The sequence below is a fragment of the Rhamphochromis longiceps genome, linkage group LG13, assembly GCF_057381845.1.
Source record: "Rhamphochromis longiceps isolate RC_006_pf linkage group LG13, R_longiceps_female_GT1.1, whole genome shotgun sequence".
In the NCBI taxonomy this organism is placed as follows: domain Eukaryota; kingdom Metazoa; phylum Chordata; class Actinopteri; order Cichliformes; family Cichlidae; genus Rhamphochromis; species Rhamphochromis longiceps.
This window is the reverse complement of record NC_140569.1, coordinates 1,339,022-1,411,110: the sequence shown is the minus strand read 5'-3', so window position 1 is coordinate 1,411,110 and position 72,089 is coordinate 1,339,022. Positions and strand designations below refer to the sequence as shown.

Genomic DNA, 72,089 nt, shown 5'->3' with positions numbered 1-72,089 from the left:
TGTTTGTCTCCAGTCTGTGGATCCCCGCCATCATCTGCAGAGCCCTGCCAGCCTCTCAGGCGTTCTCTCTCCAGCTGTGTCCCTTCAGTATTTCAACTTTGGCCAGTTTTATCGATTTATTTGCAACAATTATGAATCAGTCAAAAACATTTTGAGGAAAATTAAATTATGCCTTAGAATTTCATTGTACAGGGTGGGCCGTTTATGTGGATACACCGTAATAACATGGGAATGGTTGGTGATATTAATGGTTGGTATATGTGTCTTTCTGGCTGCTGTTACAACCAAATTTCCCCTCGTGGGACAATTAAAGAATTATTCTATTCTATTCTATTTTATTCTATTCTAAAGTCCTGTTTGTGGCACATTAGTATATGTGAGGGGGCAAACTCCTCAAGATGGGTGGTGACCATGGTGGCCATTTAGAAGTCGGCCATCTTGGATACAACTTTTGTCTTTTCAATAGGAAGAAGGTCATGTGACACATCACACTTATTGGTAATGTCACTTCTGTACAATTAAGAAGTACTGCTACTTAGTGCTGGCTGTTACTGCTTTCACAAAGGACATGAAAACTGGACTGACATCATATTGCAGTCTAAGCACAAGACAGATTAAACGTGGTCAAAGCCACAGAGGCCCTGATTTCTAAGAATTGGTTCCAGCACCAGAAAACAAGAATTTTGCATTAATACAGTTCTTTATCTTCCCTCTGCTGTCCCTTTGAAACGCCATCACGTCTGGCCTCATGTGGTAACCTTTGGTTTCCTGCTTGCATTAACCTTGATGACATCAACAATGATGTCACTGGATTTTTATCACAAAAGTATAGAAAATACAGTGACAAGCAGCACATTTATTATATTCGTCCACACATTGAGCTTTCATATTCTCTTCTGCTCTCATTTTCCTCCTACCAATCCTGCCAGCTCCCACCAGTCATTATTGTGGCCTCCTGGCCACTGCTGGTGCTGTAATCATCATAGCTGTGGTGGCCTGCTCATTACACAAGGGCTGAGCTGTGATTTGGACAAATTGTGATGAGATGTCTTCTCTTTTCCAAGGGTAAAAAACACTGGTTGGAACACACGAAGCTGGATCAGGAAAAAAGAATATAGACTAGAAAGGGAAGAGAATGTCGTTTTAGACTTAGGCCCTTATTTTTGGATATTCATGCTGAAGTGCAGCCATGTGACAGGGTGTTGCCTGAATACCTGTGTGTGTGTGTGTGTGTGTGTGTGTGTGTGTGTGTGTGTGTGTGTGTGTGTGTGTGTGTGTGTGGTAAGAAGAAATAAGCTCCATTCAAAGACTTCAAAGTCAACTAATGAACAAACATCCAATTAATGGAAGTTGTGTTGAACACTTTGGTGTTTTTATTTTTATTGACTGAGTCAAGTCTCAGTACTTGACTGAGACTTTTTATGGTAAATGGCCCGTCCCCCCTGGGGACCCCAAAGCACTTTACACACTCAGTCATCCACCCATTCACACACTGGTGGAGGCAGCTACAGTTGTAGCCACAGCTGCCCTGGGGCAGACTGACAGAAGCCAGGCTGCCATATCGCACCATCGGCCGGGGCTCGAAACGGCAACCTTCCGATTACAAGGCGAACTCCCAACTCTTGAATACATAATCATAAAAAGTCTCCTAACCAGTCTCCTGGATGGATCCGACTCAGTTACTTTACTGTATTTAATGTTTTTATTAAGGAAGTCATTGGTATTAAATCCAAGTGAGCTACAGCCAAGTCCGATGTCCACAGCAGTGTATTTGATTTGTTTCTGAGCTTCTGACCCTGTGTTTGTGTTCCTCATTTCATGTTACACATTTCTCAAAGCATACATTGGGACCTCATCCAGAAAAACGTTGTTTTTTATGATAGAATCCTGGCTTCAGAGTTCACCTAGGTCAACCTCACAGATCGTCTTGGCCAGGTTCAGAATGTGGCCATTGTTGAAATCATAGGTTAGACCTGGTCAGTTTGTGCTGGCCTTTACGTGGACCGAGCTGCACCCAACAAGGTCGGACACACCTCTGACCGCAGCGCTTTGGGCCAAACCCACACTAACTGCTTTTGCCTTTGTTGTGCTGTTGTACAGACCATGTCATCCACAAACACAAGTTAATAAATTATTTGATCATTTTAAAGTTTTGATAACTTGTCTCGGGAGTCTCAACTAAAACTCTTGGAAAAAGAGCAAAATAACCTTTTGATCTTCAACATGTTTACTCATTCGAGCTTTGATGTCCTCTGCTGTGCAGTTTCTTCAGTGCTATTCAAATATCCACATTATATTTGACTATTTCTCTCTAGACAAACAGAATTAAAAGAACAAACTGTTGTGTGTCATTGAATGCAGTGTCCCCCAGCTCGTGTTTTTGTTTGTGAGAGCTGTCAAACACCATTATAGCTACTGAGAACATCACCACCTTCTAGCTGTCAACTGAACATACTACCACCTGCAATTGTCTCCCATCAGTGGAAATTGTTGTAATTTTCCTTCACACAGACTTGTACTCTGAAGACCATTCACTATGTAAATGTCATGAACATGTTGACAGGCTTATCTGTCAGGTAACGTTTGAACGTTTTGAGGCTGCAGTGCACGAGTGTAAACAAATCTGGAACTATATCTGCTTTGAAGGTTGTTGAGTTTGAATGTGATATCAAACATTTAGATGTTAGCCTTAAACATGTAAAGAAGCCGCTGTTAACAGCCAATCAACCCAAGGAGGGAAGTGTACTTTTACATCCATCATAGGAGAAACTAGAGAGGCTGCTATTGTTGTGTTTTGTGCATTAGTGACCATAAAGAGCTCTCAGAGGGCCCAATAGACCCACTGCTGGATTCCTTACACGGGGTCACAACTGTGAAACTGCATTGTTATTCAAAGAGGCTGACACTCAGGTCTTCTTTTTGAGGGCTGTTGGGGGATCCAACATTACAGGTAGTTGTGAACTACTACTTGTTGAGATGAGAACTTAGAATACAATGAAGTGCTGAAGGGCACAATGACTTCAAATACACTTTAAAGCAAACTCCCCTTGCACAATAGGAGGGCTGAGGCACTTCAAGTCACAGACACTGAGCTGCTTTAGGTATTGAACTGTATATTGATGATTTGTTGTTCTCTGGGTTTTTAATGTTGTAAACGAACAAAATAATAGCACGTCTGTGCCACATTTACTAGTGAAAGGAGAGTGAATGGAGGTGGCTCTGGTGATGTTTTTGTGACCCTGCAGAACAATAACGACGTGAATAATGCTGGGAAGCTGCCTGAGAGCCTGGTGCAGTTAGCAGCAGTGTGACTGAACTGTAAAGATGCTGTCACACGTTTCATTTCCACCTGCTGCTCTTTTGTCCTCGCAGCACACACTGTGTCATTAACGGCCTCTAGTGGCAGTGAAGTGTAGTTCAGGACAAGTCACCTCTTCATCTGTCTCCAGTCATTACACCACTACATACAGGGTGGATATATAATGTAATTATGTTTGTGGTGATGACTAAGTTCGGATAAATAGCACTCTCTTTAATGTTGTGGCTCATATATAGAGTTTTCTCAGTAATTACCTGAAGTAGCTCCAGTATGATTGTTACAAAAATACTGTGTTTAATGGGGACTACTTATTGTGAACTGAATTATTTGTATTTGGAAAAAACGTGTGTTGGTCAAAATACAGAGTATGTATTTTATAAAATATGTCGTCATTGTTGGCCTGAATACTTATATCTACAACATCTTCACTCTTACGCTTGATTTGTTTAGGGACACGTGTTGAATGAACCATGCCACATTCGGCAGCATTCATACTCTAGGCTACTTTTCTTAGTTTCAGTCTATATAACAAATACAAACATGCAGACACACTAGCACAGGACACTGATTGGAGTGCAATCAAACAAGTTACAGCAGTTTTTTCATGAACGGGTTAAAGAAAATCTCCCCTTCGTTCAGGGTCCAGCTTTATAGGTAAGGAATTCCACATGTTGATATCGCTAACAGGAAATGCTGTTTGCCAGATGGAGGATTTCTTGAATTGCACCTTGGACTTTCCTACAACTCTGCACTGCTGAACCACAGAGTCATTGGACACTTGGAGAGCTTATGTTTGGAAATATTTGTATATTCGTTTTAGATTAGCAAATATAATGAAATTAACAAAGCCTTCTACAGAACACTGCAGCTGCAATATAAAAACAAATAGGGATATGACTTGATTTTGACTGACAAGACCAATTATGTGATCTAGGACTAGTTCTGAAATAGTTTATTCATTAAACTAAATTATGATGCCAATTTTTATGGCCTGCAAATATTTCTATGTAAAATATTTATTAGCAGTTTTATACAACTGACAAATGAAATGCTTGAAAGCACATCAGTTTTTTTGGGAAACCAGTAAATGGTTAATCATTAAACTGACCCTGACAATAACTTTACATCTTCACTCTCACAACACTAGACATCAAAGCTAACAGGTAGAACAAGGCCCTAACACATACACATTGAGGAATGAAAGGCTACGGTCAATATACGACTGCCTTTGATGACGCAGGAGAATAAACATGTGAGCAGTGAAGGAGTCAGCCCTCAGATGTTTATTGGGAAGCCTTGTTAACATGTCAGCCTGTCTGTGGCCCCAGGGCAAAGGCAGTGCAGATTATCATTGAAAACTGAACCAGGACCAGTTAACACAAAGGTAACACAATCTGGCCTTCGCTGTAGATCCGATGCACTGCACAGGTTTGCAGAACAGCACCTGTAACGTACAGACCAACATGTATGTGTTGTAACGTGTTGTAACTGGCAGTGTGCACTTCTTTCATCGTGACACCTGCCCTTGTTTCCAGTGCAGTGAAACTGTTGCAAACTATTACACCGTGCCTTCAGTTTAGGTTTTTTCTTGTTGTTATTTGCATACAAGCGCATCTTTTCATCCACTTAATAGGTTCAATTCCAATATTGCTTCTCTCACTGCAGATCTGTGACACACAACAGAGGGAACTGGCCTTTTATTTATGTCGATGTTTCTTTCTGAAATGCAGCATGTTACCCTGTAAGCTTTGTTGTTTCTTTTAAAAAGAAAAAGCTGTTCTTCTTCTCTTGATGATGCGTACAAGCCTCAATCCGAACTCTTTTCATTTTAAATGTGAAGGTTACAAACCTTCCTTTTCTGTTGAGCTTTGACGGTGAAAAATATAATGAAATGGTAAATTTAGTTGACAGCAGCTTAAAATCAATCAGGTATCCACCAAGTATAAGAAAGGATGAAAGAACTGAGAAGTCTTGTAAAAAGTCGCATTATTTACTATAATAACTTTTCGTAAGTATCTCCCTCAGTGTGTCCCCCCCCCTCCCCCCCCCCCTTTGTTTGTTTCTGTGAGCTGGTTTTATATTAGAAATTGAGGTGTTGTTAATTTTGCAAAAATGACAGATTTTGAGCAGAGGTCTTCTTTAATTATTAATTCTTTAATAGGATGAAAATTTAAGCAGATAAACCAAATCACATCATTATGGTGTTTATCAGGAGTTTGGCCCCTTATATCCAGTAAATGTTGCTAAGACGTTTTGAACAATTCCAGGCTCCCAATAGCAGCAAATCTACAAACACAACCGGAAACCCTCTCTTAGCTCACATATAGTTACAGTTCTTAGCAGGTCAACATCATGTTGTGGTTTGTGGTTAAGAGCAGTTGTAAAAGATTTTATATCTGGATTTGTGAGTACTGCTGTGATTCACCTTAAAGCTGGCCGATCAGTGTCTGTGTGTGTCAGACTGGCTGTAGGAATGTGGAAGATAAGAAACGTGTCTCTAGCCAATCATCATGCATGAAGCACAGAATCATTCTTTACATTGAAACTAATCAGACAATAATCTAATATAGGTTAAGCAAGAAAATGAATAAGCAAATATATTCCGAATATTGAAATGATTCTAACAACAGGCCTCTGGAGGAGCTGGTTTGTGCTAGATGACCTTGGGGTTTGTGTGTAAGAAGGATGGGGGGGGGGGGGGGGGGGGGGGGGGCTTAATTATAACGTAACGGCTTAATTATTGTTCCGAGGATGTTTAAAAGTAAGTGGGCAGGCAGAGCCTTCACCTTTCAGGACACTCTCCTGTGGGACTAACTCGCAGTTTGGATTTGGGAGAGAGACACCCTCTCCACTTTTACGATTAGTCTAAGAACCTCTCTTTTAGTTAAAACATGTCTTAGGGCTGGACCAGGTGACCCTGAATCATTTTAGGCTGCAATAGGCCTAACTGCTCGGGGCTTCCCTTAATGCACTGAGCATTAAGACTAAGTGTTTATACACCACTCATTTAGTCATCTTTGGGCGGGGCCTTGTAATTGCCAAATTAATGTTTTGGTATCAGCCTGAGGAACTTGGAAACAACTTGAAGTTCTGGACTTCAAGTATCATTTCACGTCACATCAGAGAAGCTTCCTTAGGTCTAAAACCAAATGGTGGAGAGTCACAGACATTTAAATCTCCATCTCATTTATTTTCACTGTGGCGTGTGAAGACCAATATAAACTATCCGATTAAACACTGTAATTAAATAAAATATTTTCTTATTCAAATGATTACTGACATATAGATGAGAGAAAGAGAAAGGGAATCAGCACTACTGGGAATCAGCACTACTGGGAACCAGCGGCGGAGCCAGATATTTGAAACGCCCGGGGCTTAGCCCAAAAGGGTAGTATGCATGTGGGATTTGGTTGTTTTTTTTTTTGTTTTTGTTTTTTTTTTTGGGGGGGGGGGGGGGGGGGGGGTAAGAAATGACTGAAAGATTAATTGGCTCTGTTTTGAGTTTTGTTCAAAAAAGAATGACTTCATATAGGGAAAAATATATATCACATGTGCAGGACACCTTAAACTAGTTTTTTAATTAAGCAGCGAGGCAGAACAAGGTCAGGGCTGCATCAAGACACGAGGACTAAACCCCAATTCAACCAGACCCAGAACTGATCCAGAATTAAATCAGGACTACTGAGGACTTAACCAAGACAGAACCAGAATCAGAACTAGATGATAGCAGCACTAAAAATCATCATAGACCTGCACTACACTATTTTTTTAATTCTACCAAAGTACAATATTTAGATTGAGAAAAGTTTATATAATTATTTAGCCTTGTTGTGCAAACAAGCTGCAGAACTTAATAAATGTAGAATTTGAAAAATAACAAACCTAAAAAGAAACACTAGGTACGAGATACATGAGGACCTATGATACGCTGATACTTTTGGTAAACAACCATTTGACTAACATGTGTGTCTCACCTGCTCTTGTTCATCTGTTCTGTCCTCATTCTCCATCTCCCTCTCTCTCCCTCTTTGTGCTGACAATCATCAAATATACAGTTGAAACCAGATATTTACAAACTCTTCAGATAAAAACACTTTTTTAATTGTAACATCAAGCCTGGGGCTCGCTCAGGCCACTTTGGAGGTGGGGTGCCCCCGGCCTCTCGGCCTGGGGCTCGGTCACTCAGGCACAGCTGGCTGCCGGCGGAGCTCACGGGCGCGTCACTGCAACCCCCCTGACTTCTGCTCCGCGGCTGCTGAGTGAGCCCTCAGCTGGGACTCTCCTCAGCTCTTACTGGGACAGTGGCGCGGCTGCCCCTCTGTTGGTCTTCCTTGGTCTCTTGTGTTCTGGGGGCCTCTGGATGTCTGGAGTTTTGATCTCCTCCATACCTGCTTCATACCCTGGAGGACGGGGCTGTGGCCCCCCCACACTCCCTAGCAGATCGTTACATGGAGAAACCTTTGGAATGCAAGCATGCTGATCCACACAGGTATGCACACAGGTGTACACACGGGTGTTCACAGACGCGGACTACAGCTTTCTTGGCTGCTGCCTCAAAGCACATTGTGCGCTGTCTATCTTGCATGCTGCACAATATCGTTTATTATTTAGTATCTACTGATATCTACTGCTAGCTAGTTTATTGTGATTGTGCCGTTTTTTTTATTATGTTGCTCTTTGCTGTTTGCTTTCTCTTCTGTTTTTTTTCTCCATAGAGGTGACCCAGGTGCTTTTTTTTTTTTTTTTTTCTTCCCCCCCTTCTCACCGTCTCTTCTCCCCTTTGGTTTTCTCTCTCTCTTTCTTTCATTCTTTCTCCCTGTCCTATCCCCCAGTCATGTCTGTCCCGTTTGTAGCAACTGAAAATAAAACAAATTCATAATTATAATAAAGGTCAATCAAATGGACCAATATGGCAAGGCCATGATGATCCACTTGGTAAAATAAATCCGCTTGGCATCTTTCTTGGCCTTAAGACAACAATTCTGATGCTAAAGATCCAAACGGGACACAAAAAAAGAAAAAAAAAATTGTAACATAAAATCAGACTAAATGTTTATTTTTTTAGATTGATAAATATAAAAAACATATTTGTTAACTTTAAGCGTAAAGAGAGAAACTGTCTGCATTTCTTAATTGTAAATGGCACCAAATTGTATTCAAACTGAGCCACACTTATGGAGCTCCACAGTTCTCTTCCTGGTGTTTTGTTGACATCTCCTGATGTCCCCATGTCACAGAAACAGGCTCTGTGTTTTGCCTTATATGCATCCACAGCTGTGCCACCAGTTTACTCACATGGACTCTACTAACCTATCAGAAGCTTCTTCAGCTCAGAATGGAATCGTCTGGAGTTTCTTATTAATTAACAAACTTAGTGTATATGTACTCCTAAATTGGATCCTATGGATCAGGGCTGACGGGAACTCTCAAAGTGTAATCAGATTACTGTGAAATCATGGTTCCAGCTCCACAGAGGACCAAGCTTTGTAGATTTAATCACCTTCTAGTGCCACCCTCTGCTGTGATTAGCAGAGCTGCCTCTAATAAACATTGTACACTCAAATCTACCTCAATCGTTACAATAAACGTTCAGTGATAATAAATAGAAGCTCTGTCTCTCTTTATTCTGACATTTAACTAATTCAAAAGATGTTTCAATATTTATCTAAAACAAAAGTTTACTCTAAATTGATGTTGTGCAGTAAAAATGTTTTATGTTTTCTCCCTAAAGTGTAAATATCTGGTTACAAATGTGAATATCCTGCTGTGTACTGAAACCCCTCTTGGGCTACGTCCACACGTACACGGGTATTTTTGAAAACGGAGATTTTCCGCTTCCGTTTAAAAAAATAATCCCGTCCACACGTAAAGGCAGAAATGAAGGAAAACGCTGCTATGAACATGCCAAAGCAGCAGGTGGCGCTAGATTCCTAACTGTGTAGAAATGTTGGCCAATCAGAAGTCGGCGGGAAAAAGTAAACAAAGCTGGGGCATAGAAGCAGAACCGAGTGGAGGGACAGTAACTGTGTGCATATGTAAGCATTTAAACACTGCAGAGAGTAGAATTAACAGTAACAGTATTGTAGAAATTCATTTCACCGAAACAATAACGTGGCGCAGTGTGACGTCAAAAAAGGCGCACATCTTTGACGCTGCGTTTTCTCCATTTTTCTCGTCCACACGTAAATGCAAAAACTGAGTTTTAGAAAATATCCACCCTGCCCGGAGTTTTTAAAAATCTCCGTTTTCAGTGACCAAAAACGCCGTTTACGTGTGGACGAAAGGTTCAAACACATAGAAAAATCTGCGTTTTCAAAAATACCCGTGTACGTGTGGACGTAGCCTTGTTTTGCATAGAAATATACTGAACAACATACAAAGCATAATATATAAAATAACATTTACCTGAGTTTTTTCTTTGAAAGAAGCCTCTCATGTCCATTCTTATCTTTCAGTGCATAACTGAAACCGATTTAGTCAGGGAGGGTAAGAACTGAGAATATGAAATAAACACACGTAAGCTAAGACTCTAAAAAAAATAGCATTTGTTCGGCTTTTCATTTCGCCATTTGTTGATTCACTTGAAGAGCAAGTAACGTAATATTAGTCTAGTGATCAGTTTGATATCAATCTTTCGTGATGCACCGTCATATTTACATTATTTGTACGGTACGAATGATTTGCTTTGGTACCTGGTCAAACTTAAGCTCTCCTTAGTATGGCTGGCTCCGTCTCTCCAACAGCGCACTCACAGGCAGCAGCTGCCCCGCCCCCTCACTCAGTCGCTTAGTGCCTGAGCTCGGATCATACCAATATCAGGGGGGATTCACGCACAGTCGTAAATTCCCACAGTGTGCACTATGTGCTTCGAATATTGTGTGTACTTTTTGTTTTATACAGTTGTCAGCCAGACATCTAACTATGAAAAAAATTACACTCCAAAATACCCCGGGCTTAAGCCCAGTAAGCCACCCCCACGCTCCGCCCTGCTGGGAACCAGTTACCAAGAGACAAGTCAGAAACAGATAGAAGACAAAAACCTAGAGCAGAAGCTAAGTAGGACTGAGGGACCATGACACTGCCTGCTTATAGAGTCCACCTATTGGTTCTTGCTAGTGATGGTGTGATGAAGCCCTGTGAATGTGCCGAATCTTTCCAGCCAAACTCCAACTTACAACGCCTCCATCTCACCTGCACCCGTTTTGCACACACCCTACAGTAAAATGGAAAATGACAAAGTTCACAGGTTGGGGTCAAATGCCAATCATACATATTCTCTCCTCTGTAATATGCTTTGTCAATATTTTTGATATTTATAATTGAGTGATTTGTATATATTAGTGCTATTTCTTGAATTTGTAAACTCTGCAACATATTGTATTGTGTTGTAGGAACTGTAACCCACACAATTTCCTTAGGGACTAATAATGTGATCTGATTCTGATTCCTGATACTGAATCGAGCAGATCACACAAAGACCTGTTTGACAGCTCATTTGGATGTACTGACATCTACTGGTTATTCGAAGTACAGCAGCCCTGTTGTGATAATACATGGCTGTGTCCCAATTCAGAGACCGCACGCTTGACGTACGCATTTTCACCGCCACGCGACGACGGCTGTCTCAATTCGAAGTGTACTTCAAATGCGTACTCCAAATGCACCGTCGATTTCCCCAAGCGTGGTCCGGTGCACGCTTCGTGGTCCCATATATCCCACAATTCATAGCGCGGCGGTGGGTGTGGATAATTTTGCCGCAAAATACCTCACAAGAATGGCGCTCCCAGTGGCTGCAGCCAGACCCTCCAAAATATGGCAGACAGCAGAAGAGTGAACTGTCAAAGTAAGCACTGAATATGATGTCACTTACTTATGTGCAAATGTTTAATAACAAAGAACATTAAAACATTACTGTTGGCCACATGTCGGCAAAGTTATGTGACATTAGTGATGTTTGTACTTTCAGCGTTAACTTGGTTTTAAAGCCTCTCTCTCTCTCTCTCTCTCTATATATATATATATATATATATATGCACTAGGGCTGCCACAAACAATTATTTTGATAGTCGACTAGTCACCGATTATTTTTGCGATTAGTCGACTAATCAGATCATCATCCATTGGACGTACAGTGTACAGCTTATTGCACCAGCAGCATCTGCTCTTATATAACTATCATTAGCTTACAGCTTGAAGTGTTTGTGCTAACTAAAAATAAAGACAAGATGATAGTTTATTAATTTTAATGAAATTTGCAGATTGTTTCGGTGAAGTTTAATAAACTCCTTGCTATCTAAAATATAACAGGACACCGGAGTAAATTCTCCAGCGTCTCACACTTCTGATAATCAGCTGTCTGCTTGATGTTTATTCAGCTGTGTAAAAACTATAACTTTAATCTCAGACAAACCGATTTACTCAGGAACAAATAAAATACAAAAGAAAGCCAAACAATAACATTGTTAAGTTATCTAAGTGACTCATATATCATGTTTAACCTGAGTAGCAAAAGACGGCGGTGGGTTTGAAAACGATTTGCCGGGAGTCCGGTGTTCTCACGGCTCTAGTGACCTAGCCCCCGGCTAGCTATCGAGCTAGTGGGTAACAGACGTCTCCGAAAACGTCGGAGCGCTTTTGAAAATATGTGGTGTCCTGATAAACTGAGCAGATATTTGAGGTTTACACAGCTACATTCTCGCCTGAAAATATGTTAAACGTTTATTTTGTGACCCAGAAAGAATAATAAGAGTAATATTAAAACTAACTAGCTGCCGCCATTGTTGGAAACTGAGCTGGGCTGCGCTATGAATTCTGGGACACAGCTTCTTCTTCTTCGGGGTTTAACGGCAGCTGGCATCCTTGTACATGCAGTGCTGCCATCTTCTGTTTCAGTCCGTTATTACACTCTTAAATCCTACTACTCATTCCTGCGTCTTTTGTGATCTTACAAAGCTTCAAACGATGTGTCGACTATTAAATTAGTCGTCGACGATTTTAATAGTCGACGTAATCGTGACTAGTCGACTAATCGTGGCAGCCCTAATATGCACACAAGGGCAGCACGGTGGCTAGCACTGTTGCCGCACAGCAAGAAGGTCCTGAGTTCAATTCCACCATCAGGCCGGGGTCTTTCTGTGTGGAGTGTGCATGTTCTCCCCGTGTTTGCGTGGGTTCCCTCCGGGTACTCCGGCTTCCTCCCACCGTCCAAAGACATGCAGCTTGTGGGGATAGGTTAATTGCTTAATCCAAATTGCCACTAGGTGTGAGTGTGAATGGTTGTCTGTCCCTGTGTGTTGGCCCTGCGACAGACTGGCGACCTGTCCAGGGTGTACCCCGCCTTTCGCCCTATGACAGCTGGGATAGGCTCCAGCGCCCCCCGCGACCCTGAAAAGGATAAGCGAATGGATGGATGGATGCACACATAAAACCTGAGATAATGAATTTTCATCAGCTTCACTGAAGCTTCAGGTATTCTAGATCTTTGGGTTATTTAACTCTCCATATGTGAATGAAAAGCAGATATTTTGTTAAGGCTTGAACACACATTTGATTGTGTTATTGAAATTTTCTTTAAATGTATATGATAAAAAAGACGAGGATTGTTGGCCCCTGGATGCTTTTTTCCACATGCAAACAGAGCAAGTGTGGGTACAGGTGCACAGTTCTGTTAATGGGGTCACACTATTTCAGCAGTCAGAAGGTAGTAATAGGCCAAGATAAGCAGCAGTGCTTAAATATATTTTTAAAATGTGTAAATGTTCATAATTTTGGCATTGTTTACATTGTTTACAAGAATGGTTTTTTCAGTTAGACTGGACTAGCAGACACTTCTTTTCTGACCACTAGAGGTCAGCAGGGAGTTAGATTTGTGTTTTTGAGGGTGAATAAAAAATCCAGTGCCTTGGATTCTTTTGTCTTTCCTACAGTTTAGATATGTTAGTAGCATAATTTTCTTATTACTGTACAATGCTGCTGGAACATGACAGTCAACTATGCTTGGTAATGAAAACACAGAAAGCACAGTGGTATAGGACTTCATTTATGTAGTTATCTTTTGACAATTCACAACTTTTAGACTTATGTACACATTTTCATGTATTTAAACTGTTTCACTTTCTGTATAAATTATATTTTAGCAGACTTTGCAAAACAATTCAACCAGCACAGCGTAATGACACAGTCTAAAATATCAGGACCAACTTGAGAAAACATCATGTTTAACATCAGGTAATATACATATGGAACAAATGGTGACATTTAACAACATGCAGTTTGTTATTTGGATTTCTTAGATTGTGACTTACTGACTACAAAAGATTAAAAAAAGATGTATTTCTGTCATGTACTGTGTGTGGTACTGTGCACAACCCGTTTCTTACAGGCTGTTGTGTCTACAAGCTCTTGTTTCCTACTGAAAGGAAGACAGTTTATTCTGTGCATGTCCGATTTCATTTCACTCATGCTGGCTAAAAAGCCAATTTACAGAATTTACCACCCAAACTGTCTGCAGTAAGCATCTTTTAAAATATACATAAAAGTGCAGTAGCAGTAACAGTATCCACAGCATCTGAGGTTTTTCATGATCAAAGAAATAACAATTTGTTTAATATTTATTATTTCTATAAAGCTGGGTCAATCTCATCCTCTCATGTTTTCTTTGTCCCAACAAAGATCTTATCTCATTAATTGCTTCCCATTCCACATGCTAATGCTGACTAAACAGAATATGAACTTGTCAGTTGTAAGAAACTAACAACCTAAACAACCATCAGCTGCTTAAACCCAAAAAATGTAAAATGACACACAAAAGGGACAAACAGCTGGTGTCTGAGCTCCTTCTGGGACAATTATTTTTTCACTTGTATTTTGGTTAAGTGTAGAACCCAAAATGACTGGTTACAGTGAGGAGAGAAATGAAGTTTACCTTTCAGAAGAATTACTAGCTGGGCTTTATTTGAAAATGACCTGTTTTTCCATGACCCCAGAGGTCATTTGTATTTTAGTTTTTCATGAAAATACTTTCCCTTCCACAGACAACATAATTAAAACGGTTATTATTTTTTTAAGTACAGTTGTGGTTACAATTTCTTGCAGTTGTGCACATCACTGCTAACATTTTTCATAGCACCGTACTCACCAAGATAATCAAGGTTGAAATCATGACTGACATAAAAACATATTTATTTGCTGGGTCGAGATAGAACAAGGGCACTTACCTAATGTACCTCAGGGAAACTGAAACTAGTATTTTAGTGTAGAACAACCATTGAAACTCTGTATAACACTCTCGTCTATTTTCTTACCCAATTATCAAACTAGGGTTGTTGGGAGTTACAGTCCGTTCCATAGGCAGATCTGGTCCATTACAGCAGGCCAAAGAGGAAATGGGTTTTTCAAATGTAATGACATTTGTCTTAAGTCTGCGTACCATACAGGTTGATTGTTTCCAACCTGTCTGGCTGTTTCACTATATGTATAGTCCTGTGATGTCACCATGCTCCCAGAGTAATACTTTTGAATTAGCACCCATGAAGTAAATTTTCTTACAAATCTTGGATATAAATATTCAGTTGACAGAATAACTTCACTCAGCTATAGCACACTGGGTACAGGTGAGGTGTTGTTTTGTTACAATGTACATACCAAAGGAATGAATTGGCTGTGAAGTCTGAGTTAAGGTACAGACAAAGAGCTGTCAAACTCCACCGAAGCATGTTCTAGACCACCGTAGCCATTCAGCTTCCGCAGCTTTAGCTGGTCAACATGGATCAGACTCTGGGTCTCTAAGACTGCTTCTTTCTTCGAGAACATCTGGCTGATTTCCATGAAGGTCTTGTTTTTGGTCTCTGGGATCACAATGTAGACATAGACGGCAACAGATGCACAAATGGTGGCAAACACTAAATAACAGTAAGCTCCGGCTGACATCTGGTGGTTGGTGTTGCAGGTAAATGGAAGAAAGAAAGAAAAGGACAATTGGTTTTAAATCAAAGGTGACCCATGTCACTTTGAGTAAACTGACATTGTGTATGTCAGAATAGGTAGTTACTCTTACACTCTGACGTTTCCTTGGACTACAGGGAGTAAGAAACTGAGAAGGATTTCTGAGGCATTCACAGTGATATATCGACTTGAGGGAGATAAAACAAAGCGTAACACTGCATTACTCCCATTATGCAAACTGAGCATTAGTTCTGAAGTCGAGCTCAGCCAGCAGCACATCAGCTCACGACTGCACCGGTGTCCTTCTGTCTTCATTTAGCAGGATCGATGTAGGCGAAGCACTTTGAAACCTAGAACTACCCCGGTCTCCTCCACATGCTGTTAGTGGCTTCACCAGTATCCTGTCTGCTGTCACTGACAGCTGCTCTATTCCATCCTGTGTGCTCCCCCTGATTTAACAGCTCCCTGACTTTATGCTTTTAATAGATTCTTAAGGAATCTATTAAAAGCATAAAGACCTAAACTGGATCCTGGATAAGTGGGTACTCGAGGACTACATCAATCAGTTCTCTGCATACTACGTTTGTAAAGAAATCCACGACCGTGTATAGCTTCTACCTGTAAGAATGGGAAGACGAATCCCACAGTGAAGTTGGACAACCAGTTGAGTGAGCCTCCTATGATGTAGGCTGCAGGTCGGTGAGATTGTTTAAACAACTCTGCCGTGACCAGAAACGGCACTCCAGCTGCAACAGGAAAAAGACAGGACTTACCAAACATCAGTCACACATTGCTGTTGGATGCTCTCGCAGCGATTTCATAGTGTTCACAAGTCATTTAGTCTCACATTTGAGACAATTTATAAGTAACAAACACAATCTGACTCTTTTGGTCTCTAGTTCCAAAGTTCTTCATCCTATAGCTCCAATTATTGATCAGGATAAGGCACTTTGTCCACCTTACATCCATATGCAGCTTTATAACATGCACCTGGATGAAGCCGGAGCATCCAGAGGAAACACAGAGATAACAGATAGTTTTTATGGCAAAACTAATGTGCAGATTAACAGGGTGTGTGCAAGCAATTATATTATTTATCTTCATGATTTTATAATACATGTTCATTTATCATCTCTCGTACCAATACAGCCTTTGGGCCTAAAAATCCGCATATGGACACGAGAAACGTGTCAAAGAATGCATATCATTAATATTTAACTGTTATAGTCAGTAAAAACGGCTTTATTTGTCTCTCTTACAGAAGGTCCTAGAACCTAGAGTCAAATATACAGTCAGGGAACTTCAAATTAGAACATTTGAATGCATATCACTTTTATAAATAATTGCATTTATTAAACTTTTAAATGTCTGAATAAATGAAAATGTAACTAGAGCTGCAGTACAAAAGATTTTCAGAGACAAATTAGAGACAAATTTTTAAAGGCATGACCTGCAGAGGGTGCTGTTCAACCACTACACAGAGCAACCCAAACCACCTGCAACTCACAGGTTACAAAAGAATAACATCACACATCAGCTGCAATCAGAGCAGACTACACTCACCTGTTTACTACTCTAGAAACTATTGTCATCCACCTGTACAAAAGCTTAAATTACATTCTGGTTTATATAACTCTTAAAACTCTTTTAGCAGCAATCAGTGATAGTCTGTTTATCTGAGATCATGCACGAGTCTCTAAACACCAGAGGTGGGACCAAGTCATTGTTTTGCAAGTCTCAAGTAAGTCTCAAGTCTTTATCCTCAAGTCTCAAGTAATGTCAGGCAAGTCAGAGTCGAGTCTCAAGTCACTGGTGTAAAAGTCCGAGTCAAGTCACAAGTCTGAAATTTTGAATTTCAAGTCCTTTCGAGTCTTTAAAAAAAACAAACGAAAAAATAATGTTGCAGTTATGCTAAATGTAAATATTAGACCATGTAATTTTAAAATCTGTGTTTTTCTCAACACATGACAAAATAGTGAACTTAGAAAATATACACAAATTGTGAAATTGCACCTCTTTAAAATGCAGCTCAATTAAACCTAGCTCCAAGAATAATTTTCACCGACAGTTCTGAGATAAGCTGCATGTTATTCTTGGATGCGCTTGTAGGACCGGCTTTAAAATCGCATGACAAAAATATCATACAAAAAAAACTGCATCACCAACGTAGCCTGGACAACATTTGCTAGTTAGATGAAGTCAGCCATCTCATCGTAGCATATTTATATGCATATTTATAATTATACGGTTCTTGGAGTGAGTGCATACACTCATGAAGTTTAGTAACTTCAGGTCACTGCAACAAGCCCAGGTACAGTTTACCGACGGATGGGTGCAGGACCTTGAAATGCACCGTGTAGAACGAAAGACCATCGTACGTATCATAAGTTTACCAGTCTCACAAATCGTCGTCATAAATACACGTTCGTTAACCGTTTATTAATAGGACCTTTGAGCTCAACGGTAATTAATTAGTAGTGGAAATAATTTCTGGTTCATCACAGAAATGTAGCAGTGACAATAATATTGTATGCTGTAATCGTACTGGGCAATTAGTGATACAAAAAACCTGTTTTATCCTGTGAATAAAAGTATATGTTTTTGTCAATGTACCATAATAACAGAAGCGAAACGCAATATTGTGTCAGGACAATTCACTATTTATGCACAATAAATAAAGGAGCATAGCGCGACCATTTCTGTTCTTGCTTGTAACCTATATCACCAATTATGTTAAGAAAAGTGACGCATTAACTACAACAGCAGACTGACCTTTGTGTAAATGCTTGGAGCAGAGTAACCTGTGAGCTGGAGGGTTCTGGGACGTTATATTTGATCTTTGAATGGCTGCGATCCAGTCGCGTCTTTGTTACTTTGGAAACATGAACAATTTCTCTTCAACGACGTAATCCGATAACAACCGATCTCTTTACCCGTCGGCTTCCCGTGGCTGTCATGTGACCGGCTATTGCAGTTAATAATACAACAGCTTCTTGACATTTTTGTGTTTCTTTTTATCGCTGTGTGACTGATTTTAATTGAAAGCCTGCGTGCGCTAGTACTGCTTGCCACGAGTTCCCAGAATCCTTTGCGGTTCTACCCGTGAATGACGTCACATTTTCAATCTCTATATAATATGCATGTTAAATTTTATATTTGGGGTGAAATATCAAGTCTTTTCAAGTAAACCGGTTCAAGTCCAATTCAAGTCCCAAGTCATTGGTGTAAAAGTCCAAGTCAAGTCACAAGTCTTAGAACATTTTTTCAAGTCAAGTCTAAAGTCATAAAATTAATGACTCGAGTCTGACTCGAGTCCAAGTCATGTGACTCGAGTCCACACCTCTGCTAAACACACTATTGTTCATGGCTCTGCCCAGCAATAGTTCACATATAACCCATCCACAAATCCTGGCTAGTAAAAGATTCCAGTTTCCAAACACACGCGTTTAAATGGATATTAAACATACCAAAAATTCCAAAGGTTTCTAAAACATGTGGGAAAAAGAAAATCGTTTCGCCTGTAGCTGTATGAATGCCATGCCTGCTGACATAATGTTGTCTACTTGATATTAACCCTCTCCAGGCAGGCGTTGCCGATTTCCAACAGTTAAAAACTAACAACCTGATTACCCCACATACATATTTTATGAGTTTCTTTTACCACTGCAGGACTTGGTTGTGCATTAGCAACAAAAAACTTGAGCCTGAGAGGGTTAAAACCATTTAATCACTGTCAAATATGAAATGGGCAGCAGTTAGATTTTTGCAGGCAGCCACCGCTTTGATGCATCAACTAGTTTGTTTTTTGGCTCTTATGTTTTGATTTTTTCGTTTTTTGCTTCTGTCGACATCATGTGATAACCACACCAAAATAATACTTTGAACAGGTAAATCTGTTAATAGTTGTCATTTAAATGAACCAGTCCTTTAACATGCAGTATAAAGCAACTTGCCTGGGCCAATACAGAAGCCAGCAATAATGCCCACCACACAGCAGACACTGATGTAGCGCATGAATGACAAATGAGCCTGCAATGAGAACAAACAGCAGAACATTGAAGAAGTCTGACAGTATTTATGTAGCTTCTCTAAGCGAAAATGAGTCTTTTTGTTAAACACTGCTTTAAATATGTATTCTCTCTCTCTCTCACACACACACACACACACACACACACACACACACACACACACACACACACACACACACACACACACACACACACACACACACACACACACACACTTACCTGTAAAATGAGGGCCAGTGTTATCCCAGTACTGCAGATACCCATCATAGCAAAACCCCCAATCATGAGAGGCCTGCGGCCCAGCTTCTCTATAGTAAAACACTCAATAAGGAGAGACAGATGCTTTATTAGACACTACTGAGTGGAACACATGTGTTTGTGTTTCGACTCAAGGTGTGTTTACACCAACTTAGCATACAAAATGAGAAGCACTAGCCTAGCTCACCTTAGAAATACAGAGTCAATGGGCTAATGATGATGTTTAAAATAGCAGTTTGGATGGTCGTTAGGTGTGTCGCAATACTAGAGTTTCACATTTGATGCTAATATACAGGATACTTTGGTACCATAGGGGGGAAAATGACGACAACAACAAAAAAACATGCTGTTGCTGATCAGGGCTTCGTTCCTTTTGCTGGAAGCTGAATGTTAGGACTTGGAATGATGTCACTCCTCAGTTAACCAAATGTCAGAAGCAGCATGAAAGAACTTGTGGAGCCAATCATCCATTTGCACCACTGTGACAATCTGTTTTTGTTCCAACTTAAATGCAACATCATTTGAGTTGTTAAGGAACCTATGGCGTTATTTTTGTGCCACTATTCTGAGCGCATGTAAAAAATGTTTGCAGGTGCAAGTTTTGCATTTTGAGGAGAAATTTACTTTGAGCGAAGAAAAACTAAATTTGAATGAACAAAATTCATTGCTGCGTGCAAAAAGTGTATTGCAGTGTTTGCTATTATCCACACACACACACAACAGCAGCCCCTCTCGCTCAGTTTTTGCATTTGCGCTCGCTCACAACGTGTTTCTCGCGCTCTCAACATTTCTGCCCGTGTGCGCTCAACTTTCTGTACACCGTTATATTTGTGCCACAAAACCAGCCAATCACAGACTTGGATGCAAAAAAATCTGATTGGCTGTTTCCAGCAAACATCCGCTGATACTAGAAAGTAATATTAAATCAATTCTAACAACAGCTGATCAAGCTTAAACGTGCTGCTGTTGTTCAGCGCGACATCCGCTGGTTTCCTCTTTCTGGCGCAAAGTGGGCGATAAACAAGAGAGACGGGACTTGTGATCTTTGATCAGTTTCATGACTGAAGTAACAACAGGAGAGGGAGGGGAGAGAATGAGAGAAGAAGAAACAGCTGTGCAGCAAAAACACAGAATAACTCCAGCTTTGTGTCTTTTTCATTGTAGCTGAAGTACCACACAAACTGTTCCTCTTCCCCTCAATACGGATGTGTTAATCAGTGTTGGTCAAGTTACTTGAAAAAAGTAATCAGTAACTAATTACTGATTACTTCCCCCAGAAAGTAATCCAGTTACTTTACTGATTACTTATTTTCAAAAGTAATTAATTGCTTAGTTACTTAGTTACTTTTTAAAAACACGATTTACAAGCTGAAGAGGTGATAAAGTGATAGATCTTTCAGCCCAATTCTACTTTTTCTGCATAATCCATCATACAAAATGTAATCAAATGGAAAAGTCTCTTTTTAAAACTTGTTTTATTAGTTTTAATCTTTTAACTTTATGCATCAAGCAAAAATTTAATTATCTGCAACATTCTCTGACTGGAATAAATTAGTTTAACATTTAAACCTATTTTCTGCACATTCCAGCACATAAAATAAAATATTTTTTGTGTTTACACTCAGTCTTTCAAATAGATGCAAGTAAAACACAGCAGAAAATAAATAAAGTCACAGACTCAGCGGTCCTGTTGCTCTATTTTCACCTGTAAAGCAGGAGTGGGGTAGGCGGAGGTTTACCCTGGTGCAGGTGTGCCGCGGTCAGTGGAAGAATCCGCGAGTTTCTCTGTGAGTTTCCCATTACGTCGTAGCTACTCGGTGCTTGTTGGAAGTTTAGGGGTTTTTTCGCTGTAAAGAGAAGTTTTCTTCCCACGCACAGCGGACACTAATGTTTTTGTCACTTTTTATGGAATCAAACTCAAAGTAAGGTCAGTACTTCCACGCTTTAAACGCTGCACGCTCATACTCTCTCTGCACTCGATATATGATCCATTGTTGATCTGCACACAGCTGTTGCCACGAACGGCGCACTCGCTTACGTCACTGTCCTGAGACATTCTCGCAGAAAAATCACGGTTTTAGTAACGCAGTAACGCAGCGTTCCTACGGGAAAGTAACGGTAATCTAATTACTGTTTTTGCAATAGTAATCCCTTACTTTACTCGTTACTTGAAAAAAGTAATCAGATTACAGTAATGCGTTACAAGTAACGCGTTACTGCCCATCTCTGGTTGTAATTGGTCCAGCCCAGAGTTGATGATGACCAATTGACTAATCCACCACCTTTCATTGTTTATACCAGGGGTGCTCACACTTTTTCTGCATGTGAGCTACTTATAAAATGACCAAGTCAAAATGATCTACCCACTACAAAAATCCAAAACATATACTTATTTATAAATATATTGAGGATTCTTTATATCTACAATGTATATACATGCATAACCGCAATATCCAATATTTCACAACACAATTAACTATGTAAATTTTTTGTCATTACCTGAGTTTACTCTGATGACTTGCACTGAATTGAATCAGCCAGGGATGCATAGTCCGGACAGTAGCTGCTGACGGCCAGGTTTAAGAGAAAAAACCGAGAGCTAAAAATTGGAGTTAACTCGCTGACTAGCTTGTCAGTTTTACTACACTTCGCGCCGCTGTTTGCGCATGCGCAGCGACCTAAGCGTCAGAAAAAATCTGCTGTCATCTGACTGGCTTCCCTGTATCAATCAAGTGACGGGATGGATGATAGGCTGGCATCTATTTTTTTAATGCCATGCGATCTACCAATACTACCTTTGCGATCGACTGGTCGATCGCGATCGACGTATTGAGCACCCCTGGTTTATACTGTTACAAAAACAAACAAACATAAAACTTTGGCCAGTCCAGCTGTGCGGTCAGCTGGTGGGTAACAGGCATCTCCGAAAACGTCAGAGCACTTGTGCAAATATGTGATGTCCTGATGAATCGAGCAGATATTTGAAGTTTACACAGAAACATTCTCGCATGAAAATATCTTTAAAGTTTATTTTGTGACTCAGACAGAGTAATATTTCAAACTCCGCCACTCTATGTTCCTCCGCGACTGCCTCGTTTGAGTTTTGGACAAATGCATTCTGGGATATTGCATTTCGTCATTTCGAGCTGATTGGAGACCAAAACAGCCAATCAGATTTTTTTGCATCCAAGTCTGTGATTGGCTGGTTTTGTGGTACAACTATAACGATGTACACAAAGAGTTGAACGCGCACAGGCAGAAATGTTGAGAGCGTGAGCAACACATTGCGAGCGCAAATACAAAAACTGAGCGAGAGGGGCTGCTGTTGTGTGTGTGTGTGGATAATAGCAAACACTGAAATACATTTTTTGCAGGCAGCAATGAAGTTTATTCGCTCAAATTCAGCTTTTCTTCGCTCAAAATAAATTTCTCCTCAAAATGCAACACTTGCACCTGCAAACATTTTTTACGTGCGCTCAGAATAGTGGCACAAAAATAACGTTGCTGGTAAACTTTTCTCAGACGTTTCCAGTTTCAGTTTTGGACATAAGACTTTTTAGACAACAAATATTAGTATTATGCTATCATGTGATGACTGTGTATTCGCATTAACATATGGGCAGTATGATAAACTTGCTTCCTTGCTTAGCACTGGTTAGCACCATTGCATGCACCAGTTTTTTGGAGCCATTCTGTACGGAGTCTTCATGCACTCCTACTTCCTTTCACAGGTCAGAGATGTGTTATGTTAATTGGTGATTCCAAATTTTCTGTTTCATATACATTACCTATAAAGGCCTATCAACAACTGGATTTTCACCATTTGACCATTTGTCTGATAAATACTTGCAGCAGCATTTGCAGTGTTGTTGTCAGCTACTGTTCATGTGTTCAGCTTTGCGCCACCTTGTCTGCTGCAATGCAGTGTGAGTCAGTGTGTGTCAACTGGAGGACGATGGTGCTGTTGCTATCGACACTGTTGCAAACTAGTACCTAATGTGATGGACTGATTCTTATATAGTGTTTTTCTGATAAACTCGAGCACTCAAAATATTTTGCAACAATGGAAACAGCTAGGCAAGGTGTTTCTCTCTGCTTCCCTCCTTTAAGCTAAGCTGGCCCCAAAATCACTTCCTGATTTCAGTTCTGTACATGATGAATATCTGTTTTTGTGGAAATAAAATGCAATACAACACTAATACAAAGGTAACATCAACTGCTATATAATTGCATGAATTCTAATTTGTATGCTTACCCCAATGAGTCCAGCAATGATCTCTATAATTCCTGTTCCTGCTGTGGTATACTGGATCTCTGGAGCTGGAATTCCGGCATTTTCAAAGATGCTGTTGGTGTAGAACCATATCTGTGGTGAAAGAGAAATGCAGGTAAATATCTGACAGTCAGTCAAGGTGTGATTGAAATGCTCACTTCCATATTTAATACAGTGGGTTAAAGACAAGTATTGCATAAAGTGTATGGAATATTTCTACATACAATGAACAAAAATATTAACGCAAACTTTTGTTTTTGCTCCCATTTTCCATGAGCTGAACTTAAAGATCTGAAACATTTTCTACAAACACAAAGAAGCCATGACTGTCAAATATTGTTCACAAATCTGTCTAAATCTGTGTTAGTGAGAACTTCTCGTTCGCCGAGATCATCCATCCCACCTCACAGGTGTGCTGATTGGACAGCATGAATATCGCACAGGTGTGCCTGAGACTGCCCACAATAAAAGCCCACTCTGAAATATGCAGTTTGATCACACAGCACAATGCTACAGATGTCGCCGCTTTTGAGGGAGCGTGCCATTGGCATGCTGACTGCAGGAATGTCAACCAGAACTGTTGCCTGTGAAATGAACGTTCATTTCTCTGCCATAAGCCGTCTTCAAAGGTGTTTCAGAGAATTTGGCCGTACATCAACCGGCCTCACAATCGCAGACCACATGTAACCACACCAGTCCAGGACCTCCACATCCAGCATGTTCACCTCCAGGATGGTCGACCAGGTGGAGACCAGCCACCCAGACAGCTGCAGCAACAATCGGTTTGCATAACCAAAGAATTTCTGCAAAAACTGTCAGAAACCGTCTCAGGGAAGCTCATCTGCATGCTCGTGGTCCTCATCGGGGTCTGGACCTGACTGCAGTTTGTCACTTTAACCACCTTGTGTCAGGTTTCAGTTAACGGACTCAGGCGCAGACCGGGACTCCTTACAGGATTTACAGATTTTATTTACACAACGACACCAGGTGATGCTATTTACAAAGTGCTGGAGGGAGGGGAGGGGGGTCCAGGGTTCCGGGGTGTGTGAGGGAAAAGACGGGAATCTGACGCCCTCCAAAGGCTCTCTCTCTTCACTCCCCACACTGGGGAAACACCATCCACTCACTCGTCCACGGGATGACAGGCCGGCTGGGAAAGGTCCGGGATAGATCTGTACACAGAGATTATAGTTAGAGGCGAACAGACGGAACGAACTCACAGATCCTTATTTACAATCTACTGAGCGACTGACGCTGATAACTCAACGATCCAGCGACGAGTGACACAGTGCTGCTGTCTTAAATCGGCCTTGTGATTATCCCGATAGGCAGCAGGTGCGTGGGCCAGGGGCGGGAGCCCATAATGAGCATCGCCCCGGCAGGAGAGAGAGAGAGAGCGAAAACATGTTGCCTAACACAGAATCAGCTGGTGAGGCACAGGGACCATGACACCTTGAGTGGGCGAATGCTCTCATTTGATGGCGTCTGCCACGTTGGAGAGGTGTTTTGATGACAGATGTTTTTACTGTGCAGGGCAGATGGCAGACAGCTTGTGTGGCGTTGTGTGGATGAGCAGTATGCTGACGTCAGCGTTGTGGATTGAGTGGCCCATGGTGGCGGTGGGGTTATCATTTATCCATGACCATAAGCTCATGTTACAGCATGATAATGCACGACCCCATATTGCAAGGATCTGTACACAACTCCTTGGAAGCTGAAAACATCCCAGTTCTTGCATGGCCAGCATACTCACCAGACATGTTTGGGACGCTCGGCTCGGCGTATACGACAGCGTGTTCCAGTTCCTGCCAATATTCAGCAACTTTGCACAAGTATTGAAGAGGAGTGGACCAACAATCAACAACCTGATCAACTCTATGCCCAATGCACACCATTTGCCTCACGCAGGCAACACATCTCCATTGGATGTGTTGCACCAGATACTGACTGGTTTTGCGACATCTGTAGCATTGTGCTGTGTGATCATACTGCATATTTCAGAGTGGGCTTTTATTGTGGGCAGTCTCAGGCACACCTGTGCAATATTCATGCTGTCCAATCAGCACCATGACATGCCACACCTGTGAGGTGGGATGGATGATCTCGGCGAACAACAGATAACACAGATTTAGACAGATTTTTGAACTATATTTGACAGTCATGGCTCCTTTGTGTTTGTAGAAAATGTTTCAGATCTTTAAGTTCAGCTCATGGAAAATGGGAGCAAAAACAAAAGTGTTGCATTTATATTTTTGTTCAGTGTAAATCCCTAACAGTTTTGGTCTTTATTATTTTACAAAAAATTAACAGATGGAGATCTGGAGTTTATTCTTTAGTGTTGAAGTTCTATTTATTAGCTCTTCATTTAGAAAACATGTTAAAAGTGGCCAAATCACCAAAAATGTAAACAAATGATGATGAATGCACTTCAGCAGCAATAAGTGTCATGGAAAACTACAGTAATCCTTGGTTAAGTAAAACCCCTCTACAACATCAAGAGCACTCTTAAGAAGGTTGGCATGTCGTTGTCAAACTAACACCTTGATGCATGTAAATACAGAAGGTTTACAAGGTGCAAAACACTGGTCACACTCAAGAGGATACTTTACTAAAAAATATAACTAAAAGAGCCTGCACGGTTCTTGAAAAAAAATCTTTGGACAGATAAAATCAAGATTGGCTTATACAAGAATGATGGGAATGGTATGGAGAAAGAAAAGAACAGCGCATGACCTGATATACACCACATCGTGTTTTAAACATGGTGGAGGCAATATGGTGGCATGGGCATGCTGAGACGAGTAGCAGGGGGAACTCTGAAGCGTAAATAGCTACACTGCTCAGATTCAGCAAAATGTTGCAGATCTGTTTGGACAGCACTTCACAGCACAGGGATAATGTTTGTGGCACTGTCCCTTTGCTTTGAAGAAGCAACCCAATAGTTTCTCAAAGTAAAGACACAGGATATTGTTCAGGTAAATAGGTCACCTGATCTCAACCAAGTAGAGGATGCTTTTCAGTGACTTAAAAAACACGACTTAAGGCAGAAAGTCATCTTTACTGTCTACAGTAAAGGCACTACAGAATATCAGTCATTTTGTTGAAGAAAAGCAAATGACAAAAGTAGTCCGTGCAGTCAACTTGTTGTATTTTTTTTTGTGTGATTTATTAAAGAAAGGAAATTGGTCATTTTGATTAAAATTATATATATATTATTAGGTTAATAATAATAATAATGATAATAATTTCTTAATAATAACGTCTGCTACAGAACTGCAATACAGTGCACAGAGAAACTCCAAGGGCTAAATCTCAGAGTTCTTGTTTTCAGTTCATAAATGTAAAATTAAAAAACAAAACTGAATATTTAGCTTTGAAAGAGTCACCAGAAAAAACACTAACAGGAAAAAGAACATTGCAGTATGTTTTAGCTTTAGCTGCTGAATAAACCACGAAACCTCTGGAAAAATGTTGCTTGGACAGATGAGACCAAAGTGAAGATATGTGACAATAATGCACAATGCACAGCAAAAACACCTCATAGTGCTTTGTAGCCACAAGACCCAGGCACTTTGTAGTCACTGAGTAATCCATAGGCTTGTCTGAATACCAGAGTATTGTAGAGTCAAAGGTGAAGTCATCTGTCCAACAGCTAAAGCTTGGCCAAAACTGAACAAACTAACAGGAAAATAATCCCAAACTCAACAGCAAATCTAAAACAGGACGGCTGAAAATGAAAAGAATCGAGGTGTTGCTATTGCAATAACACAACTTTTTCAGCTAATATTTTAAAATAAGTATCATGTGATATATCACATTTTTGTTCATCGGAAGTTGTGTTTACCTTATTTAAGTCCTTTAAGACCAGATTATGACTTATTATGATTATTATTTTATTAGAACTGGAATTTGCTTGTAAAAAAAAAAAGGCAAAGCAGGCCATTAAGGTTATAATGACAATGGTTTTTAACTTTTTTTTCTTTAAAAAATAAAATAAACATAATTCAACAACAAAAAAATCAACACTATTAACCATATAACCATTAACCTTTTTTTTATATGTAAATTTTTATGTAAATTGACTCTCCTCAATTGTGCAGTTATTTACCTCTTTTTTTTAAACTTTTTTTAGAAGAAGTACACACACACACACAACATATATACAAGGCATTTACCACTCTGATATCTTTTTTTTTAACATTGGTGACCATTCATCCAGAGACCGTTTTTAACTTTAGTCTTTCAGCAGTTTTTTCCACAACATAGACGGCCGTCAGACAGTTTTTTCACTCCTTCATTAAGATCACATTAAAATACATTACTAAATTAAAATACCTCCCGTCTGTAAACCTTTACCTTATCGTTGTAGAGGGGTATGTGTGTCCCTGGGATCCCAGGGGGAATCTTGCTGGTGGGCGTTTTGCCCCCTGGTAGGTATCCCATGGGAAATTGGTCTTGGGTGAGAGACCAGACAAAGAGCGATTCAGAAAACCCTATGAGAGCCTTAAGGGAACAGTTCACACTGCCCAGGATGGGGTTACCGCGACCAGGGCACTGCCATGGAGCCAGGCCTGGGGGAGGGTGAGCACCTAGTGGCCGGGCCTTAGTCCATGGAGCCTGGCTGAGTGCAGCCCAAAGATGGGGCATGAGATCACACTCCTGTAGGTCCATCACCTGCAGGAGGCACCGTAGGAGTCAGGCGCAGTGTGTGTTGGGAGTCGGACAAAGGCAGAGACCCTGGCGGACCAAAACCCAGCTTCAGAGGTTGGCAATGGGGACATAAAACCTGAAGGGGAAGGACCTGAACTAGTGTGAGAGGTGACAGATTGAGAGGTACTGGCTAGATATACTGTAGTTGGGCTCACCTCAACATAGAGCTTGGGCTCTGGAACCAATCTCCTGGAGAGTGGGATGGCTGGTTGAGGGTGCTCCACCTGGGGACTTCTTACTGGGAAACTTCAGTGCTCATGTGGGCAATGACAGTGAAAGCTGGAGGGTTGTGATTGGGAGGAACCAACCAGTCGTACCTGATTCTTTGCACAGTTCTCTTCTGCAAACCACAGTTTGTCCATACTGCACACCATGGTCAAACAGAAAAGTGTCCATAAGTGTACATGGGACCAGACCCCCCCGGGCCGTACGTCGAGGATCAGCCATGGCTGCATGTTCTGGAGGCTTGGGTGAAGTGAGAGACTGAGCTGTCAGCTGATCACCACTTGGTGGTGAGTTGGATTAGGTGGCCAGTGGAGGACACTGGACAGACCTGGTGCACCCAAACATATATGGAGGGTGTTCTGAGAACTCCTAGCAGAGGCCCATGAGATCATCAACTCTCACCTCCGGCAGAGCTTTGACAGGATTCAGAGAATGAGGACACTGAGTGTCAATGGACCCTGTTCAGCCCCATTCCTGAGGCTGTTGCACTGAACTGTGACTATAAGCTGGTTGGTGCTTGTTGTGGTGGTAACCCCCGAAGCAGCAGAAATTACATGCTTACTCACAGCAAAGTGGCTTTTCCTGGGCTTTCTCTCCTGCAATTGCTTTGCAATGTCTAATTAGTTCTTGGTATTTAAGAACCAGCTGTTTTCCACCAGATCCTTGTCACCATCATGGTGACCGTGATTCACAGTTTATGTTTTTTGCTCCGTAGTACTCTGTTCTCATTCATTCCCTTGTTCCTTAGCAATTCCAAGCTCACTAACATGCATTCCTTGTAAAGTTTGAAGAGCACTGTCAGTTTAACTTAACTGAGTCAAACTGATAGCTGCCACTGCTTTAAAAACAAGGACACACCTGCTTTCCCACTTTCCACTGAACCACTCACCTTTCCTCTTGATTTCTGCCCATTCGCTGTAAACCCTCTGAAACATACTGTAAATCATGCAAGATACTGTCTCCAGTTTCACCATGGCCACAGTTAACTTCTCCTTTCATCTCCTACAGACACTCAGCTCTGCTCTGCAGATTGAGTTTTTTGGACAGAGAGGACAGATGGTTTGAAAGAGGAGTGAAAGAAGCATCTATGTCCACTGTGAGCGACCATCTTTGAACAGAGGCGGGGCTTACGACACCAACTCTCTGCCATCTATAATCCAGTTTTGAGATCCCTTCCCAGACGCCTTAACGCCCACTCACATCCTGGGCCATCTGACCTCAGGAATTCGCATGATAAGGTGGGGTCAGGTTTCACAATGAACACACCCGAAACTCTGGCTGATTGGGACCCACACCCAGTTTCCCACCTTGGCTCAGGCGATTAGAGGATCATCAGGGGTCCTTTTGTCCCTCTGTGGGGGGAAACTCCCACTAGGTTTATATCTGGGACTCTCCACCATTTGACCTTAGAACTGAAGAAGCTTCTCGGATGAGAGGTGAAACGTCTTCAAGCAACTTAAAGAAGTCCAGACGCTTTTCTTTGCAAGCTCCTTTGACTACGATGACCTGGATGACTGAGAACCTTCACAGACATACTGAGTTTTCTGTTTTCCAGCCTGAAAGTTCAGAGTTTTGTCTTGTGCAGGTTCACTCATTCACATCTTGGCGTTTACAGAGCCTGTGCCTGAGTCTGCCAACTTAAAGACTGTTAATTGTGCTCTTGGAACAGTCCTCTCAAAAAATATATTTTTTGTGTGAGCTGTGTGGAGGCTTTTGCTTCTCCCAGAGTCGAGTGCCCCACTAATCCCTGTCTGAGCCTGGGGCAGAGGTCTCCATGCAGCCAGCAGACTCTATGCTGTCAGCGTGTGAGTGCGAGCGCTTCAGCGCCAGAGCCCGTTCCACATGGTCTCCACATTCCAAAGATTCCTCAGTCTGGGTCATTGCAGTCCCAGACTTCAGTGGACTCCACACTGCCATGAATCCACCCAATGGCAAGGGTTAAATGCCTTCCGCGTAAGATGAAAAAAGCAGACAGGACTACTGGGAAGTCAGCAAAGAGAGATGGCAAAGGAAAAAGTTTATGGGGAATTGTATGTGAGGCTGGACACAAAGAATAACAAAAGGATTTCTATTCAGTGGCTAGAGAGGGAGAGGTCAAGCTGGGTGTGCAGCAGGTCAGGGTAACACTGATTACATGGAAATGTACAAATGAGTACTTTGAAGATCTGATTATGAAAATGATGAAGACAGAGAGGAGAAGGAAGTGCAGAGGATTAGGGCAGCTAGGAAGAGGATGGAGGTCAAGCAGAAATCTGCACGGAGTATTATTTAATTCAATTACATTTCTATTAATTCAAATCAGAACAGCAGTCGCCTCATGGTGATATTTAGATATATACTGTATTTATATTGTAAAGTAAAGAACCTAAAATAATACAGAGAAAAGAGTGAATGCCAAGACATGATGTTCACAAATAACACTGTGATATGTAGAGTAGGAAGCAGGTAGAAGAGAGCGAGTCAGTAGAAGTAATAAATAACACATGAAAATGACAGAGAGACAGGTGTAACAGTGTAGATGTAACATCATGTTGGGGCTGGTCCTAACAGCAGTAGCTGCTTCAGGCTCTATTTGTGAAGAGCACATTAACTAAATAACAATGGTAGTAAGATAGTACTGCTGGGATGTCTTCTAACAAGCTAACATGAGCCTCATGAGTCATTTGACTTACTGCATTTTAAAAAAGGATTTTGTTGAGTGTTTAATGTTTTTTGTGTAAAACCTTTTTTTGTTTGAACAATTAAATGATGGATGAATAATAACGTATTTAGAAATATTTATTTATAATTACACATATTATTTATTATTCGTTAAATTCTCACATGATTAATTTAATGTCTCACTCCACAAATTACGTTAAAAAGTCATTTGTAAATGAGTTTCATATTTTATATTCATATTTAACTGCAGACTTGCTGATCCATTCATAACATGCTTTATTTCAATGTGCGTGACTCTCTTGCTCCTCCATGCTTTAACACCTCAGCAGCTGTAAAAATGCAAAAAGGTTGATTTCTGCTACAACATCTACACGTGTGTATAACTATTTACTGTTCTTACAGCGTCGATGCCAGACAGCTGCATGCCAATGTTGATGACCACCACACTCAGCACCTGCCATCGGACCGTGTCATCCAGCATCAGTTTCCATACTGACAGTGTTTCCACTGAGAACAGGGAACGCTGCTCCTCCTGCATCTCTTCAATCTCAGCCTGGATGTTACATTTAGCTCTGTACCACTTCAGAGCTAAGAGAAAAGAGTAGCGTGGTTATAGTGCATCGTTTAAAAATACACACACACCACATATACTTACCAATATATATATATATATATATATATATATATATATATATATATATATATATATATATATATATATATATATATATATATATATATATATATATATATATATATATATATATGTGTATATATATACGTATATATATATATATATATATATATATATATATATATATATATATATATATATATATATATATATATATATACATATATATATATATATATATATATATATATATATATATATATATATATATATAGTGAACTGGGGAGGAGGACTGTGGTCTGAGAGAAACTCCCTGGATTTATGAGATTTACATATAAATAAAAAAATAACAATGTTTCTGTAATGATTGCAGACAGCTTTTGAACTCCTCTGGGTTTCCACCTCAACACCTGAGAACACTGGACTTTCCCTGGCCTCAGTCAAACCTAGAAATAAAATCTTGTTCCCTGCGACTCTGACTTCCTCATCAACATGCATGTTGCATTTCCTGTTTATTAGTGGAGTATTGGTGATCTGAATCTTATAAAACAACGACAGCTGCACCTTTCAACCTGCCTGTATGTCTGAGTCACATGTTCTAACAGTTGTGTGAGATTTTTGGTTGAGAAGTCTACGACACGTAACACTGGCTGGTTTTTAACATCTTTTTTTTTGATAAATAATATATACTGTAGCTAGGGCTGGATCAGGTGATGCTGAATCCTCTGTTACTTATGCTTCGAGGGGCTTCTTATTACATCACATGACTAACATGCGTCAACGTTTTCGAAAGTCTCCGTTTTCACTGTCCACACTGCGACGCGAAAGCACCGTTTTCAAATGCGTGTGTTTTCGAGAGCGTTTTCCAAACGCTGCGTTTTCCTTGAGCAAAAACGGCTTCTCAGTGTGGACGGGCGGCCAAAACGGAGAGAAAACGTGTGGACGTAGCCTTCGTGTCATCTGCCCGTTGGTGAAGCGATTGGCCAGAAATGCAGTATTTGACATATTTGTTAGGGTTCATCACACCATCACTATCATGTGATTGTAGCTGCTACCTGAGCATCCCTCTCTGGCACGCCGGCTGCTGTACGTACCCGGGGCTTCGGTCACCTGACCTTCCTAGCTGTTACAGGTCACATCCATGCCGCTGCTACTTCAGTCTGAATATGGTTGTTGATTGAGGCTGCTGGTCCTTTTGTTGTGATTGCCTGCAGATTATTTTCTCAGAAGCGTTTCCTCCATGCCTGGTGGGAGGCTCAGGCACAACCCACTGGATCTCTGTGGTGACCCAGAATGTTTAAGTCTTTGTAATCCCTCTTTTACGATTAGTTGATTTTGTGTTTTCTGTGGTATGCAGCTACTTTTGCACCCCTGGTTTAAGCTGCACCTTAGTGAGAGCTCATGTAAAGGTTGATGATTCTTCGGACTTCATCATCATCTGGCATCCCCACTAATAAGCCACAACTCTGAATCAATTACCAGTGTAGATGCAATTAAATTAACAACTTTTATTTGATGTCTGTTTTTTACGTAGCTGGCAATAAACTATTTATTTTACACCCTGAACCACATTTCTGTCCGAAGCATAACAGACCTGAGTGCCTACTAGCATAGTTTGAACTAGATATACCCAGGGTGGCATTTTGTGGTGTCCTTGTGATTGTAAAGCTTTTAAGCTCCCAGTCACCACACCACCGTCTCAGTGTGTGTGAATGTGCCGTGCTCATTGGTTTCTTTTCCTCATCACACCCCCTGGCCACACTAACAAAGTGGAGCTTACATTATCACGGCTTCATCATCACTGGTGTCCAGTTCCAGCCTTCCACACTGTCAAACAGTCACACAGGTACACTGTAAGACCGAATAGTAATAGTTTGATAAATGAAATGAGTTGCAACTACTTAAAACCCCGTTATAAGTTCATACACCTTTATTTCTTTGAGTAGTTTGAACAAGTTTGTTTTTTCAAGTTATCAGTACTTGAATATGTTGATTAGTTTCAGAAATTGCCCTCGAATAATTTGAGTCGACACTGACGTCACGTACGTGCCTACGTACGTACGTACATGCGCCACCTGTTCTTCATGAGGAGCTGGGAACCATCTTGGAATCGCCGCTTCGTCCGAATGCCCGCTCATTACTCCGAAAGAAAGCTGTGGAACGTTAATTTCCGAACAGAAATAAAATCACTTGGGAAGGTTTTTTGCTGCATTGCCTTTGACGCTGGATAAAGGAGGACGTGCTGTGGTATGTTACAGACCTTTGAACTGGAACAGCTAACGCTCTGCACTTGGCTAGCTGCATTTACCGCCTTTGCAGCAATTTTGTCTTTGTGGGCGCTTTTGTGGTAAGTTTTATTTTTTCTGAAACCTTATTTCTCCTTTGTAATACGAATTTTTATCGTCATAAATGTTGAATTGTAGCAGGCATTTAAGAATTGCTTTGCTTTTTTTTTTTTTTAAAAAAAAATCTATGCCACCTAATGTACAAATAGGGTTACAGTGTATGGTCTTGGTGGCATTGGCTCCAAAGTGTGTTTTGCATGAATTGTGCTAATAAGCTAACATTTAGTATAACACATTATTAGTCCCAGCAGAGGCGATCACTAAAGCTAAGCCCTGCTCATACATTTCTAATCTCTTACTACTGTAAAATAAGTCTTTAGCAGGCGTTTCTAGAGTGCTAAACAGATTTGTAGTTTATAAACTGCCTTGTGGATAAATTGTTGAGTCTTTGTTGCACTGCTGCGCTGCTTAGCTAACTCATTTGCCAACTGGTGGAACTTGAAAGCTATGTTTAGTTCTCTGGAATTGTATATATTAAAACTAGGGCATCAATATTGTAGGCACAGGATGATATAAGGAGTGATCAATCATCATATAATTAGGCGGTAGAACTTGGTTTGGGTTGCAAATAGTTCTGTATACAAGTAGGAATGTTGAATCTTCTGAACTATTAAGTTGTTGTGCCTGGTCTATTTCAGGTTAACTTGAGGGTGAACCCATCAATAATACATTTACCAAACAGTTTTTTTTCTCTAATTTTATTCTCAACCCCAGTGTACATTAGAAGGACTTTTTGAGTTTATTTTTGATGTTATATTGAAATAAGGTGAAATTCCTGTGTTATTATTAGTTAAGGGTTAGTTGAGTTCTGGCCTAGTTATGTTTCATCTGTCACCTTGGTTATGTGTCTTGTCTGTTCTCTGTACGGTCCGTCTTGTCTTCTGTGTTTTACTTTTATGTCCATGCCCGCATTTCCCTAATCTGTTTCCTTGAGTCTCCCCATGTATTTCTGCGTGTTCCATGTTATATTTGTCAAGCTCGTGTTGTCTTGACTGCGTCCCTTTCTTGTTTCTGTTTTACTGTGAAGAGTCTGGTGTTCCATGTTCAGTTTGTTTTGTTGTACTTACCCTGTGGCATTCAGGTTCATTTGTGTCAGCTGTGTTTCCCCGGTGTTTCCATTTCCCTCTTATCCTTTCTATGTATTTAAGTCCTCTGTCTTCATCTGTTCAGTGTCTATTTATCTTCATGTCAAAGTCAGAATTTCTGCTACTGCTCAGGTTCATGTTCATGCTTGTGTTTAGACTTTTATGTTTGCATGTCCCTGTTAAGTTTCATGCTCTTGTCTCTCGTTATTGTTTTCAATGTTAGTTTAGGTTTTCCGCAGTTAAGGTTTTAGTTTAGTTTCACCCTTGTTTCGCCTTGCCTGGCTTTTATGTTTTTGGACATCACCCTGAAATAAACAGCTTGTTTTGTTTTTTGTTTTTTGTTTTTCTTTGGTTTGGGGTTTTTTTTTTTTTGTTTTTTTTTTTTGAAGATTCGGTTCTGTCTCACCTTCGTCTGCTTTTGTGTCCGCTACACACCAGCGATCCCTGCATTACATTTTTCTTGTTGTTCCAGTTTTAATATGATGTTTGTAACTCTTTGTCTAGTTTGTATATCTATGTGATGGCATTAGCAAATGTTTAAAAAGTGGTTGTTGTTAGACCACCTGTATGTATACAGTGTTTGATAACTGATTATGTAAAAAAAAAAAAAGTGACAAAGCGCTGGACAATAACATATTATACCTATTTCTTTCTCTCTCTTTTCAGGTTAAGGCTGAAACTCCTTGCTGGTGTAGAAAGATACTATTTTGGTATGTTGATTGCTAAAAATAAGAAAAAACACTGATAGCACTTCCACAGTTACTTTAAAAAAAGTAAAAAAAAAAAAAAAATCATACAATGGCGTTCAAGTGCAAACTTTGTAATCTTATCTTTGGAAAACAGAGGTGCTTGAGCACTATCGGTTACATCATAGGAATGTTTCCTCAGTCAGTCCTTTGCCATGTCCATATGATTGCTGTATCTGTACATTTCAGTCACTGAATGCTTTGAAAATTCATTTAACACGGATACATTCTCAGAAAGTTTTGCAAAGTAGAGATCAAAGTGCAGTATTTCTTTGCCCTCTTTGTGGTTGTAGCCAACCATTCAATGATAAAAATGTCCTTAGTCACTTAAGGACACATCTAAAACAGCATGAGACATTAGATTGCCCTTTCAAAAATTGTCACTACCGTACTAATGTGTATTCTTCCTTCAATACCCATTGAAGTAGGTGTCATCCTGATGGTGATATTTCAGCCTTTAAGTGTGAAATTATCCTTAAAGAAACTGCTAACCATCCTTTACAGAGTAATGTTGAATATGAGGATGCTGGTCCCTCAAACTATGACTATGAACTTGGAAGTCCTTCCTCTAATCCTTCTGAGTCCACACATGACACTGAGGAACTGCAAAATCAGTTAAAAAACAACTTGTCTTCCCTCTTCTTAAAAATGTACAGTGTTCTTCATGTGTCAGAGAGAGCAATACAGAACATCATTGACGACTTGTTGCAGATATTCTCACTGTCCAAACCTCTTGTGAGAGACTCTATTACCAACATTCTGCACCAGCATAGTCAGCCAGTGAGTGAAGTCGTATTGAATGAGTTGGTGGAAGCTGTTATGAACACAAATGTTTTTGTTAATGCAGCTACAGCAGGTGCAGAGTTATCCACTGCTAAGCGGAGGAAAACCTTTGTGAGGAGCCATTACCCTCTAGTAATGCCTGTCCAATACTCTCTAGGTTCTAGTGGTCCCACAGTAGTATATGTCCCAGTATTGCAGATGCTCCAGAGTATGTTCAAAAATACTGATATTCTTGATAAAATCAAAGAAACTAAACAATCACCACCTGGGGTGTACATGTCCTATACAGATGGGACATATTTCAAAGAGAACCAGTTTCTGTCAGCAGCCGGAGAGCTGAGGTTGTCACTGATTTTGTATGTGGATGACATTGAGCTAGCCAATCCTTTAGGCACAGCTAGAAAGATCCACAAACTTACTGCAGTGTATTGGTTACTTGCCAATCTACCAAGTCAGTACAGGTCAAGCCTACATGTTATACAACTAGCTTTGCTGTGCAAAGTTTCTGACCTGCAGAAGCATGGTTATGAAAATGTTCTTTCCCCTTTGTTGAAAGATTTGCAAACTCTGGAGCAGGAGGGCCTCTTCATAGAAACCCTTGGTGAATGCATCAAGGGTTCTGTGCTCTTTGTGGCAGCTGATAATTTAGCTGCTCATGGTCTTGCGGGCTTTGTCCAGTCTTTCAGAGCACATCATTTTTGCAGATTCTGCTGTTGCACTGCAAATCAGATGCAGACCACTGAAGTTTCTGATGGTGAATTCACCATGAGAACAACGGAGTGTCACGATCTTCTTGTGGAAAAAACTGTACAAGAAGATAATTTAAACCATGTCGGTGTAAAAGATGATTGTCCCCTCAGAAAAGCACTGCAGCACTTTCATCCCATCACTGGTTTCCCACCAGACATACTGCATGATCTTTTTGAAGGGATTGTGCCTGTGGAGTTGGCGCTGTGCATTGGAGAACTTATTCGGCGAAAATATTTTTCTTTGGAATATCTAAATACAAAAATCCGCACATTTCCATACCAGCATTCAGACAGACTTGATAAACCCCAACCGATTCCCAAGAATTTTGCATCCAAGCTAAGCATTGGGGGAAACGGGCATGAAAACTCCACCTTGTTGAGATTAATACCACTTATGGTGGGAAGTAAAGTCCCTGAGCAAGATGAAGTATGGGCTACAATGATGGATCTCAAAGAAGTTGTACAGCTTGTATTGTCTCCATCTTTCACAGAAGAATCTATTCAGTACCTGCAAACCAAAATAAAGGAGCACAGACAAGGCCTTAAAACAGTGTTTCCTGATTTTAAGCTCAAACCCAAGCATCACTACATTGAGCATTATCCTGAGCTAACAAAGCGCTTCGGTCCTTTGATTAACCTGTGGACCATGAGATTTGAGGGAAAACATCGCTTTTTCAAAGGAGTTATTCAGGATACAAAGAACATCAAGAATGTTTTGAAAACACTTGCAACCAGGCATCAGCATATGATGGCATATCACCTCAATGGACCCTTGTTTTTCAAACCGCAAGCGCAAGCTTCAAGTGTCACCTGTGTCCAAGTTGCAACTTTGCCTGAAGTAGCACAAGATTTTATCAAGACTAAGACAGACAGCCAAAACATATACACCACTCATAAAGTGTCCCTAAATGGAACGGAGTATGCAAATGGAATGTTTGTCTCTGCAGGCCAGACTGGAGGACTTCCAACATTCAGCAGGATTGAATATCTTCTGCTTGTAAACAATTCCATTTCCTTGTTTTGCAGGAATTACGAATGCTGGTACATTGAGCATTTGAGGTCGTTTGAGCTGACATTAACAGACAGTTTTTCGGTGTATCAGCTGCCGGAGCTAAATGATACAGTAAGTCTGACAGCATATACTGTTGATGGACATCTGTTGTTGACACAAAAAAGATTCATTCTGATCAGACACTTGCAAGATTAATATTGCTTTTGGAATAAGCCACATGTAGCCAAATAGATCAGGGTGAAAAAAAGAACAACTACTACTCTTTTCTTTTCCTTTCTAGGAAATGTCTGCTCAAGCCCTACTACTTCATGTTCATGTCTCAAAAGAAATTGTGAGGAAAACTGACTTTATTCTCACGTCCAGAATCTGTGGATCAGCTAAAAGACATTATAAAAGAAAAGTTCAAACTTGACTATGACTTTAGCTTATTATACGAAGACCCAGACTTTGACAGGCAGCTTTGTTCACTTCTAGATATTGAGGAACTTCCACAGAAAGCTGTTGTAAAAGTTCAGTAGCATCAGATGACACAATAATACTACCCCATGCCATGACTCCAGACAGGGTTGAAAGATGGCCTCAGGATTTCCCAATTCCTACATTTTCCTATGAGGTAGAACTCATACTTGGTGAGGGTGATGTTGCTTATGAGAGAACAGGAAAGGCTCTCAAGTTGTCTAGGGGACAAAAGCATGACATTCTTGAAACTCTTGCAGCTAAAATGCATAGTTTCAAAGCATATCCTAGTGATCGGGACATATCAGTTGTAGCTGAAGCTCTTGTCACTAAGCATCCTTGTCTGAAGGAGCCTGGATCACAGACAGGCTGGTATGGGTGGAAAAATAGCCTAAAGTTTAAGATGGGGAACTATCGTGCTAAATTGAGTCGGGCTGGATTTCAAGAGGTAGCTGTGAATTCTGGAAGGAGAAGTCGAAATGACCCAGACAAGCAGTCACCACACACTGACATTAAGAGACCTAAAAAGGCAGAAGTAAACTTTCTGCCGAATTTCCCAAGGGGTGAAGATGCTGTTAGCCTTGAGCAGCTAAGACTACAGATTGTGGATGAAGTCAAGAAAAGTGAAAAGAATCACGTCCTGATTACAAAGCTGATGCATACCACATTTGCCTTGCGACGCAAAGAGATCATCAGTGATGACCTACCCGTAGGTGCCATCCTGGATCGCTGGCCTGCTCTGAAATTGGAATCTCAGGTAAGGTTTCCTTAGATGATGCATATAACAAGATGTATATTATATTGATTTCTGTTATGTGGCCTGTCTGAATTAATACAAATTAGGCCATGGTAGTGTAAGGATTTTGATGTATTTTGCAAAGATTTGTAGACTAATCGTAACTTGTAAATTTATTTTGTGTGTTCAGATCTATGCAGAATTCCACAGAATTACAAACCTCACCCTGAAGAACCACTTTTATGCTGTGTTGGACCAACATGCTCCCCGGCTCCAGAGCTTATTCCGAAAGAAAGCTGCTCGCACAGGGAAGTGTCTGATGTTCTGTCTCAGCTCTTCCGAACCTATGATCTCCAGGTAGGTGGGGTTTTGTCTTGTGTGCTTTTTCTTTTTTTTTCTTTCTTTTTTTTTTTTTTTAGAGTTTTTAGATTTATTTAATTTGATCCATTTTTAACTGCCGTTCTTGACTAGGTAAGCCAATAATTAAAAAAAAATCTTATTGTGATGTAGGAACAAGTTGATATTCATGCCCGACGTGCTGTTGTGCTTCATGCCCTCCCTGCCTATTTGCACGAAGACACCTCTACCTTCATCAAAACGTGGGATGTAAGTTTGTGAACAGTATCCAAGTATCAAACTTGTTTAGATTTCACAAACCATTATGAAACTTTGACAGTGTGAGAAGTATCTCCATCCTTTGGGTCTGTCTACAACAGTGTCCATGTCACATAATGGGGGAAACACCACATATTCTTAATGTGTATAGACCCTACCCTTCTATAATGTTCCTAGCCCAACCATACATCACTGTACATTTATTTATTTTTTTAAATAATAGAACTCCCATTGACTTTCTGTAGTTATTGCCATGAAGAGGTATGACTTTGCTTTATGAGTACTAGTTGTCATTTTTATTTTTCTCAAGTTTTTGGTGTGTTTTGGCTTTTTTGTTGTTCAAACACTTGATTTCTAAGATGGGGATAATCCAGTATTTGTATAGTGACTTGTGTAGATGAGACTAAGGCTACGTTCACACTGCAGGCGAAAGCGCATCAAATCAGATTTTTTTTTTTTTTTTTTTTTTTTTTTTTTTTTGGGACCCTCTGCGACCCATCTATCCGATCATGGTATGACAGTGTGAACGGCACAAATCCAATATTTTCAAATCCGATCTGGGTCACTTTCGTATGTGGTACTGAATCCGATACATATCTGATGTTTTAGAAAGCGACTGCTGTTTGAACGGTCAAGCCACATTAAATCAGTCTTTTACGTCACTGACACAAGACAGACGCCAATTATCAGCTACGGAGAAGCGCCCGAAAAGACATCGTGAACGCTTTCTGGCCATCCCGTGTAGATGTCAGTGAAACTGTTGGGAAGACAACGTTGGAGAAACGTGAACATTTTATTTGTACTGTATAATCTGCAGCTTCTGACAGAAACCTGCAACTATCCTTTGAAGCACCGCTCCTCTAAAACAGCAATAAGGATCATTATTAGGTTATCTACATTATTATGTAAATGACAAAATAACTTAAAGCAAAAATTGGGAAACGTGAAGTCCGAAGTCTTTATATTAAGGCCATCAGTCAAACATACTGTTGCTCTGGGTCTAAACAGAGCGCGTTGTGTGTGACGTCTTCTTTTCTGCATGCGGCCGCTTTGAGCGTTCACACTAGAGCGCTTTTTCTGTCGCATTTTATTTGTAGTGTGAACAAGCAGACCAAAAAAATCTGATTTGATCAAAAAATCTGAATTGAGCATTGAGACCTGCAGTGTGAACGTAGCCTAAGAGAAATAGGAATGTACTAACATGTAGTAATTTTTTTTTTTTTTTTTCTGTAGATGATGCATTCTGATGAACCAGATATTAGTGAAGTGCCACTTGGACTCCTCCTGATCAGAGCCAATTCCAGCGATGCAACATTCTTCTGCCCTGAGAAGATTGCAGTTTTGGTTGAGGGTAACATGATCATTGATTTCCCCACCCTGGCTGATGCATTTCTAGTAGTATTTGGACTGACTTACGCCCTGCATCTAAGCTACCCAAAATGTTTGGCCAACACATTTGACTTTATTCAGAAAGTGTTGATGGGTCTGGAGGATGGGAAGTTGAAGCCCAAGGTGCTGAGTCTCAAAAATGATCTTTTGGCAGCAGAATAATGTCCAGGGTTCCTACACAGCCCTCAAGTGCCTGTTAAAGCAAGTAACTAGTTTATCATTTTTCCAAGTCTGGATAAGTTTAAAAAAAAAAAAGAGAGAATACAAGCAAGAAAATGTTGGCATTTGCATACTCTCATTTCATACTCTATTATCTAAAAGCCGAACATCCAAAATAAAAGGGGAAGGTGATAAGGAGTTTTACAAGACTTTGTTTTATGTTTCTAAAGAAGGATTTATCTATTTAAGGTTTTATTGGTCTGTTGTTGACAGCATGATTGCACTGTACAGATGTGTATATTGGTTTAGTAATAACCCTTTGCTGATTTTGTAATAACAGTATTGGCATATTAAAAAGGTTCCCAATAATATTCCTGTGTATTAGCTGCACTGTAATTTACTTTCATTCAGTTTCCCCACCTGGCAATGCAGGATTTTCTGTGTGTTTTTTCATTTTTTTTATTTTTAACAAAAATGCCATACTCAACTGTTAATGGCATCTAAATACTGTTGTATTCAGGTTTCACATGTTGTGAAAGTCTTTATTTCTAATATTGTAACCTTGTGCCTAAACTTGACATTTCTGAAATTATTCCCAATAATATTTGGTGAATTTGTCTTTGGGATTGCCCGAGATTTGGTTTGTTTTTTTTTTGGTTTTTTTTGTTTTTTTTGTTTGTTTGTTTTTTTCTGAACATACATGCAAGGAAATTTAATTTGTCATTTATTACTGTACTGCATTTGTCATACCGAAAGAGGATCTCAGCTCTATCCCCTTGCTACACACAAGTATTTTTGGTTCTCTGAAAAAAGGCAAATGTTAAGACATTGTGTCTTCACAAGTTAATGTTACTCAATAAATTTGTAAGTTAAATTTATGTTGTCGGTCTTGTTTGTCATGTTTTTACAAGTGCAGTTGCTTATTTCTAACACATTTTTTATTTTTATATCCAATTCAAAACACAGTAAATTTGGCTACTACAGGAGTTTGGGTGTATTTTAAAGTTTTGAGTATCATTAACTTAAAATGGTTAACATTTTAAAACTAAATATTAATTCCTTATATTTACTTGATTTAGATTTGTACTTGAAACTCAAAATATTAAGTAGAGAGTACCAAACCAAGAATGTGGATATAACATGAAAACATTTGTCATTGGTACTTAAAAATATTTATCTAAAGCTAATAAATAAAGTGTGTTTAATTGACTTTCATCTTTGAGGTTTGGTTACTTAAAATATTTTATGTAATCAGTTTCACCAAAAGTTTTGAGTTAAATTAACTTATTTGGTTTTACAGTGTACCTTAGAGCTTTGTGAAAATTTCCTGGCTGTAGATTTTAATCAAGACTGGTTGCCTTTTCTCAGTTTTAAATACACATGTTACTTGTTTAAAACTGCGAGACCACCTCAATCCAGGATTAAAACTGACTGGTGAAAAGGAGGCTTTCTTTTCTTTTGAGCTTCTCTCTCTGTCATGGAGGTACACGAAGCTTTAAAGCTTTTGGTCTTGATAAACTTGATCCTTATTTTCTTAAAGTTGAGCCACTAACTGATATTTATAATCTTACCCCCATGAACAACAAGATTCCTGACATATGGAAAAATAGTTTTAAATACATAATTTTAATCTCATATATTCAGATTTTTTTTCTCAGAATATAGCACCCCTGTCCCAGCTCCATCTTTTTTAAATCAGGTCAGCATCTATTGCAGATCATTACTATAATACAATCAGTTCTACAGCTTTCTTTAAGCTGTCACACAAGCTGCTGAAGCACAGTAAAGAAATCAATGTCTCCACTGAACACTTCTGTAAGTCTAACCCTTCCTACAGACACTGTGCCGCTGTTTCATCCTCCAACCTAAATAATGTTGCACTAAAAGCAAACTGACCTCTGATGGTACCGTGGATGTTGTGCTTCTCAATCAGCAGGTACCTAGGACTCTCTGGGAACCATGGCAACAACATCAGCTGGATGAAAGTGGGCACAGCAATCACTGAAAGAAAGAGGGGCCAGTGCTCCTCCTACAACAGTAACACAACAGTTATGCTTACCAACAGTAAGTGCTGAGAAAAACACCAGCAATAATTCATTAATAGCAACATTTTGGTTTGGCAACAAATCAGTCACAAGCCTTTGAACATGGGGGGACCATGTATAACATTGTCTTTGGTTCCTAAACAGCTTTTAGAGCACATTTTGTAAAACCTTCTGAACGTTTGAAATTGAAAGTCTTCAATCACATCTTGACTGTTTGATTTAAAGTATACTGTTAGCAGTGTATGCTACAGTCCAGTCCGCACGCAGGTTGCTTGACTACCTTTCCTAGAAGCTCGTGTAGACCGAGGATTTGGGCAACAAAAACTCCAGTTCCAATGAAGATGCTCGGCACAAGGCCAAGGAAACCTCTCAAGTTCTTTGGTGCTATCTCACCCAAGTACATTGGTACCACACTTAGAGAGATGCCTGCAAGAATAAGAGCAAAGAAGAAGATTGTTATGATATTACTCTGATTCACTTTTAAACATTAATTTAATTGAAAATAAAGTATATAAAGAGTTGGGAATGAGGATGTGTTTATTACAGAAGAGGATTAGGGCCACTGGGGAAAAAAGAGTTTTTTATCACGGTGCTTTGCCAATATTTCTTCCTCTGCACACAGGGAATGGCCTTCCTCAGACTGGTGTGTGTGTGTGTGTGTGTGTGTGTGTGTGTGTGTGTGTGTGTGTGTGTGTGTGTGTGTGTGTGTGTACCTGAGTGGATTCCTGTGATGAAACGGCCAATGATGATCATCTCAGGTGACCCACATATCCTGCTAAAGCCCATGAGTAAAGCAGCAATAAACACCAACACTGTTGTGTTTACCACTGTCCCCTTCCTGAAAGTACACGTACAAAGCACATAAAAGTAAGTGACCCAGAGGTTTATGAAACAGCAAGGGCAATAATGGAAACCCCATCCCCTGATACACACAGTCATAACCAACCCAGGATCATTGCAAAATGTTTAATAGACACACCGGTTCACTGCGTCGGTTTCACACTTTGCCTCTCAAAAGCATGAAATGGACATGCATGCAGAAGCTGCAGTAATAGCAGAGGGAGACACTTCATTTATTCAATAATATAGGAATGTGTGTAAACAGGCATTGTTAGCACATGCTCGTGTAAATACATATTAGCTGCCCAGCTATTCTGGCAGTTCAGGACTCTGGAATGTAGTGAATTTTGTTCACTGCTGATTTCTTGGTTTTAAGTAGCTTTCTCTGCTGGAAATGCAACTCCTGCATGTGTGTTCACTTTGTCAGGGTTCCTGGGTCGTTGACGCTGCATTTTCAGTTCATGTTCACTGTTTGTTTTCCTCATGTTCCATTTCTGGATTCATTATGTTCAGCCGTGTACTCACCGGTCTCTCATCATCATCCTCGTGAGTCGCTGCATTTAAACCCTCAGTTTATCTCGGTTCAGCGTCAGTGTTGCTGTTAGGTTGTCGCCATATGCTCAGTTCATTCAGTCAGCCAGTCATTTCCTGTTCGTTCAATAAACACCAGCTTTCACCGCGAGTCCTGCATTTGGGTCATCTCTTCCTCTCCTCCACACACGAAACTCCCGACACATTTCATGCTTTGGATAGTGTGAAATGAACACGGTGGACCGGCGTGACTATTTCACGCTGATATCGGGTTGACACACATGCAAAGCTGTTTAAGTCCCAAATAGCCACAAACTTTGCTCATACGCTGTGATTAACCATAAATCTGAAGAATGTGAATGAATGTGAAGAAATTGATCAGCTTATAAATATGATTTTATTTTCATTTAAATGTAGACTGACAGGAATGTGGAAAAAAGGAGAAATGTGTCACCAACCCATCATCAGAGATGGGCAGTAACGCGTAATCCGATTACTTTTTTCAAGTAACGAGTAAAGTAAGGGATTACTATTGCAAAAACAGTAATTAGATTACCGTTACTTTCCCGTAGGAACGCTGTGTTACTGCGTTACTAAAACCGTGATTTTTTTGCGAGAATGTCTCACGACAGTGACGTAAGCGAGTGCGACGTTCGTGACAACAGCTGTGTGCAGATCAACAATGGATCACATATCGATTGCGGGAGAGAGTATGAGCGTGCAGCGTTTAAAGCGTGGAAGTACTGACCTTACTTTGAGTTTGATTCCATAAAAAGTGACAAAAACATTAGTGTCCGCTGTGCGTGGGAAGAAAACTTCTTTTTACAGAGAAAAAAACCCTAAACTTCCAACAAGCACCGAGTAGCTACGACGTAATGGGAAACTCACAGAGAAACTCGCGGATTCTTCCACTGACCGCGGCACACCTACACCAGCGTAAACCTCCGCCAGGTATTATGGTGTTTTTAAAATTATTTTGGGGGGATTTTTATGGAATTATATTGTATGTTGCATATATGAAATTTCAGCCCACACATACCTGGACGGTGCTAATGCGTTAACGAGCTAACAGTGCTAATGCGTTGATGCCGTGCAGTCCCGCGCACGGGGCGATCCGCGCTAACTCGCTAATGGAGATTTGCCGCGTTAATGCGGTTATGGCGTTAACGTCATTTTAACAAGATTAACACTGACAGCACTACTTATCATATGTACAGTAGAAACTGTTGTATACTTCTCAGTAATTAAGTTTAAAAAAAAATGAAGACGAATGTTTTACCTGCCATAGCGTGTGACCAGCATCCCCACAATGAGTGAGCCCAGCAGACCTCCAACCGCAAATACAGACACAGTCAGAGAGTACATGAGGGTCAGGGTCTCCTCACTGAGTCCTGTTCCATTGCGTCCCACCACTGTCTTGTTGTAGAAGTCCTTGATGTACTGACAGTGTGAGGAAGAGCACAAATAGGATGCATTTAGATAACAGACATACAAATAAGATCAAATAAGAATAGAAACAAAAAAGTATGAAAGAAAGACATGCATCCACCCATCCATTCATCCATGACCTGTACAGCGTCGACATCCTTCCAGCTGCTGTCTGCTGATCTCCCGCTCCCCTCACTCGTGAACAAGACCCAAAGATATTTAAAGTCCTCGCGTTAGGCAGTCACTTGCCCCTGACCCGGAGTGGGCACTCTACCCTTTTCCGGCTGAGGGCAATGGCCTCTCCACCACTGATGAGAGCACGTTGGCATAAGAATTAAAACCTCTTCTTTCACTTTGAAACAAAGAGCCCTGACACAGCTGAGGCGCTTCCACCAGCCACTGCTCTCTCGTCTTCCAGGAACACCAGGTGAGGCAGGTGCTGAAAGCTGTGAACAGGAAAGCTGCTGGGCTGGACGGAGTACTTGGTAAAGAACTTTGTGCCTACGCTGACCAGCCAGAGGGAGTCCTGACCAGGATGTTTAACCTCTCACTGTCACAGTCCACTATCTCTCCACAACCATCATTCCTGTGCCAAAGTCATCTGCTCCAAAGTGCTCAGTGACTACACACCCACTGCCTTAATGTGTGTAGTCATGAAATGTTTGGAGAGGCTTATGCTGCTATCCGGTCGTTAATTCTGACGTCACTAGCCGTGTCTGGGCCTAAACTCCGCTGCAGGTCCATATATCAAACGATCACTATGGCATTACTGAGAGTTGAAAAACTGTCTAAAGTCTTTCATCTTTAATAAAATGATCAGCGTTCTGCTCTACCAGGTGTAACAACTGAGTTTAACATCCAGGCATCCATGAAAACGGAATTTATGACATTTAACGGAGTTAGAAGTTAGCAGGGAGTTAGCTCGCTAGCTCGCTAGCTTCTATCTAAATACAATATAGCATGTCCTGACTGCGGGGTTTTGGAAACAAATTAAAACGTACAGCTCTGTTATCACTTCCAACATAAATGAAGACCAAAAACTAAACAGCAGTGACGTTTGTAGGGTTACTGAAGTTGGGCTAGCTGGTATATAATGATGTGCTACGTGACCGCTAGCGACACAGCTATGTTAGCATAATATAAACAAGCTAACTTTTTTTCCACCCGATAAAAGTTAACGTGAGTGTTCTCGGTGGTCAGGAACAAATGTAATCGCATGGCAGGATGCTGTAAAAGGACCAAACTTCAGCCAGGAGAACAACTGAGATAATCCATCCACAATACGAGGTTAGTCATTACGTTCACAAGAACCAGACGGTTGGGTCTCAGTTTGTCCGTTTATTCGGCACATAAGCAAGCGGGTTGCTAACTCAGGGGAGAGCGCCCTCGTGCTACACCTCTCTTCAGCCTGGCACCCACACAACACAGAACCCAGGTCCCCCCTCCCCTTCCTCCACACCACCCTCCCTACTTCCTGCAGCACAACCAAACATGAATCTTACAGGAACAACAACAGTGTGCAAAGATAACCAACATGTACAATAACACTTAACCATCGTTACACTGCCCCCCCAGCAATAAGTTCCTCGTCCCCGAGGGAACGACACAGTCTCTGAGGCGGGGTGGTAGCCTACGTTCCCTCCTTGACCTCCTGAGCCCCTGAGGTGGGCGCGGAGCGTCGGGGCTTTGGGGTGAAGAGTCCGAGGGAGGGGAACGCAGCCCCGGTCGGGGGCCCCTCTGAGCAGGGTCATGGACGCTCTGTACACGTCCCTCTGGAAAGGAGGGGAGGGACTGCCCTCTGTAGGGGGCCATCCGGTCTCTGTGCAGCGCTACTATCCTCCCCCTAGGAGGCAACTGCACCCTGTAAACAACCTCCCCCACTCGCTCTAGGACGCTGCAAGGCCCCACCCAGCTGCTATCCAGTTTAGGACACCGTCCCTTCTTTCTCTTTGGGCTGTAGACCCACACCAGCTCCCCAGCACGGAAGTGCCTCCCCTTAGTGGTGATGTCATAATTCCTCTTTTGGCGCAGGCCTGCCTTCGCCAGCTGCTCCCGGGCGTAGGAATGTGCAGAATCCAGCCGGTCCTGCAGCTTCCTTGCGTAGTCCCGGCCTGGTGGTGCTTCTGGCGCGTCCGGGGGCTTCCCAAAAGCCAACTCTGCAGGAGTTCTCAGCTCTCTCCCTAACATGAGCAGGGCAGGCGTACATTGGGTGGAGTCTTGCACTGCCGACCTGTAGGCCATGAGGATAAGGGGAAGATGGTAGTCCCAGTCCCGTTGGTGTTCTGAGGTAAGGATGGCTAGCTGCTGGGCCAGCGTCCTGTTAAACCTTTCCACCAGTCCATCGCTTTGGGGGTGAAGTGGGGTGGTGCGGGTCTTCTTAATCCCAAGGCGGTCACACATGGCAGCAAATACCTTGGACTCAAAGTTACGCCCCTGGTCACTGTGGAGGGTCTCTGCTGTTCCAAAGCGGCTGAACATCCCCTCCACTAATACATCAGCGACAGTCTCAGCCTCCTGATCTGGGATGGCGTATGCTTCCGGCCACTTGGTAAAATAGTCCATGGCCACAAGAACATAGCGGTTTCCTCTGTCTGTGCGAGGAAATGGGCCCATGACGTCCACAGCTACTCGCTCCATTGGAGCCCCTGCTGGTTGCTGCTGAAGCTGAGCCCGGGACTGGTCCTGTGGCCCTTTGTGTGAGGAACATGCATCACAGCTGCGGCAAAAGTCCTCCACATCCCTCCGCTGTTGACCCCAGTAATAGCCCTGGCGGAGGCGGCGGAGAGTCTTAGAGACCCCAAAGTGGCCGGAGCCAGTGCTCCCATGGCAGGCTTCCAGCACCGCTGACCTCAGCGACCTTGGCACCACAACCTGCCACCTCTCCTCCCCCGTGGCAGGATCCTTCCAGGCACGCTCCAACACCCCCTCCTTCAGCCTGAGAGCTGCAAACTTGGCCCATAGCCCCCTGGTACAGATGGAAAACCCAGTGACCTCATCCCAAAGGGGTTGCTCCCCCTTCTCCAGCCACTGCAGGACCGGCAGCAGGTCTGTGTCTTGTTCCTGCCGTGCCCTCCACTCCACTGCATCCACCACCAGAAGAGCCCTGCAGGCGAGCTGTGCTGCTCCGTCTATTGTCGTGAGTTCCCGCTCTATTTCCTCTCGCTTCTCACAGTAACGGCAGCCAGCTGCAGCACATGGGCGGCGAGAGAGGGCGTCTGCGTTAGAATGGTGCGTCCCTGCTCGGTGCTCCACAGTGAAATTGAAGGCTTGGAGCTCCTCCAGCCAGCGAGCCACCTGTCCCTCTGGCTCCCTGAAAGACATCAGCCACTGAAGGGCAGCATGATCAGTTCTGATAACAAATGCTGTGCCGCACAGGTAGTACTTAAAGTGTCTCACCCCTGCCACCACAGCCAGCAGCTCTCGTCGTGTGACACAGTAGCGCCGCTCACTCCTGTTCAGGACCCGACTGAAGTACGCCACCACCTTCTCACCTTCCGGCCCAACCTGCGACAACACAGCTCCCAGCCCCACATTACTTGCGTCAGTGTCCAGGACAAAAGGCAGGGTGGGGTCAGGGGGGGCGAGGACTGGGGACTCTGTCAGCGATTTGCGGAGGGTGTTGAACGCCTGCTGACAGTCCTGGGTCCAGATGAAGTCACGGTCCTTCTGCAGCAGGTGGAAGAGTGGTGCGGCTATGGAGGAAAAGCCCTTCACAAACCTCCTGTAATAAGACGCCAGTCCTAGGAAGCTTTTGAGCTGTTTCTGGTCTGCTGGTGTGGGCCACTCGGTAATGGTGTGAATTTTTTCCTCCAAAGTGCTGATGCCCTCACGACCCAGCTTGTGGCCCAGAAACTCCACCTCCCTCCTCATGAAGTGGCACTTGTCGGGATGCAGCTTCAGGCCTGCAGCCGCCACCCTCTCCAACACTTGTCTCAGGGCATCCAGGGCAGCATCAAAGGAGCTCCCGTGCACTAGAAGATCATCCAGGTAAACCAGACACCGTTGCCGTGGGACGCCAGCCAGCACACTGTCCATAAGCCTCTCGAAGGTCGCAGGAGCGTTGCAAAGACCAAAGCTCAGGACTTTGAACTGCCATAGTCCCCTGTTAGTGCAGAAGGCTGTCTTCGGTCTGGATTCCGGGGACAGTGGCACCTGCCAGTAGCCACTCCGCAGGTCCAGGGTGGAGAACCAGGAGGACCCGGCTACTAAGTCGAGAGACTCATCAAACCTGGGAAGGGGGTAAGAGTCCTTCTTCGTCACTTTGTTGAGTGGTCTGTAGTCCACACAGAAACGCATCCTAGGACTTTTTTTCTTAGGCACCATCACCACCGTGGAGGCCCACGGGCTATCAGATGGCTCTATGATGCCCGCCTTCATCATTTCACACAACTCTCTGTCTGCAGCCTCCTGATGAGCCAGGGGCAGGCGGCGTGGGCGCACTTTAATAGGCTGGGCATCCCTGGTCTCAATGACGTGCTCTACCAAGTGTGTCAAGCCAACATCACTTTCTTTCAGGGCAAAAATGTCACTAAACTCTTTTAGTACCTGCCATAGACTCTCTTGCTGCTGTGGAGTCAGCCCCTCACAGTTCTTTGACCAGATACTCCTCACTGCTGAGAGCCTCTCCTCCTCCTCCGCTCGCTGTTCTGCTGGCGGGTCTGCAGGGGTCTCTGCGGTGGAGGTGGACGCCGCGGCAGATGCTGTGCAGACCAGGGGGGGAATAAGCGGCACCTTCTTCCCATCAGGGAGTGCGAGGAAGCCTTTGCCTAAGTCCAGTACACCACCAATGGCTCGTAAAAAATCCAGCCCAAGGATGCAGGCGTCCTGCACGTCAGCCACCCAGGCAGCATAAGACACACCGAGGTCCCCCACCTTGAACTGGAACACTCCCCTCCCTCTCATTGGGGCCAGATCACCGGTCACAGTCTTAAGTTGCACATTAGTCGGTTGCACAGCAGCTCCGGGTGGGACAACATCGGGTCGGACCAGCGTTGCATTGGACCCCGTGTCCAGCAGGGCCGTACAGGACACCCCCGCAATCGTCACTGGAACATGGCAAAAGCCGCCAACCTGGGTCCAGCCCACAGCGATGGCCGCACCAGGTGGGGGAGGCGGTGGAGTGGGGATGTCGTTCTCCCAGGCCCGTGTACTCCCGCCTACACGGGCCCATGGGCGTTTCCCTGAACCGCTGCAAGCTTGGGGCACTGCCTGATGAGGTGTCCGACTTGTCCACATCCCCAGCAGCTCTGAGGTCGGCGGTGTGGGCCAGCCCGAGGGGAAGGCGACTGCAGCGAAGCCGCCTGCACCAAACTGCACAGGCCCGCTGGCGTCTCCGTCTGTTCCACAGGTGCTGACACAGCCCTCACCACGTGTGCGTCATCAGCGCCCCCAGAGGATCCCGCAAGCATCTCCCTCTCCAACGCTAGCTCCAGGGCTGCACTGAGTGTGGCCGGCCGAGCAAGCTGAGTTTGCATACGGAGCTCTTTAGGGCTCAGGGCCTGCAGGAACTGGTCCCGAGCTAACTCCGCCTGCACTGATGGTGGCATGCTGTCATACGCCCTCCGGCAAAGGCACTCGACTTCATGGGCCAAAATGCGGAGGGGCTCACCTGGCAATCTGCGTCTGTTGTGGAACTCCGACCTCAGCAGCACTGGTTGGTTATACTGCCCGAAGCGCCTCTGAAGTGCTCCGACCAGAGCATTATAATCTCCCCTCTGCTCCTCGGTTAGCAGCAGCAGGCATGCAGCTGCATCCTCACACAGGCACAAAGCCAACTGGAGAGCTTTATGTTCCTCAGACCAGCCAGCTGCAACAGCTAACAGCTCGAACTGTGCGATAAACACTTCCCATGGCGTCTCGCCGCTGAACTTAGGCCTTTTTATATGCGCTGCAGCTTGCTGGGCGCCGCCATGTTTGTTTACATCACGTGACGGCGCGCCAAGCGAGGTCGACTCCTTCCCGCCGGAATCGCGGCCACTGTGCGAACAGTTCCCGAGCCTAGTCAAACCTGGAGAAAATCCAGCCTCGGCAGACAGCCGCAGCGCCGTTTCCCTCACTCCATGGGCGGGCGAGCGCGGACGAACCTCCCTCTCCTCCGTCTCCTTCTTAATCCTGCCCGGCAACATCCTCGTCTCGTAACGGCAAGCGTCGCCAGCAACAGGGTGTCGGGCGTTCTGGGGTTCTTTTTTCTTTCTTCACTTCTGACACCAATGTAACGTTCACAAGAACCAGACGGTTGGGTCTCAGTTTGTCCGTTTATTCGGCACATAAGCAAGCGGGTTGCTAACTCAGGGGAGAGCGCCCTCGTGCTACACCTCTCTTCAGCCTGGCACCCACACAACACAGAACCCAGGTCCCCCCTCCCCTTCCTCCACACCACCCTCCCTACTTCCTGCAGCACAACCAAACATGAATCTTACAGGAACAACAACAGTGTGCAAAGATAACCAACATGTACAATAACACTTAACCATCGTTACAATATACTGCTGCATGGGCTGGGCTGTAGCTACATCCTAAGGTTTTAAAAACTGAGCTTAAATAAATGATTAGCGGTAATAAAAGCCGAGGGAGGTCAACAGTGATCACTGACTGTTTTAGGAGCTTTTTGAGATCAAATAGAAGAAAATACAAAACATTAAACATGTTAACAACACAAAAGCCATATTAAACGCAGACTACTTTAGACCCGGAAGTAGGATTCGTCACGTCATCACTTAACGACCGGATACATAAAGGCCTGTCTTCCACATAACCGGGACTCAGGGTAAAGTCAAATGGACAGGGGACACCATTCCCACAGCCCTGCACACATTCCAGAGCTTTTGTTGTATCTCTTTTTTTAGGTTAATCTTTTTGTTTATAGTAATCCTGCATTTTAATTTCTATTAGCTTTACTGTCTAGTTTCTGTTCGTGATTATTATGTGTATTGTGTTTTTTCCTTTAGCGTATCCTGCCTTCAGTGTTTCCCTGTTACCCTGTTGGTGTTCCCTGTTTAGTTATTTCCTGATAGTCATGTGTTCTTATGAATTGCATTCAGTTTTTGTCCCATTTGATTAGTCATAGCTGTGTCTCATCACTGCCTATTTTAGACTTTAGTTTGTCTGAATAAAAATGAATAAATAAATTCTATTACTGGCTGCCATTGCACAGTCTGCTCACGTAAATATTTTTTTGGGAAAAGGTTTTTAAGGTCAGATTTTGTTACAGAAATAAAAATCATTTTAGAGCAGCTTGCTAAAGGTGGCCCAAAACGTTCCAAGACCCCCTCAATATACTGAGGTGGTGTGGGATCATATTGACAACAAATGTTTGAGAACTATTCATGAAGTCTAAAAGAAATTACAAGAAAGCTTCCCAAAGGGTTCAGGCTGTGTTAAAGAACAAACGGGGGTAATACCAAATATTGAATCAAGCTTATCAGAACTGAACAGTTTTTGCCTTGGATACTGTATTTCTGTGTATATTTGTACATTTCAATAAATAAATGCACAAATTTTCCATTTTCCATGCAAAATATAAGGAATCTATACATGTGTGAATTCATCAGATTCCTAAATACAATTCAGTAAAAAAAAACCTGTGTTTGTATCATGTGGCTTCGACATCATGGTTACATAAGAGCAAGACAGACCTTCAGTTTTCACTCTGATATTTTGGAATTAAAGCCACAAGTCTTGTCTGACCTAAACCTCCTGATCATCAGTTTACATGTGCCAGCACGTGTTAGCGCTAACTTCAGTTTCCCCTGAACCATGTGTCACGTGCCGGGAAAACTGACAGACACATGCTGCTACTCGAGCATGAGCATGAGCAGCATGCCTGGTTTTTCAACAAAGAAGATCATTTTTATTTGAGATTTTCATTACCCCCGTGTGAACTGAGACCAGCCATGGACCAGCATTTTCAAACCGAATATTTACTTGTAACAGATACGAAAAGATCTCTCATGACTAGCAAGAGCACTCAAAGACCAAACTCCTTTGGGTTTCCTGATGATCATTATTATCAGATATATTTTTCAGTCAGTAAAAGCAGCAGTTTATTTTGTGAGAAATATACAGATATCAGGTGCCAGCACCTACCCCTTTATGTGAACATTTATATTACTACATTCAGATAACTTTAGCTTGAGCAAGCAAGGTAACAGACCGAAGCTTCCTCTTCTTGACAGAGCTAACTACTGTTAGCTCAGATTCTTGGTTCTAACCCCAGCTGGGTTTATTCTCCTTTGGACCCTGACTTTTTTCCAAATGCTTACATTTTTGAATATCTAGTTTGTGTGTTTACATCAAGTTGAACAGTGCTGAATTAGCAAAACCAATCAGCTGCTATTATATTTATATTTATATTTATTTCACCTCTCTTAATGTGACTATCCAGAGACCAGGAAACAGCTTCTCTCCTCCTGTTACCCCCCCAAATAATTTAAACACTAAAAAAAAACCACAAAGACAGAACAATATATTATCCACAACTGCACTAAAGAATAAAGCAGTGAAATGTGAATTAATAAACATTAGCTCTCTCTCTTCTAAGTCCCTGTTAGTCCCTGTGAATTAGCAATTATTTGCAAATTGATTTACGCTGCCTTCCAGAAACCTGGTTACAGCAGGATGATTATGTTAGTTTAAACTAATCAACACCCCCGAGTCATTCTGATTGTCAGCTTCCTCAAAGCACAGGCCGAGTCTCTGATTTCTCAGACTTTTTATCTGATTTAGTTCTGAGCTCAGATAAAATAATTATTGTGGGTGATTTTAACATCCATGTAGATGCTAAAAATGACAGCCTCAACATGGCATTTAATCTGTTATTAGACTCAATTGGCTTCTCTCAAAATGTAAAAGAACCCACCCACCACTTTAATCACACTATACAGGGTGGGCCGTTTCTATGGACACACCATAATAACATGGGAATGGTTGGTGATGTTAAAGTCCTGTTTGTGGCACATTAGTATATGTGAGGGGCAAACTCCTCAAGATGGGCGGTGACCATGGTGGCCATAGGGCTTCGGAGTTGACGTCACGCCGCAATGCATTGTGGGAGCGCAGCTCCATTTTCAGGGTCTACGATCCAAACAAATACACTGTATTGGAACGGCGACTACGACAAGAAACATGCTTAAAAGCAGCTCGAAAGAAAACGGACGGTATAGAGATCGATTGCGTCCAGAGGCGAAGCAGCGGTATTTGAAAAAAATAGAGTGCATCGCAAATCTGGACCCATACGACATACAGCAGTGGAGTAAAGACCCAGACGACTTACCGCCACTGTCCTACCCCGATATCTTCACCTATCTTGTTTGTGGAGTAAGTGCTTACACTGCGAACCAGTTTCGTAATTACAAGTCACTGGAGGCGCACATCCAATTTACAAATGGCTGGGTGCAAGATTTGGCTATTTTCAAGCCGCCAAAATCTGAGTACGTCGTCATTCATACCAAGGTAAGTCAGCTGGAGTGCATCGAGTGACATAGCCATTTTCCACCCCCCACCATAATTAATGTTAAATCTTTATCATTGAACTGTTAAAATATCGTTATCATATTATTAGAAGTCGGCCATCTTGGATACAACTTTAGTTTTTTCAATAGGAAGAGGTCCATGTGACACATCACACTTATTGGTAATGTCACAAGAAAAACAATGGTGTGCTTGGTTTCAACGTAACTTTATATAACATAACATTTACATTCACAATAATTGATTACACAGCAGTGGGGAGTAGACTTTATCACAGTAGATGTCTTCAATTAATTCATGCTTGAGTCTTAAATATGATCAACCTTTCTCTGTTAATGGGTTGTACCACAGGCCTTTACACGCAGTAATTAAACCTTTACTTAAAAAGGCATTACTTGACCCAGTTTCTTAGCTAATTTAAAGCCACTCTCTAATCTGACTTTTGTCTGAAGATTTCTTGAAGGACAAGGTGTAAAACAGCAAACTGATCATCTGCAGAGAAATGCTTTATTTAAAGAGTCTCAGTCAGATGAAAGGCTACCAATGATCTTCTTATGGCCTATGTTTCTGAACAAAATCATTTTTAACTGCGCTGCTAATGTTCTTATATACAATACAAAATTGAAATTAAAACATACATTTAATTTATTGCTGGATGTTGTGATGCCCAACAATTATTGCAATGCAAATATTTCACGCAGAGATCACTCCTCGGGCTCGCTACTTGAAACTATTGGAAATCTTCACTGTTCACGTTTTCCAAATAAATGAACAGTTATAGTGGTAACGATCCCAGTCACATCTGCTTTCTTGGTGGAAAGCATTACTCAAGCTATCTGCCACTAATCTTAGTATATCTTTAGTATATCACCTTTGCGAATTATTTTAATACTCTGGTTCCAAACCTTTGCACTGTGAAAGAGACACAAATCCAACAACTGGTACATATCCCACAAATAAGTGTCCAGGCTGAACTATTTCTTTCTTCAATGATTTGGTTAGCTCGTTATACGTACAAAAGCTCTATGTGCTTACAGGTAGGAGAGGATTAACCTTCAAATTCAACCTGGTCTTAATGAGCGACAACGGATTCACAACAGATTCTTTCTTCACACATCAGGTGACCAAACAGCCACCACAGAAGCCAACGACTTCCACACCCAAATATTCTCTCTATCCTATTGCTGTGATTGTAACGTATGAAGTATTTACAAAACACTGGGAAAATAAAAAGAAGAGGACCGTTTTCATAACAAACTTTATCACAATGTTAAAATGAGGGACTTCTGCTTTTCTAATTTTTGTGCTTGTTGTTCAGCTGCCAAGTTTAATTTGAATTTTATTGAAATGATCGTTGCTTATTAATGATGGTGAGTCTTTCTACAGACAAGCAGCAAAGCCCCATCTCTGCATGTCTGGAAATCTTTCTTAGTGAATGCCATTGATGTGTTTTGACCTTTAATAAAAAATAATCACTGATAAAATCCTGTTTTCAGAATTATGCAGTTCAGAGTGTGTTATTACAACTGTTCTTAATACATCTGCATTTTTAACAGAGTGTAACTTAAACATGTACAGAAGTAATTTCGACTTGATAGGATGACTTAACAGTCAGATGCCAGAACATACCTCTTCAATTTATTTAGATCCGCTGAGTCGGAGAAACAGTTTTCATGAAAACTGCGACATCAGAGTATGAGTCTTATTTTTATCTCGGGGTAACTGTGAGGGCACGTGCTCCCCTCCCTCAGACAAACTGTCGTTTTCAACAGAAAACACCAAAAATATATATATATATTTTTTTTACAAAATACCAATACTTTGTGTTTCAATAAAGAAAGAATTCCAAGTGCACCAATCACACATTTACACATAAATAAGCTAACCAATCAGCAGTTAAGGGGGTTGTACTGGCTGACTGGTTAAACCCAATGGTTGTACCACAGCCCAAATGGACTGAACCACTACAGATTTAAAGGGGAAATGGTCCCAAACTTAGTTAAATATCAAAAGTGCACAGAAAAATGCAAACAAGTTAAAATTACACACAGCAATCACAGGAGCTATAAATAAAATGAATAAGAAAAATCTTTGTCCTTTTCCATCTTGGAAGCTGTGCCAGAAATGTTTGGATATCTATGTTGGCCGAAAGCGGCAACTTTGAGTGGCTGTATGATTAATCGATATTACTGGGACTACAAACTTAAACACACTGAAACCACAAAGCTTCCAAAACCAAATTCCTGGCCAGTAGATCATGCAGATTCATATGCAAGATCTGGCCATGCAGAATATAACGGCTGTTATAAACAAATGCACTTCAATAAGTTACTTTCCAGATGTGTGTGTGTGTGTGTGTGTGTGTGTGTGTGTGTGTGTGTGTGTGTGTGTGTGTGTGTGTGTGTGTGTGTGTGTGTGTGTGTGTGTGTGTTACCACAGCAGGGGAGTTTACCACAGCCAGATTGTACCCATAAAGCATAGAGCTCCCAAAGGAGGTAAGGAATGCCACTGCCAGCAAAGAGGCAGTGAGGTGCTGCAGACAGAGCAGGAGAGACACATGCAGAATATGATGGTGAGCTCACAGCTTCTTAAAGTTAAGACAAAACATTTTATACGCTGTGTGAATAAAAAAATCAGTTAAGTTTTAAGTTGTCATTTTTTCACCAACATTCACAAATCTCTGATTGTATGTCACATAAGAAAGTTGGCATGTTTGTGTAAAGCAATCAGATTAAAAACATCTTAAAAACAAGTCTTTCACACACACTTTCTTTATATTTAGCTCTAATGAGTCAGACTTTCTTGTACTTTCTGGAAGTCTTTCAGTGCTTTTCTTTGGACACCGGCTACTTTTTATTCATTTTCAGTGCACTCATTGCACCTGACTATCTTTTAGAGGACTGTGTGACTCTTAAGCTATTTAACACTGACTCTTGAATCGCTCAAGCACTGATAAGGCACCAAGCCTTTCCAAGAGAATGAACTGGTGTGTCTATACGTAACAGACAACTCACCAAATTACTCATTTAAAATTGTATCTTCAGACTCTGTGTTTCTATATCATGTTGTAAAAATATATATATAATGTATTACTGTCAGTTTGACAGGCATACAATTGTACTGTTGCACCAACAGCAGTTAAATGAAAACTTGCATCAGCACGGTGTGTGGTGCACCTTAAAAGGTTATAGGGAATTGCACAAGTGGCGGACATTTAAAAAAAGGACGATGAACATCATGATGAACAGAAAGTGACAGCCTTACATAATATTGCAAACGACAGATGCAGCACCAGAGAGATGCATTTGATCCATCTACTGTTCACCAAAGCTTGCTAAATTACACAAGAATAGACCTGAACATCAGTGCGATGGGTCTTATGGAGCGATCAGGTGCAAAAGTAGGTACGAGGTACAACAGATTGTCTACAACCATGTCTATAACATGATGCCGTGGCTCCTTTGAAGTTCACTGTTACTGAAGCAGTATAGGGTTATCTTAACAACAAATAGAAAAATAGTCTGGAAACATGGAAAGAAGAGCTTTGGACTGTTCTTCAAGAAGCTTTTGTGTTTTGACTCCTGGCTCCACCTGCTGCCGCACGGTGCTACATGACAAAAAGGGTTCAGACTGTGTTGAAAAATAAAGGTGGTCATTCCAAATATTATCTTTCAAGCTGTTTTTCCCTGTACATTGTATTTCCATGTATCCTGACACATGCTTCAATCAACCACCATACCTTTCCCATTTTCCTAGCAAAATATTAAGAAATGAACAGTAGCTTACACACAATACTACAGTATTGTGTGTAAGTCTTAACAAGATGTACAAAATCTAAATATCTGCAAATGTCTTTAACTGTATATAAACTTAACACAAAAAGTAAAGGAATTTGTGTTTAGTTAATTATCTTGTTGTAACAATAGCTCTTGGCAATAAAACACATGTTTCAAAAACCTGCTTATTTCCCTTTAAATACAGCCACATTTGTAAGGACGATGACAATGTTTGAATTATGACCACCAGCCATAATAAATGGTTCGCTTTTGGTCAAAAATCCTGATTTTCCTTTGTCTGTGTTTGGGTCCCTAAAGCTTTATTTGGTGTAATATAGAAATAAAATTAAAAACAGATTCTTACAGCTGAGAGTTTTCATTGATTTTTTACGAATGTACGCGACAAATTAAATTCAGAATGCTTTCTGTTCAGTTATTAAGCTCGACCCACTGAAAACATTATTTTGTTTACTCAGTTTCCAAAAATGAGTAAATCTTGTGTCATTTATTTAAAAAAAAATAGCGATTTCTTTTTACGCAATAAATTTGTTTCAACTTTCAACCTCACTTAAATAATAACACTAAATAACTTATAAATAAGAAAGCAGAGGCCTCTTCTCAGTATTAAATGCTATTAGCTGCTATAATTAATGTCCAGCACAGGATGGGATCAGTCAGTTGATAGTTCTGCTTCTGTTTAGTGCCCGTCTGTCTGGACTTACCGAAGTGATTTTCCCCGACGGTGGAATTAAAACCTCCTCAGCCATTTAAGAAACGTGTCAGCTGGTCCCAAAAAGTAAAAAGAAAAATATGATTTCTCTACACTGCAAAGAATCTCATCTCCTTCGCAGCAGATGTGGTCAAACAGGCTCTCAACCACAGACTGAAGTATTCCAGGCTTTTTCTCCAATGAGCAGTCTGTTTGCCCCCAGTAACAAACCCACATCGTATCATCACATGATGGAGAGCAGCGTGACACAGTTGGAGAAAAGCCTGCTGGAAGCAATTAGCTCTAAGTCAATTCACTAAGAAAGAAATCGATGCTAGAGAGAGGGAAAGAAGAGGAGTAACAGAAAGGGAACACCAAGTCAAACAGGTTCCACATGTGAGACAAGACAGACGTCGAGAATGAAGGCAAAGAGGAAAGAGAAGATGAGAGACCGTTTAAGACAACATGCTTTCCAAAATAAACTCTGTGATCTGCAGTGCACGGCGTATATACTTATCGTGTCAGTAAAAGAGAACTGTCGGTATTTCTTCTGCATTTATAGGAACCACCACACAGTGAGACTGTTAATCTTTGAGTGCATTTGTCCTCAGTGAACCTTCCACCCCGCCCTACCCCCTGTAATCACAGTCATCATGTGCTCATAATTTTGGTTGTAGTTGAAAGAAGAGGGGCAGTGTTTACTGTGACCGTGAACAATCACCTGCTTTGCATTACACATTTCTTAATCCTGTGACTTTACCTCTATTGCTGTTCCTTGAAAAGCTGGTTTTGTTCTAAAATCCAGCCTCCTGGCACACACGAACTCTACTGCACTCATTAACTGCGATACCGCTAGATATCTCTGAAATTTGCCCGAAAGTTAAAAGAAATTTTTTTTTGTGGTGTTGGATTAATAATAATAATAATGGATTGGATTTATATAGCGCTTTTCAAGGCACCCAAAGCGCTTTACAATGCCACTATTCATTCACTCTCACATTCACACACTGGTGGAGGCAGCTACAGGTGTAGCCACAGCTGCCCTGGGGCAGACTGACAGAGGCGAGGCTGCCATATCGCGCCATCGGCCCCTCTGGCCAACACCAGTAGGCGGTAGGTGAAGTGTCTTGCCCAAGGACACAACGACCGAGACTGTCTGAGCCGGGGCTCAAACCGGCAACCTTCCGATTACAAGACGAACACCCAACTCTTGAGCCACGATCGCCCTAGGAAGGATTCGGAAGGATTCAGAAGAATTCGGCTTACTGTACTTTTGTACCTGCATGTTGGTGCAAGCTCTAGGTTACATTAGAACAGAAGGCATAGTAGAAATAAGGTTTGAGACAAAGAATTGCAGAATTATGAAGGTTATATGTGCCAATTTCTGTCCTTTTTAAAACATGCAAAGGCCGAACAGTGTTCTTCGAGTACAACACAAGTCTTCTTGCTGTTTTAGTGCTTAAACAGAACTAAAAGTACACGTTAGGTGTGTTTGTAGGACAACACACATCCAGAACAGCATTACCACTTTTTGCTTTTGGCAGATTAGTCCTACATGAAAATCATTTTTAGAAGACAAATATAGAAGAAGACATAAAGTCTGCATTCATTTTTGACTCCTCCTGGAAACTTTTTTCATGACACGTGGAAATTCATTTAGTATTTTTAGCCCATTATTTATTTTATTTTATTTATTTCAGGTTTAGCTGGCCACACTGTCAGGTACTAAAACTACTTGAACAGTGTTAGCTAAGGGACTGTAGTTTTAGCTAAAACACACCTTTTCACCGTGGTAACCACTAAGATTACCACAGTGATTAGAAACTCATTTTCAACCCTTTCAGTACCAACTGTGACTCCTCCAGCTGACACACAACTTCACACCTCACCAACTGCTGAGTATTTAACATTCATTCAATTTTAGTTAACACTACACAGAACTTTAGGTTGAAAAGGTCAGTAAGGCTCCTGTTTCAAAAACACTGAAGTATTAAACAGTTGCCATAAATGTTAACCTGCTAGCACACATGGTAACATGAGCTATTACCTGACGATAGCAGCCATCTGTTGTAAGTAGCAGCTAAGAGACCGTAGAGAGATGAATAATTATGGCGGACTGAGCAGGTGGCAGATGTAATATTGAGTACATTGTGGACACACAGAGAACAGACGGTTGCTTGCTGCACACAGCAGCAGAGGAACTCCAGTTGAACCGAGCAGAGAGTCCAGACTGTGGGAACGACACTCTGGGCGAGTAAATCTGGAGCAGACGAATCAGATGGCTTTCGGGCCTGAAGAGCTGAGTACGTGGAGGGGTGCAGACTAAGCAGAATGCAGCTGAATGCAGGATGAGAGAGAGGCTCCAGTCATTTTTGATTTTGTTGTAACCACCTGTGTGTTTATCATAACTAATACAACACTTTATACAAAGTTCATTTTTAGCTTTTCCAAAATGCTCTTCTTCGATCATCAATCAATTTCAATTTATTTATAAGCACATTTAAAAACAACAGGTTGACCAAAGTGCTGTACAAAGTAGAACAAACAAACAAAAAGAAAACCTCAGCCACAATAATTAATTTGAATTCATAATTGAATTATGTAGCCGTGTTAGATACCGTGCTCTTTGTTTAGGTTTTACTTTCACAAACTGTAATGACATTACCCAAATATTTTGTAAAATCAATAAAACCATTAAACTTCATTTTCATTACTTATTTCATCCAATCGAACTCATAATTGGAAAAGAGAAATGTTGAAATTTAACAAGTTACCTTTTGCACTTCTTTGCCATTACTTCTGTTGTTTTAGGACAGGGTCAGATCTTCCCCGTGTGTGTGTGTAGATTGCTTTCCTGGGTTTAGAGTCTCAGCATTACTATAACAACCCCGGTAAGCACAAATTAGAAGGACATTTTTAGTAAACTAGGAAAACCCTCCAGCAAAGCTTTTGCAAGCAGTTGACATGGGAACATTTTTTATTTAAAAAGTCAGACATGCTAGGAGGATTAATACTAACAATCTACCAAGAAATCAAAGTCTCTCAAATTTCACTAGCAATTAAATTCCTTGAGAAAAGCATTAAAGCAGCTGTGTTTGCCTCTGTATGTGAAAAATACAAAAACACTTCAGAAAGGACCGTAAGTCATAAAAACTACTGATGCAGTGAATAATAACCAAAACGGGATGACAGGCACATGCTCCAAGCTGTGCTAGGCATGTGACACTTATCTAAACCAGAGAGACTGCAAACATCAATCGAGACCAGATAACACTCGATAAGGACAACAGAGCTGTGTTGTCAACAAAGACACAAAGTCTCCAGAACTCCAGAAGCAAGAAATGTCAAACTAATTTTACACTGTGGACACAAACAGCCTGCTTTGATCTGAAGTGGGCCAAACTAGTGAAACTAGTGAAAAACAACAACAACTTTAGTGTTGAGAAGTAATGACACATTTAATGTCAGGGTGTGGTGTGTGGCAAGCAGAATAGGGCCCAAGTGCAGGACTCGCAGACAACAACATAATGAAATGAATCAAAGGTGACGGCTTTAATGCTGTCACTCTGAAACCTGAAAAGAAATACAAAAACACTGAAACTAAGATCTACGAACTGGGAAACTATTCATAGGATCATTGTAATACATAAAACAAATTTAACAAACTTTCAAGTCAATTTTATTTATACAGCAGCAAGTCACTCAGAGACAGGATATTTCTAACTTTAGAGATGCTGCACAAATGGAAGAAAGCGGTCTGACATATTTGTTTAATATGTGCGTTGAAGGACATGTCCTGGTCAAACATGACTCCAAGGTTGATAAGGTGGGGCCAGGTTTCACAATGAGCTCACCCGAAACTCTGGCTGATTGGGACCCACACCCAGTTTCACACCTTGGCTCAGGGGATTAGAGGATTATCAGGGGGTCCTTTTGTCCCTCTGTGGGGGGAAACTCCCACTGAGTTTAAATCTGGGACTCTCCACCATTTGACCTTAGAACTGAAGAAGCTTCTCGGATGAGAGGTGAAACGTCTTCAAGTAACTTAAAGAAGTCCAGACGCTTTTCTTTGCAAGCTCCTTTGATTGTAGCCAATGCAATTTACCCAACAGTCGCTTGCTCGCTTTCTTGTTATGATGGAAACGACTGCTTTTCACTTGGCTTGTAGGATCTGCTTTTATCTGATTTTATGTACTAATGGTTTATCTCTAGGTAAGCTAATTTCAAACTGATATTACTTTTGCCTGGAATAATAAAAGGGAACACTGTTTAACACAGTCGTTTGACACACGTAAGTTCTGCCACACAATCATCTCCATCACAGCACAGTTTTAGGTAAAATTCATCAAACATCACTATCTGTATTTATATGTTTCTACATTCACCATGTTGCCAAACGTATTCGCTTGTTGTCCTTCAAACGCGTTTGAGCTTGAGTGACATCCCATTCTTAACCAACAGGGTTTCATATGATGCTGGTCCACCTTTTGCAGCTTGAACCCTTCTAGGAAGCTTTTCCACGAGGATTAGTGTGTGTGTTTATGGAAATATTTGACCACTCTTCCAGAAGCACATTTTGTGAGCTCAGACACTGGATGACCTGACTTGCAGTCTCCAGCCCTAATTCATCCCAAAGATGTGCTGTCGGGTTGAGGGGGGGACTCTGCAGGCCTCTGCAGTTCTTCCACTACAGGCTCGGTCATCCCTGTGATCTTTATGACCTTGCTTTGTGCAATGGTGGTCACTGGAACAGGAAGAGGCCGTCACCAAACTGTTCCCACAAAGTGAGGCGCATGAAGCGTTAATAGCAGGTTTCACAGGAACTAATGGCCTGAGCTCAACTCACTAAAAATGACACCAGACCATAATCACCTCTCCACCAAACTTTACACTTGGCACAGTGCAGTTAGACATGCGCCTTTCTCTCAGCAACTGTCAAACCCAGACTCATCTATCGGCTTTCCAGTCAAAGAAGCATCATTACTCACTCCAGAGAACATGTCTCCACTTCTGCATCCAACATTTTGCATCATTCTTGGTGATTCAAGGCTTGGATGCAGATGATTGGCCATGAAAACTCATTCCACGAGGCTCTCTGTGCACTGTTCAGAAGCTAAGTTTGGAGGTCTGTAGTGATTGACTCTGCAGAAAGTTGGCAACCTCTGCAGACTATGCACCTCAGCATCCACTGACCCTGCTGTGGCTGAGTTGTTGACATCCAGTGTGTTATAATACCACTAACAATTGTCTGCTGAATATTTAGTAATAAGGAAATTTCACGATTAGACTTGTTGCACAGGTGGCATTGTCACGGCGGGGTACGCCGATGTGTTGTGAGCAGGACCCAGAAGCAGATACTGAGAGAAGAGTTGCAGGTGAACAAAAGGCGAGGCTTTATTTTGGCTGAAAGCAGCAAAAACCATGAAAACTAGACAAACTATGAAGAAAAGTGTGAATGCAATGAGAAACTATGAAAACTGTGGCAAGAATAACAGACGACCTGACAATGAAACACAAAAAACAGAGGACTTAAATACACAGGAGGTGATCAGGGGAAGTGGGAACACATGGGGAAACAGCTGACACACGTGGATGTACATGGCTGACAACTATACTTAAGTACGCTGATGTATTTAAAAGATTCTCATTTGGTAGTCAGAGGCCCAAAGGTACAGTGGACACGTGTGACCTTCGTCACTCATCCAAGTGACTTCTTCAGTCTGACTGAAGAAGTCACTTGGATGAGTGACGAAACGTTTCTCCCACAAAACGCTACGTCCAGATGAACACAATCAACATGTAGCCTCGGGGGGCTGGCCAGGCAGACACAGGGAGCATGACAGATGTCTTTAATGATGGTGACATTGTCGACATGTCATCTGATGTACACGAGTACAGTAGTTTTGTGAATTTAAGGAGCTTGGAAAAAAAGGTGACTGGTATTCTTCTAGGTCCTGAGATGAAAACTGATTCCAGTTTGTGCACTGGAAGCGGTCCTATAGGTGTGAAGTTGCTTTTCAGGACGTTTGCTGTTTGCTGGATTGGAGTTAGAAAGGTGACAGGTGCTCTAAAGGTTTGAGCTCCAGATGTTTTTTTTAGGTGACCGTGGCTCAGGGGGTTGGGAATCGCAGGTTCAATCCCGGTTCGATCCCTGGGCTCTCTGTCCTGGTCGTTGTGTCCTTGGGCAAGACACTTTACCCTACTTGCCTACTGGTGTTGGCCAGAGGGGCCGATGGCGCGATATGGCAGCCTGGCTTCTGTCAGTCTGCTCCAGGGCAGCTGTGGCTACACCTGTAGCTGCCTCCACCAGTGTGTGGATGTGAGAGTGACTGAATAGTGGCATTGTGAAGCACTTTGGGTGCCTTGAAAAGCGCTATATAAATCCAATCCATTATTATTATTATTTTTGAATAGCCCCAGGTCTCATAATATAATTGTTTAGCTTTACTCATGCATCTGCTTATGACAGGCCTGGTCACACGTGACACACTCCCATCTGTGTCTGACCAAACTACCCGAATCATATCAGCACAGCCGATCATCCCTCTGGTACGTCCAACCTAATATCAGCATCTGAGCTCATGGTTCAACAAACTGAACTGAACAGTGTTTGTGCTGCTGATCTAGTGATGATTAGTTAGCAAAACGTTCAACAATGGACAGAAGAAGTCTCCTTAAAAGCAAATGAGAATAGGTGAGGTGGAGAAGGACCTGCCTTTGTTTGTTGTTGCAGCAGACACAGGGCATGAGATGTGTCTCAGATACAAACTCAGCTCAGTGAATCGGAGGCCTTCAGTGCTTTTAAACAGATTATTGTTACAGGTCACACACACGTCCATTTTGTCATGTTTGCCTAATCAAAATATTCATCACTCATAACAAAGTTGTTAAGAACATCAGGAGGACAAGCGATCACTAAAGGGTAAGGTTGTTCAGGCTACGGGAGTCCTTGCATCTGCTGTTGTGGTGTGTAACATCACATCGCCTGCTAGTTTGATAGCTGCGTCTCTGTCATGGCTCCATGTGATGCTGTCCCCACCATCCTCCACTGTAGTCACAGCATAGGCCTTAGTTCCCTCAGACCATGTCCTGAGAGTCCTTCAGGTGCCTTTTTGCAAAACTCCTGGTGGGCTGTAATGTGCTTTTTACTGAGGAGTGACCAGGCCTGACTGGTGTTGCAGAAATAGATGTCTTTCTGGAAGGTTGTCCTCTTGCCATAGAGTAATGCTCATCAGAATTACTACCTGGTTCACTTTGCCCTTCCACCCTGATCCAGACCTACAGGCTCTTCTACTTCAGTCACTTGAGCTGGTCGTGTAGCCACTGAGGTTTGGCCATGAATAATCCTTTTGATTCCAAACGTCTTGCATTTACAGATGAAGAAGGCCACTGCGTCATACTGTAGAACTGTTTCTGTATCATTACCAAGATCTGTGCTTTGATAAGATCATATCTGATGTTGTGTTGGGCTCTTGAATAAAACTCCCACTCAAGCGATAACATGGAGCAACAACAATCTTTCTTTAATACAGCTTACTCTCGTGCTGTTTTACATGCCACACACTTCCTGTTGAGTGGGTAAGTACTGCCACCTAGTGGCGCATGATGTACATCAGTATCGATTACACCACATCCCCCTTACTGAAGTTAGGCTGGTACATTCGTTTGCTCTTCAAACAAAACATAACTGCATAATATTTTTTTCAATACAGACATACCCCAGCATTTCAGGAAACATAAACTTTGGTATTTTCATAAACACTTTCTCTTACACTCTTAACACAAGTTAAACCTTGTCCTTTTAAACATGCTATTCTCAAAAATGAAACTTAGCGTTTCGAAATACAACTTTTCCCTTTCCAAACAATCAGCTTCACAGATCAAGTCTTTTCGGTTTAATCACTTCTCTACAGACCAGGTTCTAACCACACCTGCTGTATGGGGTGCGCTTGGCTCAGAAACAGCCTCTATAGGGGTGGACTGGATCTGTTTTGCGTCGATTTGAGTCTCTGTTTGGGGGATCGGCACAAGATGACCGCAGTTCCTTCTGATTGTCCCTTGGGGTCCACTGATGATGTACGATGTATGATGAGAAGTTGAGCCGGGCTGTAGCCATTCACCAGTGCTGTTGTTCTGCATGCCAGCAATGCCTTGTATGGATCGCTGGCTTTCTTGAGGAGATTTTTGATGGTCTGGACGCCTCTCTCCACCTCGCCGTTGCTCTGCGGGTACCTGGGACTACTGGTGACATGCTCAAAACAGTAGTCCTTTGCAAAGTCTTTCATTTCTTGACATGCAAATCGTGGGCCATTATCGGTAATCAATGCTTCAGGTATTCCATGGCGTGCAAATATTGACTTTAAATGCACAATCACATTGGCTGAACGAGTTGGGCTGAATTGAGCAATCTCGACATATCTCGAGAAATAATCTACTACCAACAGATAGTTTTTGTCTTTTAGTGTGAACAAATCAGCTCCTACGTTCTGCCATGGCCTCTCAGGTAAACGTGTGGGCACAAGAGGTTCCCTCACGTTGACTCTCTCCTGTATGCACAGCCTGCACTTAAGGACAAGTTCACGGATCTGATTACTTAAGCCTGGCCACCACACTGCTTGTCGGGCACGTTCTCAGCACTTAACTACCCCTTGGTGACCCTCGTGTATTTTGTCCAAAACTGCATTTCGCATGTTTGCAGGTATGACCAACCTTGTGCCTCTCAGTAGTAGTCCATTGTGTACACTCAAAACTGCTCTTTCTGACCAGTAGTGTTTTACCACTCCCTGCAGCTGGTTCCTGTCAGGCCAGCCCTCTGCACAGAACTTCAGACTGTAGCTGCTCGCGGAGATCTGCAAGGTATTTGCTGCTAGTAGGAAGGCCCTTCAGCACTGCATCCACGTAAATATTGGTGTCCTCCATAAGATCATTGTCTCTGGGCATCACGCTGCCTGCCAGCGGTACCCGTGACAGCTTGTCGGCTGTGGTGAGGCTTTTGCCTGGAATGTGCCTTATAGTGTAAGAATACCTCATTAGGCGCATGCGGAATCTCTGTATCCGCGGTGGAAGCAAATCCAAGGCTTGCCCTCCAAGTAGGCTCACAAGTGGCTTATGGTCGGTCTCAGGCTCAAAGTGTAGCCCTAGAATAAAGTCACTGAATCTTTCACAGGCCCAGGTGAGCGCCAGCGCTTCTTTTTCCAGCTGAGCGTAGCGCTGCTCTGTGGCTGTCAATGATCGTGAGGCACACGCGACTGGTGACCACACGTCATTGTCTTTCTGTAGCAAAACTGCCCCCAACCCGTATGAAGAGGCATCTGTGGAGATCTTTTGGGGTTTGTTTGGGTCGTAAAGCTGCAGTACTGGAGCGGATGACAGTTCTCCTTTTAAACTGCTAAACGTGTTTTGTTGCTCGTGCCCTCAGTACCACGTTTTTATTTGAAAGCAAGTCTTTCAGTGGTTTGTCTTTTTTTCAGAGAGGTTTGGGCTGAATTTCCCCAGCTGGTTCACCATTCCTAAGAAGCTCCTAAGCTCACTCACGGTGCTTGGCTCTTTCATATTCTGCGCCGCACTATATTTGTCAGGGTCAGGACTCATGCCTTCAGATGACACAATGAGTCCTAATAATTTCACTGCTCTTTTGCCAAACTCACATTTTGACATGTTCAGGGTGACGCCCGCCTTCTCTGCACGGACGAGGACAGCGTGGAGTCTCATGTCGTGCTCCTCTCTCGTGGATCCCCAGACAGGGATGTCGTCCATGTGGCACACGACTCCCGCGAGGCCGGCTGTCACTTCCGTCACCACCATGTTTTGGAAATGCTCCGGTGCACTGGAAATACCAAATGGCAAACGATTGAAATGGTATCTACCAAAAGGCGTAATAAATGTGGTGAGGAGAGCAGATTCTTTGGCCAGCGGTATTTGCCAAAAGCCCGTGTTAGCATCGAGCTTGGAGAAATACTGCGCACCTGTGAGCATGCCTAGTGTTTGGTCTACAGAGGGGAGGATCTTTCACGACACACTGACTCATTTAACGGTGTCATGTCCACGCAGATGCGGACTTTCTCTTTGTCCTTTTTGGGGGCTACGTCCATGCCGCAACACCAGTCTGTTGCTCTTCCACAGGACTGCGTGTTTGAGAGAAACAGATAAAAAAGAACAATGTTTTTTAAAATGCAGAAATGTTTAAGCAGGCTTTTCAAGGCTTAATATCCTGAAAGTAATTTTCTTTGATCATTTTAAAAAGGGCTCAAGTTGGTTCAGTGATTTATGAAAAAAGCAGAAAAACATTGTCGTTTGTGGATTTTACGGCAGATTTTGTGCGTGTACATTTCTGTCCACGGAGGTGTCGAGGCGGGCACACGGGCCAAGTATTCAGAAGCTCCAGGAGAGGGCGGTGAAGTCATTCGGTGCAAAAGGAAACTGCAATAACAACAGAGAAGACCAGGAAGCAGCTGCAAAGATTTGCGCATGCGCCATACACTGTACCAAGTTAAAACTAGAAACGACGGTGAGTTGTTTGTCATTCTCTGCATAAAGTGTAAAACTGCGTTTTTTCTTAACAGCGTCTGGTCTGTGAAGTTGTTGCGACTTGTGACTTTGTTCGAGGGCAGCTGGAGCTCTCAGTGCGTGGGCGCTCGGAGTGTGGTTACACGCCGTGCTGTCAGCTGCAGCATCGGAACTTACTCTGTAAGATGAAGCTGAACTTTACCGGAACCTGCCTTCTGCTCTTGTTTAAAATACGCATGTGCCGTTAACAGTCCAATCCACATGGCCTTAATAAACAGAGGAAGCCCCTAAACCCGAGTGGGTGATAGTGGAAAAGGGCTGTGTGAGAGGGTGTGGGTCATCATCAAAAAGTGAGATTTGAGGCGTTACGACGTTAAAGGACGTGAGGGGCCGTGGGTGTAACAGGGAGACGCCGAAGCGTCCTCGTTAATGCTCTCAGTGCGACGCAAAGAGCCAGCTGGGCTGTTTAAACGATTCGGTGTCTTTTCTTACAGAAACGTCAGTAACGGTTAAAGATGACGACCTCGTGGAGCGACCGTCTGCAGAACTTCGCTGCTCTTCCAGCCAACATGGACGGTGTGGCCATGAAGAAGTATCGTCGTGAAGCCCACCACAGGTAGATGGTAGTCTGTCCGCTGATGCTCATAAAATGTGCAGTTA

General features: G+C 42.0%; 2 protein-coding genes, 1 long non-coding RNA gene and 1 pseudogene across 7 annotated transcripts in view; 3 read left to right on the top strand and 1 right to left on the bottom strand.

Moving 5' to 3' along the window:
* Positions 1-13,352: 13,352 nt before the first annotated feature.
* On the bottom strand, positions 13,353-61,426 carry slc2a15a (solute carrier family 2 member 15a). Its single transcript, XM_085427280.1, has 12 exons — positions 60,937-61,426; positions 58,873-58,971; positions 46,822-46,982; positions 44,885-45,009; positions 44,452-44,597; positions 44,023-44,155; positions 31,818-32,005; positions 23,804-23,914; positions 19,510-19,611; positions 19,216-19,291; positions 15,881-16,008; positions 13,353-15,247 (listed from the first exon to the last, which is right to left on the bottom strand). Exons 1-12 carry the CDS (start codon positions 60,979-60,981, stop codon positions 14,993-14,995), a joined length of 1,569 nt encoding a protein of 522 aa, XP_085283406.1. The 5' UTR covers positions 60,982-61,426; the 3' UTR covers positions 13,353-14,992.
* On the top strand, positions 33,698-39,215 carry LOC146654970 (uncharacterized). The gene is made up of 4 exons (XR_014914262.1): positions 33,698-34,398; positions 36,148-36,191; positions 38,786-38,882; positions 39,052-39,215. It is a non-coding gene; the product is annotated as an uncharacterized LOC146654970 (long non-coding RNA).
* Positions 39,328-43,408, top strand: LOC146654969 (uncharacterized; annotated as a pseudogene). The gene is made up of 4 exons (XR_014914261.1): positions 39,328-39,984; positions 40,154-40,320; positions 40,474-40,569; positions 41,812-43,408. The product of XR_014914261.1 is annotated as an uncharacterized LOC146654969 (transcript).
* Positions 61,427-68,401: 6,975 nt separating the features above from the next.
* The window catches only part of nt5c2a (5'-nucleotidase, cytosolic IIa), a 27,695-nt gene continuing 24,007 nt past the window's right edge, over positions 68,402-72,089 (top strand). Inside the window, exons 1-2 of one of the 4 annotated variants that reach the window (XM_085427412.1) lie at positions 68,402-71,430; positions 71,924-72,045. In XM_085427412.1, coding sequence (XP_085283538.1) covers positions 71,945-72,045 — 101 coding nt within the window. In that variant the 5' untranslated portion in view covers positions 68,402-71,430; positions 71,924-71,944. Of the gene's footprint in view, positions 71,431-71,521; positions 71,610-71,923; positions 72,046-72,089 lie in introns of those variants that run through there. The other 3 variants (XM_085427410.1, XM_085427411.1, XM_085427413.1) reach the window with 3 other exon arrangements.

Coding starts and splice junctions, on each gene's coding strand:
- slc2a15a (XM_085427280.1), bottom strand. CDS start 60,981: ATGGCTGAGGAGGTTTTAATTCCACCGTCGGGGAAAATCACTTCG. Junction 44,156..44,451: donor TACACGAGCTTCTAGGAAAG/GTAGTCAAGCAA, acceptor TTACTGTTGTAG/GAGGAGCACTGGCCCCTCTT. Junction 19,612..23,803: donor TCATTGCTGGACTCATTGGG/GTAAGCATACAA, acceptor CTCCTTATTGAG/TGTTTTACTATAGAGAAGCT.